This window comes from Pipra filicauda, unplaced genomic scaffold (assembly GCF_003945595.2).
Source record: "Pipra filicauda isolate LSUMZ 115617 unplaced genomic scaffold, ASM394559v2 scaffold194_size2289513_pilon, whole genome shotgun sequence".
In the NCBI taxonomy this organism is placed as follows: Eukaryota; Metazoa; Chordata; class Aves; order Passeriformes; family Pipridae; genus Pipra; species Pipra filicauda.
In genome coordinates this window covers 2110914-2183002 of record NW_024104303.1, presented here as the reverse complement: position 1 = coordinate 2183002, position 72089 = coordinate 2110914, and the positions used below count along the sequence as shown (strand labels likewise).

At 41.0% G+C, this 72089-nt stretch overlaps 1 protein-coding gene and 1 long non-coding RNA gene across 5 annotated transcripts in view; both read right to left on the bottom strand.

The window, feature by feature from the left end:
• Positions 1 to 19702, bottom strand: part of LPAR1 (lysophosphatidic acid receptor 1) — a 115324-nt gene extending 95622 nt beyond the window's left edge. Inside the window, exon 1 of one of the 4 annotated variants that reach the window (XM_027747064.2) lies at positions 19628 to 19702. The gene's annotated coding sequence lies outside the window, so the exon portion shown is untranslated. Of the gene's footprint in view, positions 1 to 19040; positions 19426 to 19627 lie in introns of those variants that run through there. The other 3 variants (XM_039380407.1, XM_039380408.1, XM_039380406.1) reach the window with 3 other exon arrangements.
• Positions 19703 to 24847: 5145 nt separating this feature from the next.
• On the bottom strand, positions 24848 to 29012 carry LOC120323088. Its single transcript, XR_005563231.1, has 2 exons — positions 28883 to 29012; positions 24848 to 25151 (listed from the first exon to the last, which is right to left on the bottom strand). It is a non-coding gene; the product is annotated as an uncharacterized LOC120323088 (long non-coding RNA).
• Positions 29013 to 72089: the final 43077 nt, after the last annotated feature.

The following is a 72089-nucleotide window of genomic DNA, read 5'->3' as shown; positions in this document are numbered from 1 at the left end:
AGAAACATCATCTTGAAGGAACTGCTTTCGGAAAATCCATTACAAATCCAGTGACAAAAATTGTTACCCTTATTCCTCCCTGTTTTTTTTGCACAGTACACTGTGATCTACAAGTTTGCACTGGTACAGCAATGCCAACAACTTCTGTATCACTGAGTATCTCATCTGGGTCCACAAATATGCAGTGCCTCTGCTACATTAAGGTTCTGGGAATGAAAGGCAATTGAGTTTTCACAAGCTCTGGCTGTCTCCTGGGTCAGACAATACCAGGTGTCCTGCACTGTTGCCTTCTTCCAGCTTTGCTTTCCTGTACAGCTACCAGAGTACCTTTTGGTACCACTTTGGCTTGACTTCACAGACTTCAAGTTTCTGGATTACATATCTCTGGTGGTGATACTGTATGACCTTAAGCTATTAAATGTGTTTTAGCTGAGTAAAGCTTAAGAACTACAGAGCTATAGCTTCTCGCCCACTTGGAAGCTCTTCATAAGAATGACTAAATTCACTGTGAAAATGGATTTGCGAGGTTTTACTGAGGGGTTGTGGAAGTCTGGAAGGGGAGTGCCAAAAACAAGCGACAAGCTCAGTGTTTCCTGTGCTGGCTGTATCATCACCCCCCCTGAAAACAGCTACTGCCAGTAAAGCCAGACATTTCTTGAGTCTAAAACTTCACTGTCTAGAAAAGCAGAGTGGAATTCGCTAACATATGAAACGGTTCAGACACAACAATAGGAAATCTCTACCTTACAAATACTGAAATAAAACCAAACCAAAACCAAAACGCAGAGTAAAACATACTTGAGGTCTCTGCCCTTTCACACTAGCAAGAGTGAATATTGCAAAAGTTACAATCAGCCCTAAGAAAATGAACAGATTTTTCTGTTCAAGAATGAAGATCAAGGATGGACTGAAGGTGCAATGAAACTGAGCTACTCATTCACATCTGCAGAAGAAACTGAGATCCTCATAGGAAACAAGATGAATTTTGTTAGGCTAGCACACTATACAGAGGCAAAAGATTTTTTGTATGCACCAAGACAGGAAAGAACTACTCAGAGTAAAAAGTGCTTATATAAATAATACCTCATCCCCAAAACACAGCACACACATATGTGCCCAAATCTCAAATGGAAATCAAACCTTATCCAGAAACATTTTTGCATCAAATTCCTGTCCCTGGGGAGAAATTATCTAGTCGTGTCTTTGCAGTAATCAATTGCTAGTTCACTTTGACGTAAAATGTCAATTCTTTGCAGATACTGTTTAAGAGATCAGGACTTTTCTTTCACAGACAGAGCAGGTTAATCCAATAGCATCAATTTCTATCCATGCCATTTCTGCTCTCATAACTTCCACTTTTGGTGAAGTACTGCACTGTTTGAGCACAATCATTTCCAGAGCAATTATTAAAATAAAAAAGGATCATTTTCCAGCCTGACACAATAGATGAACAATAAAGAAACCAGCAAAACAAAATATCATTGTGGCTTAGAAAGGAGGGAGGAGAAAGTGAGAGAGACTTGCAAAAAGGATAACGCAGTTTTAAATGTTTCACTGTCACCAAAAAATGACTTAATAATGAATAAACTGGCAACTACAATGGGCAGTTGAGTTGGTTGGCCCAAAACCCAGAATCAGTTGGTACTAAGCACTCTCTCCTGCCATCACTGTTTGGCTGTACGGTAGCACAATGAGATTTTGTAGTGGAGCTGCAGAAGCACTGGCAGAGCTGAATTTACAGGATGTCCTGTGCGATGGGGAAGGCTCACAAAAGGGTTATCAGCGAGACAGGCTGAGACGGCCTCCTGCATAGGCACTGAGAGAGAGCAGGGGAACAGCCCCCAGCCAGACCACTGGACAGCAAGTGACATCATTACCTGCCATTTATCTCCAGTGTGCTGCCTGACCCACCTCAAAATCTCTGGAGAGAGCAGGATAAAAGAACATGGATACCCCAGCAGTCTAGACTACATGAATGGCATTCCCCTCTACAGGCTGTTGAAAAATATCCTCTTTTTATCCTGAACACATTATCTGTTTTCTGGCTTTTCTTTTTTTTTTTTTTTTTGGTGTGTGTGTGTGTTTGTTTGAGGTTTTTGTGTGTTTTGTGGGCATTTTTTTCTTTGTTTTATTTGTTTGCAACAGTCTGAGCACTCATGATTTTGACAACCCAAAAAGCAGAAGGACAAAAAAACTTTCCCAAGTTCAGATCAAACTCAGCCACTGAACATGTCAAAACAGGTACTGTCTACTACTGCTGACCCTTCAGAGCACCAGTGCCCTAAACAATTGTCTTGGAAATTATTCAGTGCCACAAAGATGTATAACAGACTCAAAGATTTTATTACTGCAATGATTCCACATAAGTAATAGACCTACTTCTACATTTGTATGATGCCTGCTTTGATTGCAAGTTGTCAGTCAAAGCATACATTGGGAATAATATATAGTGCAACCAACTCTTTAGCCACTAACAGCATCAAAAGCAAGACAGCAGCATGTTTAGCTGTGTATCAGCTTGCAAACTGCCTTACTGAAACAGCAACAGCTGGCCAGAGCACTCAGCTTTTATTTAAGCCAAATCAAAACAAAATAACAAACATCACCTTAGGAAATTTATCCTCAACTTGCCCAGGCTCCCAAAAAGCATCTTACAAAAAAATAAAAAATCCGGAATAAGGAAGGTCACTTAAAGATCAAACTAAAATGCAGAAGTCCCAAAGTATATTACTAATGCAAAAAAAAAAAACCCAAACAAACAAACAAACAAACAAACCAAACAAAAATCAAAGCCCCCAAAGAAGAGAAAAGGAACTCATCTTTCGTACTTTCCCATCTGCCTTCCATCAGCTCACATCTGTACACCTCAAAGAGTTTTTAAAAGCTGCTCCACAGAAGTCTGGAGCTTCCTGAAGCTAAAAGAGACTTATAGTTTCCACTTTCAGGAGCGTAATACAGCTGTTAGTCTATCTTATGTAAGGAAAAAAGATGAACCTTTCAGCAATGATCCGAGGCTAGAGAGAAATCTATTTCTATATATATTTAAAAACTGCCTTTGAATTCAGTAGGACTCTTCCATGATACAATGGTCAACAGAGGATCTCAAATCTATGTCGTTTGCATTCACAATGTAGCCTGTGCTTCAAAAAAAAAAAAAATTACATCAGTCAAACCTCTTTGAATAGGAGCTTTGTGGCTAATCTGGGAAAGATGATTGTTCCAGCCTCAATAATTAATACTATGAGTAGTACAAGACTGCTGCTAAAGCTTTCCTTGACAGAATATAGCCTGCAAAATGTTCAGCAAAGAAGCGTCAGGTGGAGCCTCTTTACCCAAGCTAAATAGTTTCATGAACTCTGCAGAGGCAGCATTGTGTGAAACTGTCCCCCCTTCCTCGCTCTGAGATTAGGGAGACATTTTATCACCTTAATCATTTACCATGAACTAATGTACAAAAATAAAATAGTATCGCTGTGCAGTTGCACTTCCTCAGAGAAATCATCTTCTGTCAGCAGTGATATCTTCCCAGTCATCCCATCAGGGCAAGGTTAGAGCCCCTGCCCACACCCCCAGATAAAGTGAGAGATCAATCTGAACATATATAAAAAAAAAAAAACCAAACACCTCTCTTCAGAGATTTTCAAGGAAAGAAAAAAAAAAATCAGTAGGTAGTATAATATCCTGTAGCATTTATCTTGCAGGGAAATCTTTTCCATATGCCACTCTAATTTGCTTGTCACCATGTCTCATACCCCTTCTGAGGATGACAAAAGCAGACTGACCACAGGCATGCTCTGGGTATCACCACAGGGCAGACAGTTGAAGAGCCTGTAACTAACCTATGCATGTCTGCTGTTCTCCTTTACCTGCTCTGATGTTCAGCCCCAGAAGGGACCTTCAGATGTTCAATTGTGACCACCACTACTGATCTTTAGTGAGTAGATTATCCCAAAATTACAAGCTGTTCATTCTTTCAGGAATTGTTTTTGTCTTGGAGTTGTGTATCTTGTTGTTTTGGGTTTTTTTAGGGGGAGAGAAAGATGTCAAATTTTACTACTAATAGACAGTAGACTTATTTTGAAAGGACAAACCCATAGTATTTAGCATTGTAACATGTGAAGTCATGAACACGTTCAGTCTAAGTCACGTCAATTATGATATAAATTGGACTTACATCAGCAGCATCCCCCACAAGGGATGCAGCAGCACAACAGGTTTCTTTGCATACTGATAAAATGAAATTTATCGAAACAAAGAAAAAAAGAGACACACACGTAATTTTCTATTCATATCTCAACTTTTTTTGCCAGAAATGTCACCACTGTGCTCTCCACAACTGAATCATGCTCCTTTCCCCTGTTAAACACAGCATACTTTTTCTCTAATTCACATTACGGCACTTGAAATCTTATTTTGCATTAGACAAAACTTCAATTTATTTTATGTAGTCATCCTTTTTAAGAATCCTTTCTGTACTTGCCTGACTTAGGTCAGTTTGCACCATCCAGTGCAATTCTCTCACTTGCTCAACCTCATTTTCTGATTATTTCCATATTGTGTCTATTCCACACCCATCTCTTGGGGAGCATTTTCTTGCTGTTTTTTAAATGCAGAATGATACCTCATCTTTTGAAGCCTTCTACTTCTCCAAAAAGTTGCTTCGGAGCTTTGTTTGGAAAGTTAAAAAAATTCTCCATGGTTTCTTCAGTATCTTAATTTTCCTGCAGTTCACTCTTTAAAGCCAACATATCAGGTTGCCTTCCCGTTACTATTCGGCACCTCTAGACTTATTTCAGTTATTATCTACCATTACCTCCTAATGACTTCCATTAATGTTTGCCTATTAATAATTGCTTAGAGATGATAATTCCTTTGCCACTCATTAAGGCTGGAGAACCTCTTCCCACTCTAACTGGGGGAAAGAGTGAGCATCTGCCTTAATGCAAGAGATGCTGGCTGGTGTCTCTTCAGATATATTAGGAGCTTCTTCAACAGAAAGATCAGGTCAGTGGAAAATAACCAAACCATATAGACACAAAAAATTGCTTTAAAACATCTCTGCTAACCATAGCACCATCTTCAAAAAACAACTGCAGCAGCAGGTCCACTGTGATTTTTCAATTGGCGAGTACAGGAACAACAACATATTCCTGAAAATGAATTTCTAATTTCCCCATTTCAAATAAAAGCAACATGAACCAGGAAGACTCCAGAGTAATAGCTCATGCAATCATGTAATTTCAACATTATGTCACTGCTTTAAACTTTAAGAAAGAATCACCAGAAATTAAAAAGGAAAAATACAGCTAGACACCAAGTGCTGGAAAATAACGCCAATCTGCTAAGGCTTATGTAAACAAATTACTACAAAGTGGATGATCTCTCATACCATGACCACAATGAAGCTGCTGTCATATGGCTATGTATTTAAAATACACACTTCTGTGGTACTGACTTCTATAGTACCAAATACTTCTAAAAGAAGTAATTTCAAAATAGTTTCTGAAACTCTTTTAAAATTGTTTGTTTCTACCGACAGACACAAAATTTGAAGAAGTTAAGTAAAAGGCAGAAAAGTCCAAAGTCACCACGGAGAGCTCGTAATTTAAAATGCATCATTAACTGTTGCCAGCATTGTGTACGCATATGTGCATAAAAGAAGCAAGTATGGTGCATGCTTTTGTCCTCTTACATTATTTAAGAGAAAAAGAAAAAAAGAGAGACAGCAAGAAGCTGCTCATTAAAATTATTCTGAACACTGGGATTGCAAGAAGCATTTTTCACAACAGTAAGCCAAGACACAGGCATTGTGTTGCAGTGCTAGTTGACAGAATTTAACTCCTAGTTCAGTCTCATCACTATTTTGCTAACTAATCAATATCATTAAAGAAGACAACAGTGGGCAAAGCCTCGTCTCATTTTCATTAATGACATAGACGAAGGGATCAAGTGCACCCTCAGCAAATTTACTGATGACACCAAGCTGTCGTGCAGTTGACACACCTGAAGGATGGGATGCCATCCAGAGGGACCTGGACAAGCTCAAGGAGTGGGCCCATGGGAATCCCATAAGATTTAAAAGACCAAGCACAATGTGCTGCACCTAAGTCAGGGCAACCCCTGGTATCAATACAGGCTGGGGGACGAACAGATCAAGAGCAGCCCTGTCAAGAAGGACTTGGGGGTGTTGATGGATGAGAGGCTGGACATGAGCTGGCAAAGTGCATTTGCAGTTCAGAAAGCCAATTCTATCCTGGGCTGCATCAAAAGCAGTGTGGCCAGCAGGTTGAGGTGATTCTGCCCCTCCACTCTGGTGAGACCCCACCTGTAGCATTGTATCCAGCTCTGGGGCTCCCAGCTCAGGAAGGACATTGACCTGTTGGAGCGAGTCCAGAGGAGGGCCACCAAAATGATTAGTGGGATGAAGTACCTCTCCTATGAGGAAAGGTTAAGAGAATTGTTCAGCCCGGAAAAGAGAAAGCTTTGGGGTGACTTAATTGAGGCCTTCCAGTACTTGAAGGGAACCAACAAGAAAGATGGAGAGGGACTTTTTACAAGAGCATGTAGTGACAGAAAGTGGAATGGCTTCAAACTGAAAGAGCACAAGTTTAGATTAGATGTTAGGAAGAAATTCTTTACTGTGAGGGTGGTTGCCCAGAGAAGTTGTGGGTGCCCCATCCCTGGAAGCGTTTAAGGCTAGTTTGGATGGAGCTCTGAGCAACGTGGTCTAGGGAAAGGTGTCTCTGTCCATGGCAGGGGGCTTGGAACTAAATAAGCTTGAAGGTCTCTTCCAACCATTCTATGATTATGATTCTATCAAGGTATAAATCACCACGTAAGGTATCAGGATGCTTTTCTCCAGCTATTACTTGTCAGCAGGAAAAGCAACAAGAACTTGTCTGTCAAGAACTTACAAACAGACTTTTAATATTTGTTTCCAGGAAGAAATAACAAAGTGATACAATATTTCCATAACTCAGCAACACATACTCCATTTTTCAACCCTACCTTTTGTTTAGAACTCAGAAAAGCAGTAGTATGCTGGCATTCTTCTGCAACAAGTTTGTATTTAAACATTCAGGCAATATCCTTTCACTAGATTTAAAGAAAAACATCTGGATGATAACAAAATGTCACAATGCTCTAAGCAGCATTGAGGGGGGCCAGCCCTAAAGCAAATCCTTCCTTCTTCCTCCAGCATCCACAAAGCAGATGTTCATCTTCAGGCAGAATGAACCACCACAAAATACAATAATCTGGAAATGCTGAAGCCAAGGAGGTCCACAATTAAGCTTGCCAAACCCCAAATTACAAATGTACTACCCCAATATCTACATGCACCATGACCAATGGTGCACAAACAGGAGTTTAATTTAGTTTATTTGAAATAGAAATTTGCCAACCATTCCCCCCACTCCTGCCAAAAATACACTAAAGACTGCAAGGCAATAGCTTGACATGGTTCAGGCCAGCACCAGTGCAGACACAGTAATTGTTTATCAACCCCTCGAACCAGAAATAACAGTCATGCTTCTTCAGAAATATTTATGGAACATCTGCATTGTTTCAACTGACTGTTCTCTGGGCAATTTCTGCAGTGCTGTATTTTGCATAGTTAACCTGAATGAAGTTTGAAAGAACTAAGAATTGACAATAAGAAAGAATTATCTTAACAACAGGGTTTAAATTCCCTATTCTCACATCACTGCTTTTTCCCAAGGCCACAAACAAACTTATCTGATGGACAGCAGTGACCCAGAAATAAGTTCTTACCTTTGATCTTGTCATGATGGAGGGGGAGCAAACCCAGTAGCTCAAGATAACAAAAATCCTAATGCTGACAAATGAAAGGGAATTACTTCTTGCCCATCATGCAAGTCTCTGGTGTGCTCAGAACAATACAGACAGAATTTCTCTGTGTGTGTGTGTGTGTGTGTGTGACCATGCTGTAAAATCAGGGCTGGTTACTAGTTTCTTGGCAGAGGTTGATAGGGCTTCCTGCTCCTCACAGTCTGCATCATATTCCCCACTGCCTACAGCATCTCAACTCAACCAGTTGGACATTTTGTGGAACAGCTAGTACGGATGATCGGGAAGTAGCACACTCTCTGAAATATTCTGGAAATAGCTGAAGCTGTCAGGGATGCTTAGCAGAGAACTGCAGCAGAGTACTGGGTTTTGGCCTCAGGTAGCTCATTCTGATCATTCCATGAATTCAAGATTTATAAATGCAAAGCAGTACTGAAATATGCCCTGAAAGGAGACAGATGAAGAAAACATCAAGACTTCATCACCTTTCCCTTTGACCCTTCCCCTTTCAATTATCAAGTGAAGTTTAAAGCAACTTAGGCTGCTGCCTATCTCAATAAGCAGGTAAACACAGAGGATTAGCACATAGCTTGACTAATTCACTTTAAGAATTGACTTGGATTAACTCTGAGTCGTGTTTAGCAGACTAGCTTTTAGTGCGTACAAGAAGTCACATGAATTAAGTAGGCTGTTGTAAATTCACACCATACTTCAGTGATTATTCAACTTCCCCGACTGAGTTCTCAACATATACAATGCTGAACAGAAACAACAAATATTTCAATCAGAATATTTGGAAGATGCCACAAATTCATGGTGAAAACAAAAAGCCAGGAGGCAGAACACAGTTGATCTAAAACCAGAACAAAATCAAAAGAAACTGTCTTCTAACACAAATGATGACAGAAAGTTTAGTGTCCAAGCACTATCTAGTCTGTCTCACCACTTTTCAGATACACGTTTCTTGCACCTCTTTTAAAGAGTTAAGAAAGGAGAAAAAGCAGTCCTATCGGACAAAAGTGCAACTGGGATTATTCTTAAAGAAAAAAAGGAAAATCAAAACTAAATAGTAGTTTGCCTCAAGCTCTCCCCTTGGAACTTTGTGCACATTAGCATGGATACAAACATTAAACATACACACACTTCAAAGCCTCCTTAAGACAGTTTGTAACAAAAGCATAAGCCATAAAGCATTACTTGAGAACCACTAAGATCTTTCTTTGTGACCACACAAATAAACGAAAACCTTCAAGGGATCCAGGCCACAAAAAGAGAACATACTGAAATCCACATACAAAACAGACTTTTTAGGCATCCCATAATTGCACACACCAGCTGTGTCCATGACACCAACGCTTGAGGTCCATGCACAGCTACTCTCATCCCTGACAAGGCCCACTTAGGCATGCTGGGTCTGATTTTCACTCTCCCACCAGTGAGCAGCCTCTCTTAGGTCTGCTGACCTTATACTTCCCTTCTACTCTGCTCTCGGGAGATCCCAGCCAGAGTACTACACCCAGCTCTGGAACCCCCAACATAAGAGAGATACAGACCATTGGAGTAAGTCCAGAGGAGGGCTACAGAAATGAACAGAGGGCTGGAGCACCTCTCCTGTGAAGACAGGCAGAGAGAGCTCGGGCTGTTCAGCCTGAAGAAGCGAAGGCTCTGGGAAGACCTTATAGCACCTTCCAGTAAGACCTTATAGCACCTTCCAGTACCTAAAGAGGGTGTTTAAAAAAGATAAAAAAGGACTTTGTAGAAGGGTACGTAGAGGTAGGTCAAGGGGTAATTGACCCTGAAAAAGGGTGCATTTAGATTACATAATAGGAATAAATTCTGTATTGTGAGGGTAGTGAGGCACTGGAACAGGTTGCCCAGAGAAGCTGTAGGTGACCCATACCTGGAATTGTTTAAGGTTATGTGGCATGGTGCTTTGAGCAACCTGGTCTAGTGGAAGGTGTTCCTGTCTGTGGCAGGGGGCTGGGAACTAGATGATCCTTAAGGTCCCTTCCAACCCATACCATTCTATGATTCTATACAAAAATGCATAATAGCAGACTGGCAGAACTGACAGTGTTTTGGAGAAACCCAATGCCTACTACTTGGTCAGCTGCTGCCTTGAGTCCTGCAGCAGCCTTCTTTCAAGGATATTCCACTTAAACCAACAGACAACAGTGACAGCCAGGAGGAAGAGTAAAGCATTAAAACTTATCAAATCCTCCAAGTTTCCCAGTACAGCTTTACTGGCGTCCCCCTCTAGTGGAGATACAACTTATATCAGCAGGAGACCCCACTTGTAGGGTCTTGAGGGGAAAAACGTAATCAAACCACAAGAGGAACAGTCAGAGGGACATACAGGGCACAGAATGACTTCTGCATAATTGTGGGAGGCAGATGCACAGCAGCTTCACATTTGAATTTGTAACCAAGCAAGAAATGTCACCTTATCTTGGTAGCTCTGAGGAAAGTCAACATTTTCTCTCCCTCCTTTTCCACATGCCTGGCAATGATGAAACACAAAGGAGTAGGGTGCAGCTTCATTGCCAAAGCCTTTCCTGCAGTTCTGTGCTAGTCTTCTGAAGGAAAAAGTGACTGTTTTCCCACAAAAATTATACTAAGGGTCTCTTCACAGAGTCTTCATAGCATACTAAGAACAATTTAGAGAGAAGAACTGAAAAAGCTGTAAACAAGTCTCTCAAACAGAACTTTATCATTAAAATCTGGGCAACCGGCTTCTGTTTGTAAGAAATTTTGTGGAGGAGATGCTGAGGACAGAAATATGCAAGATCACAGCAGAAGTGTTTGTTCAGGCATATTAGTTTTAAGGCATTTATGTGTTCTACAATCATGTAATTCCCACCTGTCATCAGGTTGTCATCAGCTTGCACATCTACCCCCGAATTTTTTCCTTTAGGCGGAACCTCTTAGTATGCTTTTGCATGCGAAACTTAAGCAACCCATGGCAGGGAACAGAAAATACACTGTACTTCTTGGAGAACCAGGCACTAAGCTATACTATTTCTATCAACTATTTGCAAAATTGCAATAATTCTAGAGACCTATTTTAAGTCTATTCACTAAATATCAGAATTTTTTTGATCACAGTAATACCCTGAAGTTTCAGTCAGCTTCCAGTCCCACTTGCACTGGGTATTTGAAATAGGGCACTGTAAGTGCTATAAACACAAAGCTAAAAGACTAGGGGAGCAAACAGATTAATTCAGAAAAGTCTTCTCTTGCTTACAAAAAGTTTCTGTGCAGGGAAATACACTGCTTTGTGGTAAAGTTTCCAGTACTTTCATCCAAAGCTTTAGGAGGAGCAAAATGATCCTGATGCGTTGTTAGCCACACTGGGACAGCTCTCAGAGCCCCATGCAGAAACCATGCTCAGGACATGTCAAAGGCACCCTGGCTCATTTGCACAGAATCGCTCTCCATGTCTGTCACATTTTGGGGAGCACACAAAGGAAAAGGAAAGACATTTATTATGGTATCTTTCAAGTACAAGTCACATTCAGGACAATACTCCTTGAATGTTGGGTACCTATCCAGACATCCATTTTCCTGAAGTTGTTTGTTTGCTCCACTGCAAGATCTCAGGAAAACAATTGGTGAATCTCATTTCCTTGACAAGAGGAACAGGGAGAAGTGACCTGTTGAAGCATTGGACTTGTGTCTGTAAGAGTGTATTGGTAAACAGGCGGACATGTGGATAGAAACCACTGAACATCCCAATGAATCCTTAAACTGAAGGCCAAGGCTTTGCTCCTTGACTGAATCTAATGATTATGTGGATGGCTAACATATGCTTAAATGTTACAATCCTAAACATCCACTGGTCAGATTATGTGACCAATACATCTGTTCTAGAACAAGCAGCAGTCACAAGTATTGAGGCCATGTTGCTGAGAACACAGCTGCGATGTGCAGGGCACGTCTCAGGGATGAAGGACCACCGCCTCCCTAAGATCTTGCTTTACGGTGAACTTGCCACCGGCTGCCGCATGAGAGGAGCCCCGAAGAGAAGATACAAGGACTCCCTGAAACAACATCTCAGCCTTGGCCATATTGATCAACAGAACTGGTCTACTCCGGCCTCCAGTCGGGAGGTCTGGAGACACACCATCTATAACGCTGCTGATGCTTTTGAGAAAGCACGCAGGATCACTCTTGAGGAGAAAAGACAACGCAGAAAGAATCGTGCCTTGCAGAATATACCTCCTAAGGAGTCTTTCTGCTGTGTCTTTTGCAACCGGACGTGTCTATCTTGTATTGGCCTTTTCAGCCACCAACACGCCTGTAACAAACGTGGGTAGTGCCCTTCCCAAATCTTCGTTCGTGAAGCCTGGCCATGATGAAATATGACTCCTAGTACATGTTGGGTGTTACTGTGGCATATAGGACAACATTGTCTTCCTACCTTGGCTAGTTTGTCCTAACGAGACAGGAATGCCTGGGGACATTCTCAGCATGGACAAAGGGAACATTCAAGTTATTCTCCTGTACCAAAAATTTGCCAATTAGACACTTCAGCAGAGCTGTGTACTCATTTGTAAAGCCTTTGTCCAAGTGCAATAGTCAATGACATGCAATACAGTATTAATACAAAATATACCATGCTTCACGCTCCTTTGGAATTGACAAGTTTATCATTATTAATCTGAATCTATTCTGGTCTATCTCACATTTCCCTACCAATTTTCCAAATGCTTTTGTACTTCAATAATTAGTTTGCTACGTTTAAAACTAGAAAGCAATTATAGAAATGTACTACAAAGTTTAATCCTGTGAGCATGACCTGAGGCAAAAGTAGCCAAATTTCCCCTTTACATCACACATGACAGCTTCACTACTACAGGAAAGCAACACCTATCTACTGCAACTCATGTCACAACTATAAATATCTTGTAAAACTACTGATCCAGTCTCTACAGGGAATCACTGAAAACACACCTGTCACAATAGGCATGGAAATAGCAACTAAATCAAGCACAAAAAGTTCACATTTTCTTCTACTAGCAGGAATGTCAATGAAAGAGCTCAGAAGTGTCCAGATAGAACAGGGAGCACACATACACACCCACCAGCCTTTGCTACTACTTCACGTTCGGTTACAAGTAACCGTGAAAGTGGTTAATAACATAAAGACAAAACCTTGAAACCTCTAGGACCCAGGAAGTGAGGTCACTGCTGCAGTAAGAGATTGGAAAAAATACAGTAACCACAGGAAAACAGATTCCACCAAGAACGTCAGTGAGCACCTGACGCAGGCACGCGATCCAGCAAAATGCTGTGTCTTGACCATGACAGTGACTACCACATTTCCTCCCAGTACAAAGCAATTTCTTTAAGGGGCAAGGTGACCTTCTACTGACAGAGCCACTGGCTTGAGGTACTAATCTACATCCCTCCACTAAGGTCTCCTGCCACCAGCTAGCCAGTCAAGGGCCAGCAGCTGCAGCTGCTGCCACTGCTTGACAATTTGCTTCTCCTTGCCCCAAAGCAGCTGGAGAGTGGAGGTGTTCACTATGTGCTGGGCCTCTGGTCTGTGGGCTGAAGGGACAGGGACTCTTGCACAGGTGGCGTCCCCAGGGCCAGGATCAGCCCTTCCACCTCACTTGGTGCCAGCAAAGCTGATTTGGAAATGGGCAGCAAACAAACACGGGCTTTCTTCTGCACCAGCATCCTAGCTGTGGACACCCACAGCCTGGGTAGGGCAGGGAACTTGGAGGCACACCGCCCTACACACACTGCAGCTACATAACGCCATCCCAGTTCCCTTGTTCTGTTACCAGTGGCAGCTCAAGGCTTCAGGACACTGTCCTGCAGGTCTGACAACCACAACAGGTCAAAAGCAGACTGCATTATCAATGACTAAACATTTAGCGAAATCCAGTGGCTTCAGACTCTTTATCAAAACCTCTTTGCACCAGACAAAACAACACTTGCCATACTTGCAAGCTATGTAGCTATTTCCTCCTGAGAGTTTATCAGTCTTTCTCCTTTCCTGCAAACACAATCCGAAGTATAACCACCTAACAAATAGGTGCGACCTGTACAGTATCTCCCTTGACTGCTCAGATACCAGTATGTCGTTTATGTCAAGCCCACTTCTCTTAAATAATCATTCCTATTCAAAGAAGATACAAATTTCTCTATGCAGTAAGCATTTAATACTCATCCAACTTTTTTGTTTTTCAATAATTTAAGCTGCAGCTAACTTCTTCACAATAAAGTGATACTGCTCTAGTTATAAATACATCTTTCCATCCAGGGTGAAAAAAATCATCAACAAGTGGCCAAAGACTGTCTAAGAAAAATTAATGCTCCCATAAGTAATGTACCAGCACCATTTCGTATTTGACATACACATCCCAAAAAGAGGGGGGGAAGGAGGGAAAAGGGTCTTACAATGAAAAAGAGCATGTGTTTCCTTTGCCAGACTTTTACCACTCAAAAGCTTCAGGATTTTGTGCAGAAAGATCTTGCCTTTGATGTCAATCCAACGTTTTTTTGCTTGCTCCTGCAAGCACTGCAGTATGCAATACATTTTCTAGCTGAAGACAAGAACCAATATATTTCATAGAGTGCCTCTGAAATTCACCCTACTCAGAAGGTCACTGTGGCATGTAAATTCCTACACAAAAGGCTAAATGGTCTGTAATACAACAGCACGAGGCTTCCACAGAATTGAAATTCATCATATATGACTATCAAACTCACTGGCATTTTCTACAGTAGCTTTAACAATCCTCTTCAGGAGGTGTTCATCTCTTAGTCACAGTCAGAAGCAAAAGCAGAAAGATAATATTAGGTTCGCATACTTGGCACATTTGTATTTTTAAAGAGAAAGGGAAAGCACCTCTAAATTGTATCTACAGTATGCCACATGGAAGCCAAAAAAACGCCCTCAAAAAACCAAAGCAGTTCCAACCTCTCAAGTTACAACAATCTAAAGTAAAGATAATGCAGCTGGTACAAAAGTGTATATACAGTTGTCACCAATACAGTACCTGTGCTCCCAAAATACGTTTCCTTCTAAAAGAGATCCAGCCTTCCCACTTTTGCAACTGAAGGCATTTCTCATGCCACCGATCCACGCTATTTACCACTATCTCGGCAGAGACCACACTGCAATATGTGAGTGGGAAACAGCAAGGCACAACACTTTCCTCCCGTTTCCCAAGCAGGAACGACAGCCAGGTCTTAATCCACTCCAAAGTGCACCAGCACTGATCTTCAAGGCGTTTCGAAAGCAGAACACTCTCCACACGCCCCAGCCCAGGACCCTTCCGGGCTATTCATCCTGGAAGTAGCTAGAGGAGGAGGGATGTGGTTCCCCTTCTCTGGTGGTGCTTCTGGCAAGGGTAGGCATGCCTTACCCACACCCCTTCAACCGCAGCAGCCACACAAGTTTGTGGCTGTTTTTGTCTGCCAAAAGCAGAGGGGGAAGATTTGCTTTCTTTTTAAGAAGAAATGCTTCTTTGCCCTGGGGTAAGAGCGCCAGTGCTCCCCTCCCTGTGTGCACTAACATAACTGCCTACAAGATTTGGGTCAAGAAGGAGGCAGATTCACTAGGATGTAGATAAAGAACTGAGAAAAACATGTTTAACAAATTCCTGCAGGTAGTCCCTGTCAGGAAATTCTGGACACTTTGCACTGATCCAAGCAAGGCCACTGCTCCTTTGTATAGAAATATAATGCCTTTACCACCTCAAAAGGTCTCTGTCAAAAGCTCACTAGAGAAACGCGATGATCATGGGGGTGCCATGTGGAACTGGGACACACATATACTATCCAAAACAGCACCAGCACATAGGCTCTTTTCCTTACTGGTGCTCAACATTGCACAAATAGAAACTATGTTTTCAAGAACAAGAGATACTAGTCATTAAAAAATGAAATTTGATCCTAAAGTGCAACCTTCAGCCAAACAATGACCAAGATTTTGCAAGCCAAGAGTACTGTTAATCTGTCTGGAAATATGGGAACAGTGTCAGGCAGTCAATGGATGAGAGAAGGACAGGTTTGGATGAACAAACATAGGTACTTATCAGAAATCTCATTTACCTTCAATAAAAATCAAAACAAGGTACCAGATGTTCAGATGTTCACTGCCATTTGTTTCAGTGTGTCAATGAAGGTGCAAGAACATACTTCTACTTGTTTTAAAGGAACTAAGCTTGAAATATAAATGAAGAAAACCAAAACTTAAATTCCCTGAAATGTAAGCAGAACAGCAGCTCTTATTCCTTTGATAGAGCTTTCCTCTGCCCTGGAAACAATTTTGTATTTCTGCAAAAGCAACACATCAGCCTTGCATCTGATCCAAAGTCATTCAATGCCAATACACATTTTACCATTGACATCTATAGGCCATGGATGAAACCTTAAGCTTCTGTGTTAGCTATGAAGAAAAGCACCTGAGAGGAAAACACGAGACGTGTAAGATCAGCCCTAATGGTGCACTACTGAGGACTAACCCCTTTCTACAGTAACACCTTGTGACAAATGGGAAAGAAAAGTCAAAACCACACACTGGATGCCAGTTTAAGCCACTGCTGGCTCAAGTCCCTCATGATCATGTATTTCTCTTCCTTCAAATTATCAAAAATTCTAAAGCCACAAATGAGGACCTTTTGTAAAGGGGGACACAGGAAGATGGAAAAGAAAAAAAAAAAGGAAAAAAGAGTGTTTTCATAATGCCTTCATTTTTGTTTATTTTTTTTTACAACCACATTGTTTACTTTCTTCAAAGTTTGTTTCCCTTTTTTCCCACTACTAAACTGATAAAAAAATTAATAAAACCCATTGTGAAAGATAAAGCAGTGAAATGCATAACATATAAAGAACTAATCCACAAACTAAAGATGCTGATATTGATTGCTCTATCTTCCTTTCAGTAAAACAATTGTATGCATCTTTCCCCTAGCATTACTTGTAGCAGCTGCTGTTCAAATACACCATTTAGATGGATTTAAACTGAATTTAGACTGAATTTAAGTGTCTCTTAAATTGCACGCACTTTTCTTTCTGAAAGGGAGGAAATCCAACTAACGTAGCAAATTTCAATTTTGGGAGGCAAATGATAGTGGAAACGGCAACTGCCTCACAGTACAACCTCCTACCACTCTCAAATTCTTCCACATGTCCTTGGGCATCACCAAGACTATAGGCAATGGCTGTGAGAGAGTTCCCCATCCAGCCCTGTTGGCAAAAGAGCTGTACTCAGTTTTTTCTTGCGTCCATATGATAAAAAAGCCAGATACACAGCAAGTGGCACAGCAACAGTGCTCAGCAAGTGCTGGCAGGTCACCACATAGAGGTGCTCAAAGCCAGCTCTTCTGACATCTGGAGGAGGCAGCTCACCTCCAAGAGTTAGTGCTCAAACTGCTGGGTACTCAAAGAGAATATGGTGGTAGTATCCCAAAGGAATAAGCTGCTCAGAAGAAATACTTGCCTTTTGGCTTAAACCTCTGAACATAAGAAGAAGCAAGTTCAGTACGGAGACGCTACTGAGAAAGCACAAACTATTCATTAAGGTGTTATTAAGGGCTCATCACAGTGATGTAAAAGTGAATCCCATTTAAGTACCACCTAAGTTTCTGCTCCAGAGCAAAACACTTTCTTCAACCCTCAGCCCTCTCCTGGATTCCCCATGTAGTTTCACTGTGCGACAGTACAAGACCAAGTTGCAGATATTTTTCTTTTCTCTCATTTTTAAGCAGAGAAGGAATTATATTTTAGTTACAATCTTATAGAATTACTGATGAAAACCATAAGTATTTTTGTACACAGTGATAAGACTGGTACATGTGGAGTTCACATATTAAAGCTGCGTACACAGTGTAGCATTACTTTAATTTTGCATTTTCCATGTGTTTTGTCTCAAAAGCTTTTTAACCTTTCCACCCTCAATATTTGTTTTGAAGAGTGGAGGAATAGAAGCAGACTCCAGCCAGTGTTTTCCTCTCTCCAACCACCACTGTTCCTGCTAAGTTCTCAGAACAAGGCTTACAGCAGCCAACAGTCTAACTAGTGCAATCTGTATTAAGGAGTGATAAGGACAACACCGTACTGATCATGAAACAGCGCTTCTCAATATCCCTAAATTATTCCCTGGTTATTTGCACACAAAAGGGAAAACAACCACAGTTCATGTACAACTGCACAGGATGAGACAGTGTCAATCTACTCTGGAGGAAGACAGCTCCAATCCAGCATTTGATTTTGTGTGGTTAATATTTAATAAAAAACAACGGTAAAACACAGGCCTATCAAGTTGCTTTGTAAGTCAGAGCACATATCAGTTAAGGAGAAATATGCAGCATGCCTATAGCCAGTAATAGTGAGCCGCAGGGCAAAGCTTCACTTATGCCTGGGCTCACACAATATCACTTCAGTCCACTGCTGAAATTACCAGAAGTATTATTTTAGTGCTACAGTACACCCCATCCTTGCACGAGAGTAACAGGCTGCATGGCACACAGCCCTGGCTGCCAAACTGAAACATAACTCAGACCTGAGACTGATTCCTTTTAGACAAAATGGTACACACGCCAAATCTGACTTAGCACGAAAAAGACTTTCTTTGAAAAGATAAGAGTTGCAGTAGTTTTTAGTGGTAAAAAGACTGCAGCTACCCCGATTCCTCCACAGTTTGGGAACACAATTTGCCTACACAGGCTCCCCCAGGTTATCCTATCTTGAAACTTGAAAAAAAAAACCCAAACCAACGGAAACCTCCCCACTCCAAAAAAAACTCCCAAACCCACAACCCTCCCAACAGCCAAAAAAAACAACTAAAAAACCAACCCAAACCTACAGCAAATAAGGATAGGGAGAAAACAAAAGAAGAAAGAGAAGATTTGAGCAGCTTTTAACTTATTCATAGACAACTGAAATCATGAAGGTGTGAGCTTGTTCCAGAGAGAAATCCACAAGAAAATAAAATTTAAACATTCCAACATTTTTCTGGTAACAAAAACTTTTCATATATTTTTTCAGGAAGCAGCTTTTTGAGATGGTTCCCACTGTCTAGCTATTTAAAAAGAACATAGAGAAAGAAGCTAGAGGAAGAAACTTGGTCCCTCTGGTTCCACCTCTGTCTTCTCACTTCAGTTCGCTAACGGCTTTTGTCCTCTAGCTTCCCTCCTGCTCCCCACCCTCTCCGTCTTTCTCTACTACTCCATACCCTTGTGCTTGTCATTCATCTTCTCCCTGTCCTTTACCTTTGTAAACACCATGGACACATCAACACGGCTCCCATCGGACTTCAGCAGGCTCTTCGTCCGAAGGACTGAGGAAGTCAGGAGAGAGAGGTGGCAACCATTTTTTAACAAGGACTTTTTCCACTGCCTTAATCGGTATAAATCAATCCAAAGAGACTTCACAGAGGAGAGGGGGCAATAAATCAGGACAGACTCTAAGTAAGTACTGTTAGTGTCCCTTAATCAAACAAGCGCCCATCACTTAGTCCAGGCCAACCCCAGAGGCGTTAGTCCAGCAGCAATAGAAGCTTAACCCGACGCCAGCAGCTCACTCGAGCCCATCCCGAAGGAGCCCTTCGCTGGAGGGGCCCCAGCCAAGGCGCGCGTCCCGCGCACCGCTGCGCGCCGCAGGAGTCGGACTGGGCTCAGGAACACGAAAGAAAAAAAACCAAAGCGAGAGGAAGAGGAGGAAGAGGAGGGGGGAGAGCTCCGTGGGCGCGGAACCCTCGGGGAATGGGGGAGCGGGAACCTTTTCGCGGGCGGGGACGGCGGACCCCCCGCCCCGCTCCGCTCCGCTCCGCCCCCCGGGCCCGCCGCGCTGCGCTTACCTGCGGGGGCTGCGCGGTGTAGGGAGCGCGGCGCCGCCGCCGCCGGCGCGCACGGACGGGCGGACGGAGGGAGGGAAGAAGGGAGGGGTGAGGGGTGGGACGGGGAGGGACAGAGCGGGACGGGACGGGACGGGACGGGACGGGGAGGGACGGGCTCCCTCCGCCCCCGCTCCGCCCGCGCTCCCTCGCCGGGCGGGGGCCCAGGTGTGCCCGCTCCGCCCCGCCGAACTCCGCTCCCGCTCCGCAGCCGGCCCCCGGCGCCGCAGGCAGAGGGATCAGCGCCGGGAGGAGCGGAGGCGTCCCCGCTCTCCACCCACTCTCCGCGGCAGACCCTGAGCGTCGCGGAGGCTGCCTTGGGAGAGGGCCGTGGGGCTTCGGGGAGAGGCTGCGTGGCGGTGGCATGCAGGTGTTTCTGGAGCAGCCGCGTTTCTCGTCCTGTGAAAGTTTCGGATCCCTTGCCGATGTCGGCAAGAAACGTTTAGGAGCCCCAGTCATAGGAATAGTCAATGTGCAGGTTCACCAAACCCTTAACGTTGGAATCGGAGAGGGTTGTGCAACAGACAGTTTTCCAGATTTAGAAGAGGTTTTTTATATTTTTTATGCATTTTTATATTTTATCATACAAAACCAGGTTCAAATTACTTCTTCCCCACCCTCCATCAGTTTTTACTATGAAATAGTCTGGTTTCTTTGGATTGCAGGAGCATCTAGAGGCCACTTTGCATGTACTTGCATCAAGTGAAAAGACAGCATGCTGCACAGCACTTAACGCTCAGTGGCTGAAATGGCTAAGCTTTTCTAACCCCTGTAGAGAGATTTCTAGGGAGAGTACCTACGGCTGTACAAGCCATCAATGCCTCCAGCAGCACAAAACCTATAATGAAACACCAAGCCCACTTAAAGTACTAGTTGTGTTTCCCAGGAACCAGAAAGCGGCAGAGACAGTTCTCCTTAAGTCAGATCTTTGCCTGTGTATTGTCAACACAGTGATGACAGTGTTTTCTATAGCTACTGACAATATCTGCTGCATCACAGGTATTGTTACTAGAAAGGTTTTCGGCATCGGTATGAGCAAATCTTTTGCTGCCATGCTGGTGAGGAGCTCTTTCTCTTTAGGAAGCTTTTTTTTTTTGTTGACCCCACACCACATCAGACCTTGTTTTTGTGCTCAGCACCGTAATTTAGCACTGAGACTACACTTCAACATGCTGAAAAGACTCATAAGTATTCATCAGGCCATTAACTTTGGAAAATACTTGATTTTATCTTCTACTTGTTCAAAACAAGCTACCAAGTGTTTGCGAGAGGTGACCAAGAAGCCTGTTCTGTTAGAAGCTCTAATACCTGGTTTAGCATCCATACACTAAGTAAGGTGACAGGTCTTAACATTTTTTCATCTATGCGTAGGCTACATCCAGATTGGACAACTGCAGGCTTGAAATAGTGTGCTCAAACTGCATGTGTCCTCCCCTGGTGGTAGAAATGGGATGACTTACATAAACCACCGAAAAGAGAGTAGGTCTTCAGAATGCAAAAATGATTCCTCCAGTGCTATGGAAACACTGCTTATGTAGCTTCATTATAAACCAGATTTAATTCATCTTTGTGGGACAGAAACTCAGCCAAGTTGCCCAGATACCACTGCAAGTATCAAGATTAACTTAGCCATCAAAGCTTCAGACAAAGGGTGATCTGACAGGATTTACATCTCTGTGGTGAGACCTACAACCTCAAGCAAGTTCCTCAGGAGGAGAGTGCAGGTATGCAGATGCTTGATGGTAAGAGCTACTGCATCTACAAATTGGAAATTGCCACTTTTTAGTATCCTTAAGGTTACTCAGAAATTGCTGCTTAGGGCCTTAGTAATTCTAGCTACTGACCCGAGAAGGAAAACAGCAAGGAAACAGTAAGAAAACAGCAAGGAAAGGCTGATTTGTGTATGAGATGGAATTATATGAAGGTAAAAATATTTTAAAGAAATTTTTAAATTTTAAAGAAATTTTAAAGAAAATTTTTACACATATTTTAAAGAAAATATTTCTGAGTCAACTTTCAGTGAACAGAAGAAGGTAAAGCAGCAATGCTTTTTCAGTTCTTTTGTTTTCTGTTAGTGACTTTAGGCATGCTTGCTCAGCCCTGAAACAGTGACTTATCATTTATTCAAGGGTACTGTGATTAATTCTCAGTGAACCACTCTTGCTCTAAATAAGAAAATATAGGGAATATGCTGTAAATCTTAGAAACAGGCAAATACCAAAGGTCCAGGGGAGATCACATGGTCTGACAAAGTTAAATGAATGTAACTGCTACAAGACCTGGCTGTGCTGCTCTGTGGTCTGAGACATGTTTATGTAATCACACACAGATGTACTGAATCGTATCAGATAGGGAAGCAGTTTTTACATCCTTCAGTGTGGAAAAAAGTCTGCTTCCAGAACAAACCACATAAGTTCCATGTGCTCAATTTAGCGAATTGATTCAAATCATAAGTGTGTTTAATGTGTGCGGTCATTAATATATTTATATTTAATTCTCAGCATTCATACAGTTTCAATTGACTGTCTGAAATATTAGTCATACAAACCCAGAAAAGTTTGACATCTAACAGAAGGACTGCAAGGCCATGATTGAAGAAAAAATGGATGGCCATGGGTGCCAGAGCATATTGAGGTTTAGGAATGTAGTCTCTGTGGCAAGATCTAGATCAGATCAGGTTGTTTAGAAGAGCCCAATGACAGAAATGAGAGCAGTGTCTGTCCAAGAGACCAGTGCATCAGCTCTTTGTGAAAGGTTTGGGTTTGTCCTTGCACTTGTACCATCCATGTTGCCCTGAGATGGCTGGACCAGGGTTTGTAAGATGCTTCAGGCAGTTATTGTCAGAGGTGCAAGGGAGTTCAGTGCACTAGTGACCAATCCAGTAATGACTCATATAGGACCATAAACCTCTGAGTTACTGTCAATAGTCTTACAAATCACGTAGTGTCAGATGCATCAACAAGAGCTGATGGCTGTGTGAAGCATATGGTCCTTGCCGGGGGTAGACATGGGGGCAGAAGGCTGCCAGGAGGCTCCCAGACAGGAGGCCAGGAAGCTGACAGTTCTATCTTCACTGTGGTAAGAGGGGTGAGACAGTGAGGGGAGCTATGGTTTTGTGGAGAGGACAGAGACGAGGATGGTTGCAGGTTCCATGTAGGGAAGGCAGCGGGGGGGAAGGCTGGGGACATGTATCTCCCATGGGATGGCAGCGTTTAACACTCCCATGTGTCCTTCAGCTCCAAGGAGTTAGAGCCTGTGTCTGGGTCACCACTTCTGTTTCAGGGAAGCTGTCCATTTATGAGAAATGCATAGAAGACCAAGTAGCTGCCTAGACACTGTTACTCATTCAGCATTTTGTTTTCCAGGTTGTCTAGAAACAACACTTGTTTGTAGGGTGTTAAGGAAAGACTGGATGGTGAATGTTGTTCTGAGTCTTCATCAAGCATAAGGTCCTGATCTGCCATGAAATGACTGAAATCCTCCTTCTCCTGAGGACACAGGGACAAAAAGGGAAAGCTTTACCTCAGCAAGTGCAGCAGATGCTGTTGGATGCACTGCTTCAGCACCTGCCCTTGTGGTTCTGGTGGTGAGGTCCAGCGAATATAAAATCCTGCACCAACAGATATCCTTAGTCAATAGACAGCATCTAAACTCCATGATTTATCCTCCCTTTCACCTGAAACTAAATGATATTTTCCCACCAATAAATTGAATGCCACACTGCTTCAAAAGATTAAAAAAATAAAATTACTCGGAAACAGTTGGATGCCTCTGTACAGTACGTAACTTTGCACATCAGTTTGGTCTGTTTAAATGCCAGATCTTACATGGAGCTCCTGGAGTGGATCCAGCAGAGGACAACACAGACGATTAAGGGACTGGAACACCTCTCTTATGAGGAAGTGCTGAAGGAGCTGGGCCTATTTAGCACTGATGAATGAGAGGGGATCTCTTCAATGTGTATAAATATCTGAAGGGGAGGTGCCAGGAGAATGAAGCCAGGCTCTTTTCAGTGGTTCCAAGCAATAGAACAAGAGGCAATGGGCAGACACTGATGCACAGGAAATTGCACCTGAATATGAGGAAGAACTTTACTGTGACCAAGCACTGGAACAGGTTGCCCAGAGAGGCTGGGGAGTTTCCCTCACTGGAAATATTCAAGAACCCTCTGGACACAATTCTGTGCCACGTTCTGTAGGATAATCCTGTGAGAGCAGGGATTTTGGACCAGATGACTCGCTGTGGTTCTTTCCAATCTTACCCATTCTGTTATTCTGTGGTCTTAGAAAAACTGCTGGAGCTATCATTCAAAAAAATTAAATAATGGCAAGTAAAAAACTCAGTTCTACATTAGAATTGTCTTTCCTTTGGGAGACAGTATTTTTCAGTAGTGTCTAAGTGTTGTTATTTTTACTGAAATAATAATTAGCCCCTTCTCTCTCTTCCAGAGCTTCAGCACTACAAGTAACTAAAACTTTTCCCAGAAGGTGCTGTGTCCACAGTGGGATGGGAAATACACATATCCCCAAAGAAGTACTGTGGGACTGAAGATTTAGCTGCCCAAAACTGGAAAAAAAAAAAGCCGCTTACAAAACACGGGATAGGGCCTGTAATATTAGCTGAACAATAAAAACTTTGGATATATTTAGTTAATGAAAGCTCTTGCTGGAAGGTAAGATTGGGTCATTTATATCTGCACAATAACAGCCCCAGTGCAGAACATATGAATACCAGATGGCTGGAACTGTTCCATTAATGAACTGATGCTTTCATTGTTCTGAATTTGATTTTGTAGCTTTTTGCTTATAATGATTTGATTGCACCATTAAAAACCTTCAATAACCTCAGAATTCCTCAGAATGCAAAAGAGGAGATGCCTCTGTCCCCAGTTTCCACTGACCTTAAATAGGATCTGCAGCTGTGCAACACCTCTATAAGTCAGGCTGATGAATACATTTCATGGTGTTTTCTTAGTTTTCCATTTAAATAATGTATGCAGGATCCATGAACAATATATTCTTCTAAGGCATAGGAAAATTCATTCCAGGTGTTCAGGTGACACTCTGTTAGAGTCAATGGGGTTATCCAGTGATGAGTATTTAGAGCAAAAGAAAATCATAGCTGTGTGTACATAGAGAGAAATTCCTTCCAGATATGTGCAAATACAGGAACAATATCAGGTAGTAGGACATACACTACTCCTCCAAAGCAGATGCCTCCTTCATTAAACATAATTCCTATTGCAATAATCTTCCCAGTCTCCAGGCTTCATTAATGAACAGTCTAGGAATTCACTTCTTGTGTATGCTACACAGCCAGATTCATTTTTCTGGCTCACACACCTCCTGCGTAAACTTGACTCCAACACTGATGGTGTCTTCACTGTGGCTCTGCAGACATCCTTTGTCACAATAGACCTAGTGCAGTTAGGTGACAAACGTATTTCTGTCCTTTGTGGCTTATCTCTGATATTCACATCTGAACAGACCTTATGGACAGGGAAAAAGAAAAAAGAAATTCAAGTCCTAAATATTGATTAGCAGTGAGCAAACCCTTTCTACCAGACCTGGGCTTCTGCTATATACCTATCTTTGAAGTGCCCTGAGATGCTTTGAAAGACTCCAATCTTTGGTGTCAGAAGTGACACTAAGTCTCTTATTTCTTATTTTACTTCCATTTCTGTTCTTTTGAAGTTGCACTAGTTAGGAAAGCTAAAAATAAAGTAAAACCAAACCAAAACAAAAAAAACAGGAGGGAAGAAAAGGGAAGTAGATGAATGTGGATGCAGACAGCTCACAAGAGCCTTGGAGGCAAGGTCTACTTTCTTCTGTTCCAGGGGGCTCCTTTTTCTCCTAGCTTCACTAAACCTCTGCTGGTGTTGGTAGAGATTAGCTGTCTCTGATACAGCTTTTTGAGGCAGGGTCACACTAAGAAAGAAGCAGAGGTCAGGTGGCAGGGGAAGATTTTCATATCCACCCTCCGTAGCATGAAGGCAGGAGACATGGATACCAGGTAATAGAGTTGGCAGTCCATGTTTCTAGGCACTCTATTTCCCTAAGAAGAACACAGATTTTTCCTAGGGTGCTCTGTGAGATTTGTTCCTCCTGGACTTCAGCATCATATCTCATGGACATTAAAGACAGTGAGAGATCTGCAGTGAGGACAATCCATGACAGGATTCACACCACTGTCTCATTGTGATATATATTTGTTCCACAGACACCGTAGGGTATATAACACCCACCCCAGAGGTGTTGGGTACACAGGAAAGCTGCAGGAAGCCTGGAATATTGGGAGAGGATACTCTGAGGCACCTCAGAGAGAAAGAGATGTGTAAATTTGGATTCAGTTCCCCATTCAGAGAGAGCAAGCCAGGATGGCAGAGACACCTCAAGGCTTTGCTCAGCTACACAGGAGCAAAGCCCATGTAAACCAGAAACACAGTTGCCACACCCTTAGGAGTGCTCTGCTGGCTGGCTGCCACAGCACTGCTTTTCCGATCAGGCCGATGCTGCGCACTCAGTGAAATCCCCCTGCTCTCTCTCACATGCATGGAGAAAAACCTTGGGGTCAGCCCAACCTTTTTAGTTAATAATTGAAGGTCTGATTGCCTGCTACTCCTTGCTGCCATTTAGAGTTGAATCACTGCTTGTGTTTATAAACCCACAAGCAGTTTACCGCATTTGTTTGCAAATGTTCTCTTAGTTCCTTTGTGCTGAGTTCACAGGGCAGGCACGGTAAGGGCTATGATGGAAAACAAGTAGAAAGCTATTTGTTTAATGCCAGTGCAGTGGGGCGACAGACTCCTAGACTTCATCAACTAAAGCCACTTTAAACCTGATAAAAGTCTAACCCCACGTTTTTTAACAGATCAGCACACCTTCCCTGATGGCACATCTGATTTATTGAGCAGCTGCCAGAAGTTGGCTGGCTCTGACTGTAGTTTTCCAAGATTTCTAGATGGCCAGTTCTCCTTTCTTTAAGTAGGAATAAGGTGTCCAAAGTGCCGAGGGAGGTCTGGTAATTTCCATGGTAACCTTTTCAAGACACACTTGCCCTGATGGTGACCCCCTCAGCACCGAAAGAAACAAAAAATAGCTCCAGCTCTGGCTTTTGAGCCATACCATAAAACAAACCTGGGGCCCCATCAGATTTTGGATTTAACTTTTGCTTTCAGGACCCTCTCAGGCAGCACAGAACAAAGAGTCACCCAGTGAGGGCAGGGAGGAGGCCTAGGAGGGCATACTCTGAGGGGACACCAGCCTGTGGAGGACCTGGTGCTGAGACAGAGAAACATCAGAAATGAGAAAAGCAAAAGCGAAGAAACAACAATGCATCAACCAAGTCCTCTGTGTCACCAGGCACATCTATGAAGGTGCTGAGTGCAGTAAAGACAGCAAAAAGGGAGGAGGAGAGGTTTCAGGAGCAAATCTGAGATGTTTATGCATTTGTTTACCTGTTTTATTTCTCAATACAAAATCAGTAACTAGCAGCTTGTATATTGGCAATAGAATAAATTGGCTGAAATTTTCTGTCACAAAACTAGGGCTTTCAGCTCATGACAGAAAGAAGTTATCTGGTAGGCAAAAGAATATATGTTGCTGATTCCTATAGTTTTGTTGATGGAAGTAATGGATATTAGGTTGTTCAGGACTAGAAATACTTGAATTCAATTCCTTGCTCTTCCATGGCTTAAGATCTTCAAGCCAAGGGTATGTACATGTTTCTAAGGAAAACATGCTTTATCAGTCATCAATTTTGCACATAAAGGATAAGTAGCCAAGGCAATGTCTGTGGCAGCTATTACACTCATGGTCAGGCTTAAATACTTTTCCCTGGGCCTTCAAATACATAAGTTGAATGAAAAGGGCCAGCCTGATTCTGCATGAGTCTAAGCAAGAGACATCCTGCCTTCCAGAAAGTAATAACTGTGTTAAATGGAAGGGAAAAAAGTGTACTGCATTACAGGAACAAGGCATTGACCTTTTCAGAGGTTAACAGGCAATGCATGAAATAGAGATTTTTTTGTTCATTAGGAGGAAACATGAGAGTGTAATTAGAAACAGGCCATGCTGTATAGTTTTGTCCACTACTACCATTCAACTCAGTAGAATAGAGGAAGGTACTCACTAGTTTGCAGGTTGAATTAACAATTGGAAATTTAACAGTGAATGTTTAAAATAGGCATTTTTTTTCCTCCATAGGCATTAGAGAGGAACCTGCAATTGAGTGCTTGAGCTTAAAATCTGAAGAATAATGGTAATTTTTTAAAAACATGATTTTAAAAATTATTTTGTAGTATAGTTAATAAAGGGAAACATACGTCATGTATCCTTAGATGGATGCAACAATAAGAGGCAATAAGAAAACAATAAGCACCACCTGAGACAAATCTCTTCAAATTGTTCTGGAACCTATTCACAGAAGATCTTGAGCCAAAATACAGTCTCTAGCTCATGAGCTGTGCATGAAGTCTGAAAACAAAGACTTTTTCTTTCTTTGAGGTAGGTCCATATGCCCTGTGAAGGTTAATGGGAACTGCAGAAGTGTTTGTCCTACAGGAAGGTGGAGTTAAAAACTGACATTATTAAATTGCTTGACCAGAAATTTGATCTTTAGCACCTACACATATATATTAAGACTATTTGATTTTTTCCCTTGTCAGCAAAAACTCTCATGAAAGTTGCAAAATGTTGAGGTTGAAGAGGAAGAAGTAGGTCAGGGTGCAAGGCTGTTCAACTTTTATACTGGGAGCCTTACCACCAAATTGCACACATTTGTGGCCATATACTTAAAATACATAACATAAAGGCTTTACAATCTGCACTGTTTGGGCTGTTTTCTGTTGAAGGTTATGAATTTGTTCTAGCTGAGAAGAACTTCTTAAGCCAGGGATTTGACCCAATCTCTTGGTCATAGAAAGGATTCCTGACTCAGGTGGAGCAACATTTGAATCACTGGAAACAATATCACTGTGCCTCTTTCCATTTAGCTGACTTCTGCAGAACAAGATTCGTAGCCTGAAAAAGACCAGAGATCTACTCCTTTTCAGACAAAATCCTCCAGACATATTTTGAGGCTCTGGTTTCATGGTCACTGATCCATCATCCCAGCAGTATATCTTACTTTTTAACACACATGAAAAAACATGTGTTTGAAAACACCAGATTGCAAGGACAAGAAAGAAGGATTCCCTTTAAGTGAATACAAAGAATCTACCTTTCTTTTTCAAGGCATGTCTGAGGACTATGAGCAGCTGGATGAGTGAAGTGAAATCCACTCCTCAGTCTTGGTTCTTCCCAGACAAGGGTAAATGGTACTGAATCTTCTTGCAACTCAGATGAGGTGAGTTTATGTGGCCCTGTAAGCACTGAATAAATGAAGTAACCTGTTGCGTGAGAAATCTGGAAAATCCTGATGCAAAATGATTTAAAATATATTTATGAGAGAACTGGCATTGCGTATAGTCTTTACATTTTAAATGACAATCTGTATTATGTTCTGAGTAAGCCTTTCAAATACTATGTTATATATTCCACCTTTATAAACTTTGCTAGAATAGCTTTTAAATTTGTTTGATTAAAGGATATATTCTCAGCCAAACTCTTCTGGACCCTCTTATTCTCTTTTGCCTTTTGAACTGTGACCCATTCTTTGTGCCTAGTGGGATTCAGCTAAGCTTTTACCTGCTGCAGTAAGTAAAAGACTACACTTTGAGGAGACGTAGTATCTAACAAGAAGAAGACCATGAAGTCATTCACACATCAACATGTGTAACTTGTGCAAACTCCAGAAATAAGTTACTGCCACAAAATAATAGGTCGTATAATCAATGATGAGTCCATGGTTGAAGTTAAAATCAAGTTCTCAGTGTCAGTAAGGGGGTAATGTAACTTAAGAGGCTTTATGTGTAGGGGTCCACACCACTGTCTGCACACCTAAGTAGCTTGACCTGTGACTCCCATTAGTACTTAAGGAGTGCAAAAAACCAATATCCCTCATCTTCAAAATAGGAATACTGCCTTGTATTTTAGCATATCCCTGGGAAACCTGGAGCAATGCACTCCTTGTGACTCAGGATGACTGGTTTCCAGATGCTCTTTTGGTCAGCCAGTCAAGCAAGGACTGTACGCAGTGCTGCTCCTCAAATTGCAAACCTCCTCATGCTGCTCATTCAGGAGAACAAATACCTGTTCTCCCTGGCATGAAGTCTAAGAATAAAAGGCAGCAGGACTTCTATATTCTGCTTCCCACTGAGTCAGGAGCTTGGGCTTTGTTACACTGAAGATTTATTGCTTTACATTGCTGGAAGTACAAAATACTCTGGGTATAAGAAACAGCAGATATCTCTTGGAGTAAGTACACTGCCTGTGCAGAGCAGAAAGAGCCCCTTTCATTATCCTCAGCATGATAAGAATATGCCTCTCTGTGTACCATCCCATTCTAGTTTCCACTCTGCCTCCAAGGGTCTACCAGGAGCAATAAATCCACTTCTCTTCTACTCACACGAAGATTTTATCTGGAAGAGGATTATCTTCAAGCAGATAATAAATGGTCACCTATAAAAAAAGCAGCTGTCTTCTAGGAAGTCACTATCCTTAGAAACTCCCATCAACATGCAGTGGTGGAAATCAGGCTGGAGGGAGGAGAAGTGGAGGAGAAGCAAGACGTGCAGCTCTGTGGTCCACCTCTGAGCTGGGCACCTGCTGCAATCCAGAACAGCTCCCAGGATTTCTGGAGCATGCCATGTTTGAAGAAGAGTGAAACTGAGAACAGAGTCCCTCAGGGTATGGGGTGTAGTGAGGAGCCTTGAAAACTGCAATTAATAGCTGCAGTCAAAAAAAATATGCCTTTTATTCTCATTTCAAATGCTCCATTTAAGTGCGTTAATGCAAAACTTGATCAAAGCGACAGCAGGGATTGTAAACTTTTGGGGGCAGAGTCTAGGTTTTGACAGTCTCCAGCAGAGTGAAACCGAGTTTGAGTGGAACCCTCAAGTGCTATACTTTAAAAATAATACTTTAAAAATAATAACAAAAATGCAGTTGATACATGGCCACCCCATACATCTTTGGCTGTTAGAAACATGTGACTCCTGGCTTTGAGTTTCAAATGACATAAAAGGTACATAGAATATCATTAATAGTAATCACATGCCTTGCTACCCACCTCTACTGATTCAGACACTGTCCTGGTTTCGACTTGTGCTTCACACTTTCAGCTCTGTGTAAACTAGAATTTCACTGTCATAATAACACAGACATGAACTAGAGGTCCTTGGTGACATCACAGACATGAGACTTGCCTCACTTTTCTAACTGGCAGTGGAAATGTCATACCTGACTCTCAGCAATGCAATAAACAGTATGTGCAGTGTAGAGGCACAGAACATGGAGGTGAAATAGGGGCCTCTGTGACAAAAGGAGGCCAATCTCCAAAAGTAAAATGAAACCTGTGCTGGGATTTTTAAATGATCATGTCACAGCTTGGAGCTGCTCTGTAAAAGTTCCATCCACCACTGTGCGATGGCAGACTTGATGGCTTACGGGAGGCAGAACTGTAAAAAGCCAGGAAACCATCAGATAAGCATAGTTCTGACACATAAAGTTGCTCTTCTACACTGCAGCAAATCTGAAAACCGGCTAAGTCTAAACATTCCTCCTTCTCTTATCCACAAAACACGTGAGATATGGATAGCTTGGTCTCAGGGACAACACCAGTGATGCAAACCTGGCTATGAAAACCTCTTCCGTCTCCACACCATCAGTTTGACTGCTGCCATTCAGAAAAACTCTGCCAAGGAGACACATTTGATTGAATCACACAGAGTGAAACAATTGGGCACAGAGCAGAAATCTTGGAAGGCTGTATAATGTTCCAAGGTTATAAAGCAGAGATTAATTAAAAAGACAGGAAGACTGAATTTGGCAAAACCAAATGTCTGGCATAATGACATAATAATAAAATGCCATTTGTCTTCAATATTACCCCATGGGTTTCATTGTTTCCTCTTGCAAAAAACATTATCTGGAGAACAGACAAAATTTCTGTTTAGTCCAAGGACTGTGGCTGTCTCCAGTCATCTATATGCTACAGCAGTAAGGCAGCAGCACAAATGAATTGTGCTTTTTTTTTTTTAGAAAAAAAATTTGGCCATACCTGAATATATCACCAAAGATGAACATTTTAAAAGCAAGCATATTTCTCTTTCAATTTTCTTAAGACTAGAGTCATCAGTGATGTCATAAATTTGTAAAAGAACCTCCCATCTCTCCTGCCAGCAATAAAAGACATGTTTTGTCCTATAGGCATGACTGATTTTAAATTTCATTTTAAGATTTGATCAACACATTGTTAATATATCTGAACATTTCAGGCAAAAAAAGGCTGGTGTTCAAAGACTGAGGCATCTGCTTGAAGCAGAAATGTACATGTCAAAGAACACATACTCCTTCTCATTCATGTCTCTTCTTTTCAAAGTACATATAGTTACTGACCTCCTTTGTCTCTTCATCTGTATCTACTTTAAAATGCCAGTCAGTTTACTCTGTGTAAAAGACTTCTAGGTTAAGTCTGATAAACATCTCTGTCTTACTGAACATCTCCTGTAATAAGTTATTCAGGGCTGTTTTCAGACAAGACCACCTTGTTTTTTTGCGAGCTGTGTTCTGACAGAAGCAACTACTACTGACCTTGGTAGAGGGATCATTATTAGCATGAGTGGGAAAGTCATCCTTCCTTTACAACTAACAAATGTATAAATAAAACCAAGCCGTACCAGTGTTAAAAGGTTTATGTCTACATTAGAAAAAAACCCCAAACTACCAAACCCAAGCCCATCACACATCTCTACTCTTTTTTTTATCTAAAACTGTGTAGCACTTGCCTTGTGCTGAAGTGAGCGATAGATTGCATGAAAGCTCTTGTGACTCAGGGCTACTAAAGTGCTTGTTTCTTGCTCAACTGCTTGCTTATCCTTCACTGCATCTTAGTCCTTTGCTGGTGGATCTGGAAACTATTTCTACTGCAGCACCACCTCTCCTGACCCTGAGGCTCCACCCGTGGGGATCAGGACTGTACTGTGCCAGATATAAACAGCAATTCATACTTTCTATAGCTTTCATTCTAAATAAGCAAGATATACAGACAGCATGAGACAAGGAAGAGTTATATTCTCTATTAAGAAATGAGGGATTTAGTGATTTGCTCAAAGCTCTGCATGTAATTGCTGTCAGAGCTAGCAATTGAAAACACGACTGGAGCTCCCAAGTGCTAGAATGAAGAAACTGGATTTGTGTAAAATTTGGTCAGCTCTGATTAAAAAAATAAAAATATACCTTAAAAAAATAAACCCAAAGATTTTATGTTTGATACTTATCAAAACATGCACAAATAAAATCCCTTCTTTCTCAAACCTAGATTCTGTGTACAGAAACACATGATGATGAAGTCAGTTTAAGTGGGTGAAGTTTAGTTTATTCCTCTGGAGCTGTGCCTGTTTACATATGGCTGAACTAGAGGTATTATGTTTTTGACAATGTATTCCATTAATATTTTTGTACATAGGCATATGCACATGCACCACAATCTCCAACTGCTGCCTGTTACTCTGTTTTTCAATTGTTTAAACTTTTCACCTTCCTGCTGAGTTCCTAATGGAACAGATTCCTAATGCCCTGGTTTCTGGCGTAGTGTTTTTATTGTTGTTGTTGTTGTTGGGTTTTTTTGTTTGTTTGGGTTTTTTTTAAAGGTTTGCAAACGTTGTCCAGCACTTTAAGCAAAAGCTTTAGTAATAAATATATAACACTGGGACCAATCCTTTTGCCCTTCCTCATACTGAGGTTCCTCTTTTGGTTTGAAGAGCAGAATCTGCTGAGCAAGACACTACTCAGCACAAATAACATTGGCAGGAGGTCCCACTAAGCAGAAACAGAACTTTGTCCTTCAGCCAGAAAGCATTTTAATTTCTGTGATGAAGAAGATCATGTTGCACTTTTGTTCCTACAGTCATAAGAGGAACAGTCAGTTCTCAGAAATACATGATTTTATTTTAAGCAGTTTTGCGTAGTAGAGGGAGCTGAGCTAACATTGCAGCTTAGAAAAATCAGAAAAAAACCCTTGAGTGTCAGATCGTCTTGCCCCTTTTGGTCTTTAAAAACACAGCTAGAAGGGCCTGGGAGTAATACACCAGCCAGGTGTGTTTGCATGAGGGTTGCACATGCACAGAGTAGTCTGAAATTAACGTCCAAAAATGTCTCCACAGGACACAGCCATGGAAAATGCTTGATCAGATGCTTCCAGTATCAACATTCAGATTTATTCTAAGTTACACCTTCTTCTTCCTACAACATAAAGGGCCCTAACTTAACCTGTTTGGTACAGTGACATAGCAGGTACTCACAGATCTCTGCTGTGCTAACCACCTCCTTATGACTGCAACTTTTTTCTCAGAAACAGGGTCTGTACTTTTAAAGGCCACAGGAAAAGACCATGGAAAATACAGAGTAGATGCAGTAACATAAAGCATGTACTGGAAAAGAAAGACAATGTTGCAAGAAGCTCCTTCTTTACTGAGGAATGAATTTGAGAAAAAGGAGAAAAGGCATACTGGAAGAATAAATTACATTGTCCAGGGACAGCATAAATGAAGCTGCATGTGGAACAGCTGGATATCATTCCAGTGTGCAAGAACTGGAGAAGCTGAGAGACGTGGACTACTTCTCAGGAAAGAAAAAAACACACAGTGAAAACTCTTGCAAAACTCACTGAAAATCTGCAGGCTGGGGAGTAAAGTGCCCAAAGAAGCAGACAGAGCAAGGAAAAATAATGCAAAAAAAAGTAAGTGAAGACCTAATGATTGAAGCAGAGACTACAGTGAAGCGGGGAAATGCAGGGCCTTGTCCCAGTGACAATCTGCAAAAGAAAAAAGGGACCAGTTGAAAACAAACATGATAAACATCTTCAGATTTGGATAAAGCAACACAGAAAAGACAAAAAATGTAATTAAGAGACACAGGACTTCCAGTGTTAGTTCCACCTTAATAAAACATCCAATGAAATATGGGAACTTAGCCAAGATATCATTAATATCACTCCAATAGAAATGTCAGCAATACAAGCTGCAGTTGAGAAGATGAAAAACAACAGAGCAGCAGTCAAAAAAGTCCTAGAAGTAATGCTAAGGATGTGTAACATCTGCAACTTAAAAGAAACCATGGTAGAGCTTGGCAGCAATGCCTGAGAAAGAAAAGAGATCCCTCCAGCACACTGAAAATACAAGATTACTGTTAAAATGCTCCAGAATGGGATCGAAAGAACCATGGTGTCTGGAAACGAGTTTTGAACTGTATCTAATCAGGAAAGTTTTCTGCAAGTGCATGAGGTAAAAGGAGCAGTGAATGGAAAATTTTTGGAACAGTTAGGATATAGGCTCAGCCCTGTACAGACCAGATACATCCACTTAGCCCACTGTAGATATATGAAAAATGAATCACGGGCTTTCAAAGCTCCCAAAATATCTTGAAGAAATCTTTGCTATTGAGTGTCTTTTGGTTCCAGTGAAGTTTACCTTATTGTTATTCATAAATGGCTGAGTTTCCCTTTCACTGATACTAGGATTTGTAATGGATGGGCTGTGTCAGTGTGCACTGACAATACAAATTCTGTGTAAGTTTGGACACTGCCTCTATGGTTTTGATAGCACAAATGTCCCTAGGTACAATTCATCGCCACAATGTGTCACAGTGTCCAAGTTCTCAGGAGTGGTCAAAAAGAAAGAAAGGCTAGATTATGGAATTATAGAATCATAGGGCTGCAAGATCATCGAGTCTACTTGTCAGTGTAGCACTACCACCATTTTCACCACTAAACCACGTCCTCAAGTGCCATAACCACACATTTTTTGAACATTTCTGGGTGGTGACTCCATCACTTTCCTGGGCAATGTTTTCCAATGCTTTAAAACCTTTTAAACCCTTCACTTAAAAGAAATGTCCACAGTATCTAATCTAAACCTGGTGCAACTTGAGATAATTTCCTCTCTCCCTGTCACTTGTTACCTGGGAGGTGAGACTGACCCTCCTCTCACTACAGCCTCCTTTCAGGTAGTTGTAGAGAGCGATAAAGTCACTCCTGAGCCTCCTGTTTTCCAGGCTAAGCAATCTCAGCTTCCGCAGCTGAGATTGAGATTGAGCATACTGAGTAAGTACGATTTACTCTCCAGACCGTTTACCAACTTTATTGACCTTCTCTGGACACACTCCAGCACCTCAAGGTCCTTCTTGTAGTGAGGGGCCCAGAACTGGACCTGGGACTCAAGGTGCAGCCTCACCAGTGCCATAGGGGGACAGTCACTGTCCTGCTCCTGCTGGACAAACCATTGCTGTCCTTTTTCCCCAGGCAGCTTCACAGCCACTCTTCCCCCAGCCTGTAGGGTTGCCTGGAGTTGTTGTGACACAAGTGGAGGACGTAGCACTTGGCCTTGTCGAACCTCATACAAGTGGTCTCAGCCCATACATACAGCCTGTGTTTTCATGGCTGCTTAAGAGTACATGCACTCCAAATAGATTGTTCTTCAGAATGATATACACAAAATGATATACACCATCCTAAAATTTCCAGTGTTTCTGGTCAAGTGATTGGAGGCAGTTATGCCATGGCTGTGACCTGTGATCACACACACATTTTATGTGCTCAACACATCTAGTCGTTCCTTGAAGGCTGTGAATCACTGTGCAGACTCAAGTTGTCTGCACCTCACATTTGCAGAGGTAAGTTCCTGAATGCTTTCAAAGGCCTCTGGGAAAAGCTAAGGGGCAGACAACCACGAGAATAACATATGCAAGTTACTCCTTGTTGTCGTCTTCTTCTCTGTGCACCTGATAGTTGGCTGGATGTATTTATCTTGCAGCAGCAGCACACTTTAAGTTGCTACCTCTGCAGAGAGTCCTGTAACTCCTCCTTATTGACATTACAGACTCATCTTCTGGTTATAAAATATTACCAGATCCAAATAAGACTTAAATTGCAGCTATTGTTAGTTGAGTGTGTTGTTTGCATTACTCTACCAGAAACAGCAGGAGTCTGCTGATTCTCCTGGAACACCGTCTCATAAACACACCTCCCAATTTCTTTGCCTCAAGCCATTGGCAGCTGAGCTGCCATAGCTTCACAGTGGCTCTTCAGCCTCTCCTTCACTGCCTTTTAGCCAGTTAGGCTACAGAGCACTGTTGTCCTGGGTGCACTTCCTTTGCAACCTTGCCACTCCTTTTCCCATTCCTTTTGCAAGGTGTCATTTCTGAGTAATTGTTTGGTAAATTCACGGAACAGGTTTGGGATGTGATAGTAAACTTTCTATATTTATTTTGCGATCACTTCAGTACACCAGGTTAGGTAACTCCTTAACACACTAGCATTTGTAACAAGCTCCATAGTTTTAGGGAAAGTTTATCTCAGCCCTTCTGCTGGTGCTGCATACTACTGGAGGTCTAAGTCAGTAGCAGGTTGAGATTCTTGCAGAGTTTGCAGGGTTTGACTCAAGGATGTGAGAATTCACTGCCTCCTCCAATATGGACAGGAAACATTTACAGATGCTCCCAGCAGAGTCTTCAAAGGGTGAAGCAGGAAAACATGTGGTGAACATGTGGGCTTCAGGGGGAGGTGGTTCTGCTTGATGGATACTTTTCCTCTGTCAGCTTGTTTTGATACAGACAGCAGACCCTGAGGGAATGGTAGGGTCAAGCTTAGGACTCAAAGGTCTGCTTGTGCTGAAGCAACAGGCAGATCTGCCATTGCAACCAGTCTTGTCACCAGCTATAAAGCACAGATTGGGTTTAGTGAGACAAACATGGTATTGCAAGGAAAGGTGAGCACGTTTTGTAACAGACGTTTCCTTGACCTTGAGTTTTTTCATTTTGTGGAAACTTATGCAGCAGAAGGAGAAAGAAAGGAAACTCCTTCTGCTTTGCTTCATTGCTTTTTACTAAGGCTAATTATCACTTATATGTTACAGTTGTATAACTGATTATCCAAAAGTTAATTAAATCCTTCCAATCCTTGAACCCTAAGCTGTTGGATTGCTGTATTTAGCCATTGTATGTATTCAGTCGGTAGTGGAAGGAAACTCTTGTTTAGAACAGAAAATTCTCTGAATTGTTCAGACTCTCCTTGTATCTTCCAAAACCCAGTTTCTTAAAGGAAAAATCTCAATTTGCAAGTTGAAGCGTATAAAGACACCCTCTGCTTGTCCTTCATGCAAACAACACCACAAGAGTCCACACTATTCACCACTCATGACCCTGCACTGAACATAATGTGTACACAGGATAATTCTATGTCTCGGGCTCTTCTCGTACTTGAAGTAACAAGCCGTTCTTTCTGGTTTTTCCTTAATCTTCAGCTCAAAGAGCAAAGCTTTGCCTGTTGCATGCATGCAGAACTATTTCTAATGTACTGGCTTGACCTCAGCTGCTTCTGCACAACACAGTTTTGCAAGGAAACTCTGTACCACCACTGAATTAAAACAGGATTCCAAGACACCAGGAAAAATGTGAAAACTGCTCAAGTGCCTTAGCAGTATTTTCTATACTTGATCAAAAACTGAGAAGGTTGGGAAAAAGCTGTCACTTGTTACCATGAAGAACTGTCACTTTTTAGCACGAAGAATTGTTGTACCCACTGGAGTGTTGTACGTCCTTCTTTATGACATGTGTCATTTTCCTCCAACAAAGAGGCCATCATTTTTTCTTCCTTTCATCAGCTAAAATTGGTAGTATTTTAAAGAACATGTGCATTAGCCAAAATTGTCTCAATATTCTCAGAAGTGAGAAGAGGAAAACAAGCCCAATTGTTTTCACACACAAAGTTAGAAGTGTGTTTCACTGAATACTGTTTGTCTCAATGATGCAGCCACTTTGGTATGAATCTGATTGATTTAATGAACAAAGTAACAAAATGTTGGCTAATGTACACTACTTCTATCCTGCAGCAAAATACATAAAATAGCTGAAGATGGCTCCTTCTCAGTTACCTTGGGTGTCTCTTGAGTGCTGGCTAGAATGAAAGCCAATGAAAAATAATAATTTTATCACCAAACATGCCAACATGACTCTAAGTCCAAGCCAAGGACAGAACAGGGAGGAATGGAGGTGACACGTTTTTCATGTTCCAGAGTAAAGTCACACTTGAAAAAAAGAAAGGTTGGGATAATCTTCAAATTCAGATTCCTCCGTAAAGGAATGAGATGTCTTGTAGGAACTGTGATGTTCCAATATTTTGCAACTGATCAACAATATTTTTGAAGTACTGGGAAATTCAGAGATGCATGCACATAAAACAGGGCAGAGAAGACTCTTGCCACATGGAAGGGTCATGAGTAAGAGTGAGTTGTATGCCTTCAGCACCAAATTATGAGCAGGTCAGAGATAACGAGTGTAACAGATCACAGTTCCATAAATGCTTTTCGTGCCATTTAGCATCCTGCTGCTGCATAGTTCCATTTCAGGATATGGAAAAATTGCACAACAGGTGAATACAGCAGTTTCCCTCTGACTTCAGCAAGAATTTATATATGTCCTGATGTAATCTGCAGCCTCAATACATTTGAGTTTGAAAAAGCAGTAAAACATCCAGATGCCTAATGGAATCTCAGTCTGTGAAACTGGGATAAAGGTGATGCAAACAAATCCTTCCTTGTTGGGCTTTTCTCTAAGACTAATTTGTCTGGAATCACAAATTACTTCTATCTAATGGAAACAATTCCTTTCTCTGTTTTCATCTTGAAGATGAAATAACTTGAAGATGATATTCATCCTGAAGATGAAAAACTTCATCTTGAAGTTATTCAAAAGATTAAGAAAACCTTGCAAGAATTCTAGAATGTCAGCACGGGAGGTTTCTGAATTTAGTTTCTTCTTCCTCTTAGAAGTCTAAATCCCTCTACTTCCTTGAGTCCTCTTCCTCCAAAATTAATTTAAAGTCTTTCAGAACCTGAGGAATGCTAGGAGCATGCAATTGCAGCCTCTATCTAAGAAACGCCTCAGAGAAAGAGTGCTGAGAAAACCTTTAGTATGAAAATATCAGCAATCCTCACAATCCACAACTGAGTGGCTTAATGACTAATACATTCTAGACTCTCCTTTACTTCCCATTTAGCCTTAAAAGTTCATAGCCAGAGTTCCAGTCACATGAGATGCTTTTGAAAAAACAATAGTGCCTTTTTTTCAGAAAATAAAAATCTATTCCATCCAAATTCTCTTGCCCTGTATGTATGGCATGAATCTTTTCAACAGAAGTAGTTCCTACAACAGCAAACCCCCTTTGGACTTGTCTGGACTCAAGTGGATTCTACATGCAAGCTTTTAGGGGAACTGCATTAAATTGGAGATACGACCCCTTCATCCTAATCTCTAGATGAAAATTTTCCCTCAATACAAAGAAAAAATTACTCTGCAGATCCAATTCACATTCTCCATGTCAAGAGGAGAATAAACAATGAGAAAAAACTCCATTGTGCTTAATAAGGACATTAGTTAAATAGAAAGCGTCAGTTTCACAATGCTGATGTTGATAAGGTGTCAAATTTTTTGCTTTTGTTGGAGTGAAATCACGAGAGAAAAAAAATGGGCTTCAGGAGTTAAAAAAAGTAGGCTTTTAAGCTGCTGTGTCACATGGTAAAGACCGTGATTGTTTGCAGAGTTGTTGAGAGCGTGTAAATCCCAGTGCAATGGAGCTTCCACGTCTCAGCTAAATATAAAGGTAAGGTAACATTTTGAAGTCACAGATTGGCAGAGAGGCAACTAAGAACAGTTTTCTCTGCAAATTGCATGCATACACATCATAACCATCTTAATCATGTTTGCTTTGGAATCAGAAGACAGCTTCAGGAAATATGAAGCAAATACTAGAGCCAGCTCTTTTGGGAATTTCAACATTTTTTTCCGTTAGGAAGCTGTGTAGCTTTTTCAGCTACTGAGGTTATACTTCACTAAGACCAAGTTTTGTCCTTGTTGAGACTGACATTGCCATCCATCTGGCTACACTCTAAAACTACTGCTTTAAGTCCTAGAGAAGTAGTGTGGGAGTTCTTTATGGGGAGTACACAGTCTGTCCATGTGGTGCTCCAGAGTAATTCATGGGAATAATCCATATGTCCCAGATGTGTTTTTAAAAAGAGAATTTTGCCACTTTGTGAGTTTTTACTTTCCTGGATGTCTCATGGCAAATAGCTCATTGTCAGTCATAAATGCACTATCCTGGAAGATGCCACAGCTTAACCTTTGTGGCCTTCTTAGAATTTCTTATTTAATTTTTTATAACTCCAATGGAAATGCAGATTTAAACATATGATACCAAGAAGCAACTTACTCTAAATGTAGTTTGAGGACTAGTCAACCAAATGAGTTTGACAGAGTCTTCTCTACAGATGACTTTTATCTCTCATCCGAAACCCTCAACCTAAGGTTCTGCCATTCCATGACATCCTTACTGTTGTTATTGTACTTTAATGTACCTGGACTAACCCAAGAATTAGACTTGGCTCGGTGATACCTAATGGAATTTGTGTTTCTGTCTCTTGGAAGCTGAAATCTGCTGTCCTGAGTATACTGCTGCCATTCACTGACTGGTATTCATTCATGAATTCATTGCTGCCATTGTTCTTTAAATACCCACAGATCAAAGTGAGAGAACTTACCTATGCCTTGTAGAGCTGCTGACAGACCTTTCATCTGTGAATTTGCCCCAATCCCTTTTCAAAACTTTTCTGTTGTTAATATTTTAAATGTTATGTTTTCCTTTTCAAAAGTCCTACAGACTGTGAACTATGAAGCGTTTGGTTTGCTTTGTTTTCTTTTTGAGCTGTGGTACACAATTTACTTTGGCTTCTAGCACAGTATTTTTTAAAGGCTCCCTGGCTGCTTGTAGATTTCTTTTTTTTTTTTTTTTCCCCCTTATTTTTCTTTTTTTTCCCCTTTTTCTTTCTGCCTTAAATGTTTTCATTTGCTTTACAGTTTGATTCATTTTCTTCAGTTCTTTTCTTAAAATTATGCAGCTTTGTACTACATTGCAGCTCTCTTCTTCTATAAACTTAATGTTGAACCATTCAAATGGAGTTCCTACTCTAGTTCCTAATTTTATTACTGTAAAAACTAAGATCTATGAAGTCTGCTGGCTGACATACTGGTTGCTGCTTCCTGAACTCTGTTTCTAAATTTATGCTTGTTTTGTTGACAGAGACACAAAAGCTTTAATTTTTTCATTGCAAAATCTAGTGTTTGCTCTCATAAACCTAATGTAGATGTGCTTTGCAATGGCACAATTTATGTTGTTCTACAGCCATGACCTTCATGAATTGCAAACTAGTCTTAATTCCAGCCATGTCTTAAGTAGTGATACCCTCATTATTTCACTGATAAACCCAATTTTCCTTGTCCCAAAAATACTCTATCATCAATTTCTAAAGAATTGACTTTGAAGATCTTTACTGAAAAATATAATTGGGTAACACAACAGAATGATTACAGTTGTTGAATACTGGTATTTAATGAAAAAATAGCCAGGAAATATAATTTTATATACAAAAGGAAATGAATCTTAGTAATTAAACTCCTAGAAGCTTTTAAATATGAAGAAAGATGACTATTCTACTCATAGTTTCATCTTTCTCTTTTTCTGAAAGGAAACAGGGGTCTCAGTGTACCTGCTGGTGAGAAGCTCAGCATGCAGTGAGCCTGAGGTCAGGGGAATATTTTTCCAGATGAGAGGAGGTTTTCCCCTGTCTAATCACTGTTACTGATTTGTGTTAGCATAAATAGCAACACTTAATTTGTTACTCCTTTTTTTTCCCCTAGGAAGGATCTATGTGTGTTTACCCCCATTTTTGTGTTTTGTTATAATCCTCACAAACATAATTTTGTTCTGTGGTCAGTTGTAGCTGGGCAACTCTTCCTCTGTCACCAAGCCTCAGCCTCCTGCGTGCTATCTGCATATCCAGTGGAACAATAATTCTCATTTTCTCCCTAAGAAACCTCATGCATACATTTCTCAGTACATCTGAGATCCATTATCCAATTGCAGTCCAATTCTCACTGTATAGCTTTTACCTCACTAAGCTGTAAACATACTGTTTTATTCATAAACACTGCTCTTGTGGAGATAGTACCTTAGGCAGATTTTATAAATGTTCTTGTTAACATCTTCAGGCATTACTATATCTAAAACTACATTGGGATTTGCTGCTGCCCCCTTACTTTTACCCAGACCTACCATACTTTGATGGCATTGTTTTCATGGGTGATGGTCATTCCTGTTGCAGCTCCATTTCTACTGCCTGAGCACCTAAGTGTCTCATGAATTTATTTTCCTACACTCTTATGAGATACTACACCATTGTGTTGTGTCTTGAGTCACTTTCACATGGTTACAAGAGAGATTTTTGCCAGTGCAAGTAATTATTTGTTCCCCGTCTTCTAGATCTAGATGCCCCCTGTCTTGGACAAATGAACTCCTTTGAGTGACTTCCAGGGATAGCCATCAGAAAGGACCATGGTTGTACTACGCCCTGCAGCTTTGTGACCAGGCATGGCGGAAGCAACTTCTTCATATGACTTTGTTGCTCTTTATCCGGTGCTTTCCTCTGGCAATCCACCCATTAAATGCGACATGACCCTGTTCTGCGCTCAACTCCTTGCACCCAGTGATCATGAACACTGCAAAAGGTATTCTCTGTATATCTTGATGATTGTGCCTTCGTTTCATGGTCTCCTTTGTATGGAACTGCTATGGATAAAGCCAACACTTTTGAGTGGTGAAAGCTTGAAGTGAATTTGTCTTTGGGGTTTTTAGCACTGTTTGGTGTTCAGGTAACAAAGCAATATAACTGTTGAGATACAACATTATCTCGACTGAAGCATTACCAATGTGGCAAATAGAAAACTGTATTCAGTTAACCTCTGTTACCTTTTCCTGTTCAATATTCAGTACTGTCTGGCTCAGAGAGGCAACTACCTGCTTGGTTCTATGCTCTGCCAAATAATCCTTTGGAAGAGCATAAGCTAACACAACTCCTAACATTCTGTTGACTTTTCCAGAAGGACTCCGGGAAGGTAAATCTCACTAAATGTGAAGTAAAAGTAACTCAGTACTTCCAGGAAACAAATCCTCTGGTATCACTGCTATACTTACATGTTGCCTGCTGAATGGGGTTACTGGAGATAGGCTGGGACTCCCCAGATCTGCTGTACAATTCACAGCATTCCTGGGAACACAAGTATGTACATGCACAAACTCCACATTCAAACAAAACAAAAGCATAACCAAACCTCACACAGTGATCTCCCATGGAGTTACAACTCTGAGCTAAGAAGTGACATCACGCACTAAAGAATATTTTGTTGTTTTGTTCCCTACTTTGTAGGTACAGATATGACACTAGGCACTGCTCGTATCTAAGTAAATTGCAGCCACTGATGTATTTATCCCTATCAGTTTCTATAAGGCAAGATTTCCCCTAAGATTTTCAGCTCAGGTGATCTGTCTGAAGCACTATGACCTCTCACCACAGGGCCTGAGTGCTGCTATGCCTGTAATGTCACTTGACTCACAACCCCTCATATACTGGAGCAGTACCACTGCCTCTCCTGCAGAGGTGAGAATGGGAGTGTTGGAGGGTGAGAGCCCTGCCTGACAAGTTCAGAAAGGAAGGGAGGACCTTGCCCATGTACAGTCTTCACGTTATCTTCTCTAGGTACTGTATATGGAGACTCAGGACCTCCACAGTAGAACGCAGTAACCAACAGCACCAGGTCAAGTTTTGCTGCAGGGGCCAAGCCTGGGATGGGATGGTACTTTGTGGAAAAAGTATCAAAGGGTTGATAGATATTTCTTTTACTATTGCCAGGTATAGGCGTGAGGAAAGAAAGAAAGAACTGTATGCTGGCAAGGCTGTTTTGGGGGATGTAAGAGGAGAATTTTGCAGTTCAAGACCAATAAAATCCCCTTATCCCTGTTTTCTTGTTTTGTTTTTTTTTGTTTTATTTTTTCAAAATTCTAGACTACTTGGAGGATGTATGAAGCAAATTTTCTCCTGCAGTGTTCTTTTTCTCCCATCACAGTTTGAAGATAATCTTCACAATAAAATGCTTAATGACAATTAAACCTCTTTCCAAAGAAGACAGCAGCCAGAGGCAAAATTTCATATTTTCCAGTTCCAGTGTGATCTTTCACACTGGAGAAGTCTCCTCTTCTCCCTGAAGCTTTGAGTTCCTCCAGTGTTGGATTTGGAACATCCAGAATTTATTTTTTTTTCCACGGGAGTGTTTAGTCCCTAAAAAGCAAGCCATACCATATTTAGACAGTGAGATGTAACAGCCACGACTGAAAAACTGGAAACCCCTTTAGTGAGGGACCTGACCAGTGCTTTCAACACATTATTTACAAGTGATCTTTGTTGGTTTTGTAGCTTTTGGCTATGTAGACAAAACAGAGCCAGTTAAAAAAATAAAATTAAATAAAATCCTAAAAATGTCTGATATGGCTTAGGCACTTTCCCTTTTTGGCTAACAGGACTAACTCACAAAGCATATGGTATCATTTCTGCTCTGGACACCATGAGATATACCAGTGACAAACTATCTCTGGGGGTTTTCTAGAGCTCCAAACACATCACCGCACTTGTTCTGCAGTAAACCTAATCTGTTCCAAAAAGTGATCCTACTCTTAATCCTACTGTTTTACTTTCTTTTACTTTCTGCTTCTCTTCTGTCATTACTGTACTCAGAAACCTTCAGGTTTATAATAGTAGGGCCACTTTCCTCAACAGATCCTATAATTTCTCTGGCCACATGAAATGTTAATGGTATTTCATCTGTCTCCTTCAATATAAGAAATGGCACTCAGATTCCATAGCAACCCTATGAGAACACCTGTTAAACCAGAAAAATATAATTAAACCCACCAAGGAACCAACAAACAAATAAATGAAATAAAATATCTGTTATAAGATCCCACAAATAATTAGAGGAAAAGCAACTTACGTGTTTTTTTTTAAATAAAAACCTGCTGGTGCACACTCCAGCAGTTATCTTCCATTGGCTATTCAGTGGAGAGGCACAAATGCATTCACACAGCCAGGAAAAAACCCCATGAAATCACATGTGTTATGCATGAAACTTTTCTGTTATTGTTTTCGTATATTCTATCAGGTGTTACTTGGTAGGTTCTAAAATGTGGCATTTGGCATATTTTTATGCTCTGGGGTACTTCGACGAGCTGTTCTGCAGAGTTGTTCTGTCAGTTTATACTCTTGTAAATATCTCTCTGAAATGGTGGAAAGCTAGCCAAAATGAAAATCATGTGTCTTTCCGGTTGTAGTCAGTAGACGAGGATAAAAACATCATTGTACCCATTAGAGGATCCCTGAGGTATTTCAGACATCTTGAGGTTGCTGTCATCAATCCTGTCCCTACTAAAGATCACTCCAGCCCTATAAGAAGCTCACCATTATGACTGTAGGAGGTGGACAGTCACAATGAAAGCACTCTCTCTTCTTGCTCTTGCAACCATGGAACAAAGGCTGCTCTCCTGTAAATAACCTGTTCTGGAAGACTCCTAGAGGTGGCTAGGCAGTCCTGCTTGAGTGGAGGCTGTGATGGACTCAGTCCTGAGTTCAGAAGAAATCTCCAAGGATGGACAGACCAGTTTACACATGGTGTGAACAAGGTAAGTAAGTATGCACAGGATATTAAGCATATATAACCTCATATATTAACAGTCACCACAAGAGACATGGGAGGAAGGAAGGAAGGAAGGAAGGAAAGGAGGGAGGGAGGGGGAGGAAGAGAGGAAGGAAGGAAAAGAGGAAAGAAGGGAGGGGAGGGAGGCTTTGAGTGCAGTAGATAAAGGTGCATAGTGTCATACAACTCCCTCCCTTAGCCCCATTCCATAAAATTTGTAAATTTTCTCGGACTTTATAAGCTATTTCAAGTTTCCAAATGTGCTAGCATCATCTGCTAAATCCCCTGCCATCTCATTTTCTTACTGACACCAGAGAACAAAAATGGTTTTCATTTGCAAAATGAAGTATGACCAAGCAATTGCTTAGGGTTATTACAAGACCACTCTGGACTTCCCACACAGAGAACTATGTTGCAGCACCACAAAAGGTGGTTTAGTGTATCTGAGACCTCAACAGCTCGAGTCACGTTAGCTATCAGTTAGCTATCATGTTAGCTATCAGTTCCTCTACCAGTGTTGCTTCTGTGGTCCTCATTCTCAGGGCATGAATGCTATCAGCTTCCTCTGTATTTTATCTGAGGAATCCAGTATATATATAAAAAAATAAATTGTAATATACATTACAGTTTTTGGTGGTGTGGGGTATTTTTTTGCTTGTTTTCTTTTCTTTTGTTTTGTTTGTCTTCCTGTCTGAAGGCATTTTCTTCCCTCAGCTGTTAAAATTATTCAGCTATTGATTTTTTTTCATTAGCCACATTACTACAGATAAACAGATATCATTAGGACTTTCATGAAATTAAAGTTGCAAAGCAAATGCATAGGTTCACCTGTCATCCCATATTTTGCCAAGCCTAAGCAAGAGAGTGCTCTTGTGAAAGGAAGCCTGAAAGTTGAGGTCACAGAAGAGGCAAAACCAAGGGCCACAGGGACTCCAGATTACTCACAATATTAAAGACAACAACTGAACTTATAGGAAATTATGATAATCCTTAAGAATATAATTTACTTACAGACTCATTCTTTTTGAGGTGATACAAGTCACTTGTTACCCTTTCTGCATATTTTTCAACTACGTCATAGAAGAAATGTTTTTCAGGGAAAAGGGTGAGAGAATTTGTAACCTTATGAGGATCTTGGCCCTCTCCGAGGTCATCACTAATTCTCAGAGGTAGAAATAACACCTTCTCTAGGGTTTTTTTATCTTTATGGTGCAAGGCTGACAGGGCCACCATCAGTAGGCAGGAGATGATAGCAAAGAGACATGGGAAGAAGATCTCACAGGAAAAGGAGAGGAAAAAGAGGGGTTTCAAAATACAACTCATTCCCAAACTGGAGTTTCTCAAATATGTATTGGAACTTTGCTTTCTGGCTGATGTTTGCATGAAAAATGTTTGTGCCCCTCTGTCACTTGCTTTACACGGAGACTATTTCCCAAAACATAATTCCTCCTTTGTTTTCTGACTCCTGCTACGATCTAGGTGCTACAAGTACCATATTCCTCAAAGGTGGCATTGGACAGTATTGTGTGCAGACCATATAATGGCATTATGTCTAAGAACCTAAAAGTACATTAAATACAACGTGCTTTAAAAAATAATGGCTCTTCACATCTCCGAAAACAAGGAACTGTACAGCTGAGAGAGACTTGGATGACAGGGATCAAGTTCAAATTGAGACTGCAATGTCCCCAAAGGCTGGTGGTGTTTGGATGAAGAATTTTCATTAGAACATTGCTAACGCAGTGAACATTGAATTTAGTTCCATATACAACACTGAACTTTCTCAAATCTCCTTTGTATGCAAAATCTTGGTCTGGGGCCACTTCTATTGATCATCTCTGGCAAAACCTAAGGATATGAAATTTGTGCTTGGTGAACCTCATATTGATTTCTGCCCTCTACTGGAAGTGAACCCAGAGGCACTCACACAGTGACAGCAAACTGGAAATGTGGTTGCTGACAGAAAAATATTTCCTTGTACACACACATGGGTGATGCCACTTGTTTTCTGCTTTTCTGACAGCTGAACAGTTTCCCCTGTTGAACTGCTATTTTGGGTACTGATATAGGAACTGAAATACTTGTGAAATTGTGGGTCTGAAGCACTCTTGCAGATACAGTGAGGATCTTAAGACTATGGGTAAAGAATAAAGAGCAACCCATCACACTGGACCATTTTTACATTCTGTAGTGCAGTGTAAATTTGTTCCTTCTGGCCCTAGATAAGTGGTGTGGCAGTCACACATGGGTCAGAGAAACAAGTAGCTGTCCTTTTTTGCTGGATTGGCATTCAGGGGACAGCTTGCCAGTGATTGCCAGATTTCTTCTAAGTTATGATTATTTTTATATGGCTGTACTGGCTTGTGAGTATGTTGTTCTGCTTGAGAATGGAAGACAGTGGTTTTTTGAGAGCTCTGGGAAAAAGGGAAGTAAATATGTTCAGGAATAAATAACTGTGAGACTGTAAATGCAGTTGCGACTGACATAAAGTTTGACATGAGTGAATGAAGCTGTTACAAAGAAGAAATGTAGCAAAGGACAAGAAAGCATAGTATGGTCCAATATGTTTTCATAGTCTAGTCAACTCAAGTGAGAATCTCGGTCCCTTTCAAGATCTCACTGATGATCCCTCTTCTTTGACCATTAAAGGATTTTGCACTGTAGTATATGTATTTAAAAATTATTATTTGCATCTTTTGTTCTTCCTCCCTCCTTTTTGTAGATTTAGTCCACATAGAAACCTGTGTCAGTGTTGCTTGGTGGGTGTTTTTAAGTAAACAATGTTAAATCAATATAGATATTTTGGGAGTGCCTAAATAAAAAAGGTGGACAGTCTTTGCTTCTAAGGATTCTAATTCTCCCTTTGCTGCTTGGAATACCCCGAACAAGAGAGAAGGGGCAAAACCCAGCTCTTCGAGACTGAGCTTTGTGTTTTACTCTTGCTTATACTCTGCTCTTCTGTCTTTCTTTTTTTGTTGTGCCATTTCCCCACAAAAGCCTACTCAGAACAAGAGTGTATGATCCAAGAACAAGTATTCACTGTGAGGAAAATTGTCCCAGCATAAAGAGCTGCTGAAAGAACAAAGAGCTGTGATACAGTCTACTATTTAGCTTCTAAATCAGCATTATGGTTTTTTACATACATGATACTTTTTATCCTGATAAGAATGTAATGTACTGTCAACAGAAGAAAGCAGCATGATTTTGCATCTGAAAGTTTGAGATGGTATTTTTGGGCTTTATGTAACTTAAAGGACCTCCTGCTAATTATCATATCCTGCCTTGCACAAGGCATGAGGTTTTCCCCATTTTATTGTTTAAAATGGAATTCAGCCCGCCTTTCATTCTTTGTGGCTCCTCACACTTCTTTCTATCAACCCTTGCAGAGGTGAATTCTCTAGCAGGGAGGATGTCGAATTTCAAAGCAATTAGGATGTGGGTGGTTAATCTTCATGAGTCTTCACAACTGGTGTCACTTAACATTACTCTAAACTGCTTCAGCTTAATTAAGCCAGTCCTTCTGTCTTTCTGATTTGGCTTTTGCTGCAGGTTTAAAATCTTTGTTGGAAGCTTTATGTTTCCTGATCCAGTAGCAGAATATGTATTCGAGCTGATGTCTGCAATGAGCAGGCTGGTGGAAGTAGGCAGCAGGGAAGCTGTTGAGATGGCTTGTGGAAAAAACTTCAAGCCTAACAGAAACCCACAGCATACTTTCCATAAGCAAAACCCTAATAAAATATCACTGGATTCATGGTCTGATTTAATTTCTTCCCCTGGAAGCTTTATGAAACACAGGGGAGAAGGTGACTCAGTCTACCACTGCCTGCTGAGCTGTCCTGCAGCCCTAATGGTGGTGCTGGGGAGGAGACGTGTATGAGTCAGCCCTGAGCTGCAGTATCAAGCTGTGTTTCAGGAGGAGCCTTGCCTATCTCAGCTTCATTTCAAATGGTGTGCTCTCATCATTTGCAGTTGTGTCAAATGCCTTGTAGGAGCTGTAATTTCTACCCTGTTCTCAGAGAGGGAGGGAAGTGAGTGCATTACTACACCCAAATACAGCTTCACCACCTCTAGTAAATGCAAACAAAGGGTCAGTCACGGTTTATGTGAAACACCAGGGTATTTCTCTCTGTACCCCCTATTTAGTGCAAGGAGGGCATGTGTGCATTTCACAGACCTGTGCCCAAACCTTTGGTCAGCAGTCAACTCCCTTCTCACCAAACTGCTGAACACTTCTGGCTTATGCTCCCTACACTTCAGCTGCTGTTCCACTAGTCTGGTATTGACGCAAGTGTCAACTTATTCCTGAAGAGGTGACACTGCCTTGTTTAACTTCATCTTATTTCACTTCATCTAGAATAAGCACTTTCCTTGCCAGTTTTTTTTTCTCTCTCTCCACTCTTCGCCCCATCCCCAAGACGACTGGAGAGGGATTCATTTCCAACAGGGCAGGAAAGGAAAGAGAGCAAAACAATTCACAGTGCAGCCAAATTTCAACTGAAAGACTACATTGCATTTACTGAGCTGTAAATGCAGATGACATGCTGCTCTTTTACAAAGGAATGGAGAAAGAAAAAGCTGAATTCCATCAATATGAGTAAAGATATCTGCAATATCATGAATTTAACTGCATTTTACATTACACTATGGAGACTGCTTAGCCCAAGATTTAGAAGATGAAAGGGCTGAAGGAAATTGCTTCCACATCTGAAAAAATCACTACATTCTTGACAGACTCTTAGTCAAAAGCTCTTTTGCATTGGGGTTACAAGAAATCCAGTCTTGCAAAGATAGGATTCACAGACAGGGACCCAGGAAACAGACTGTCAAAACAAAAGGGAGCTAATGCTTGTCAACAAGATGTGAGGCAACACTGTGGAGAATTGCTCTGCACTTACAGGTGTAATTTGTTCCTGAATAAATGTACAGCCTATTAATTCTGATTTACACTGAGCTCTGCCTGACATAAAACTAGTACCTTTTTCTCTTTTTCTAAGTTTTAAATAATGAAAACATCAGGAAAGTCAGAGGACATACGGCCTTCATTTCAGGCAGGCATTTCTCTCCGCTCCTTGATTAGGATCTACCCTAATAGAGAGGATAGGACTTACATGCCAAGTGGGGATTTGACCATCACTTGAAGCTCGAGTTCCCAGTCTGTTATTCAAGTCTACGTGCAGGACTTGGAGTGATATCATTTCAGTCAAAGCCTTTCCATCCTGTCCCTAAACTGGGACAGTGATTTCTCACCTTCTTGCTTTTTGCTACTCTCATCCTATTGCTCCATATGCTTTTTAGGAACACTCCATCTGCTCAGGTATGGAGACTTCTCCATAACTCTGATGCAAGAATTATCCATAATTTTTTATGCCAAGATCAGTGTGCAAATGCAGGCAGGCCCAAATGGCCGTGGCTTGACTGAGTGCGTGGAAGCCAGTGCATGACTATGCCACACCAGCTCTGAGGGCCACTCTGCCTTTGGTCAGGAATCCCGCCTACCTATGGGGATGGATCTACATCTCTGCTTCCAGACCCACTTCCTTGTCTATAAGACAGCACCCGTTGCCAGAAAACTGCATGTGACCGTGTCTGAAATGCCAGGACTGTGATTCTGTCTCAGGAACTTGCTGCCTTCACACTGTGCTCCAGCTGTGCTTTCGTGGCAGATGACATCAGCAGCACTCTCAAGCCCAGCATATAAAATTCTCAAAGCAATGCAGAAACTAATTAATTCCAAGTGTGCCCTTAATCTCCTAACACAGCTTGTATCTGTCTTTACTTTTTGCACATGCAGGCACCAAGCCTTCTTCTTTCTCCTTATCCATAGTGGTCTTGAAGTAAGTAACATTAAATGAACATGCAAGGCTGTATGTATTCCCTATAGACTGCATGGTGTTTTTGTAATGTTGGTCTCATAAAGATCAAATGGGATAAGGGAATAGCAAACCTGGCACTGAGTAATAAAACAATCATGATAGTCCTTGTGAAAGCCAAAGCTTTCAGTGAAATTTACCGCCAAATTCAGCATTTCAAAAAGTGCCCTTTATTTTCCCACGTGCAACTATAGCACTCCATCGATTCACAGCCTGGCTATCTCACACTGAATACAAACAAATACAGGCACCAAAAAATTAGGAGACATCAGTCTCATGTCAGTCTTGCAACTTTTTGATCAAAACTCAACAGAGTCAATAAAAAGTATTTTCAGAAAATTCAGCAGTTCCTAGATCGCATCATAAAAAAGAACCCCAACTACATCTCTTTTAGGGCTCATTTTAGATCCAAATCCATTTGAACCACTCTTAAGAAAAGTTAAATATCTCACAAAGATGTTGTACCTGTTTTGGCACAATAAGAAATGGATTTGATTTAATTGATGTAATTTCACCAGAAGTACTCTGTGGCACTCTGACCCTGAGTTGATTGCCCAGGATCACGAAAAGTGAGTTACCACCTTTTCTACAGCACAGTACATAGTTCTGAACCCTTCTCTGCCCATTAAGTTGTTTCTTGAACTTCATAGGCAGCTGTAGCATAAGACTATGTATTGCTGCTGCCGTTGCAGCCTTCATAAAGATATGCATCAGTGGGCAAAAGTGGTTAATAAATGTACTCCAAAATTCAAATTGGAAATGAAAAGTAAAAGTTTTACACTGGTTTTTTTTCCCCCTCCTGTGTTTTTTCTGCCAAATATTTGTATTTCTCTTGTTCATCCTGTGTCTCATGCAGCTGTTTGCTTGAGGCTACACTGAATGAATGAACATGAATGAAGCTCCAGGAAATGTATTTTTACAAAGTTTCTACTATTCACTGTGGTGAAGAAAAGCTTAAAAATGTGAGCAAAGTGATTGCTACAGGGCTAGCAACTGTAAAATAAAGAGAAGGAATGTTACTACATACTACCAGAAGTTGTTGAGGGTGTGTGTTTTCTCCTAACCTAATTGTCCTGAAACCTCTTGCTCAGGGTTTTGTGGTGATTTGGAATAATGTCTACTGCAGGAGGTTGGATGGGGTGACACTTGAAAAGTCTGGGGAGACCAAAGGAACACATCAACTGATACCTGCTTTACCTGCCTTCTAGTGTCCCTGATTGTAGTCATTCATAATTCAGAGGGTCCTCTCCATGAGGCCACAACACGCTCCTATACAGATCAATCTGTAGAAAATACATTTTGTGGGGTAAATCTACAAAAATGTTTAAATTTACATCACCTAACCTGAAACCTGCAGGTTTTTTCCTGCAGTTTCGAGGGATTTCTGATCTCATTATCTGGATTCCTTTGTAGCTTTTGGGTTCAAACTGTGAATCCTCCAGTCCCCACAATCCTAATGCCTCCAGGCCAGCTGTGAATTAGGTGAATTACCTCAAACTATTAGCTGTAGCATGTAATTAACAAGGAGGAGGGAAGCAATGTTTTCCCGACCCCTGGTGTGAGGTAACAATTGACTTCTCTCCTTCTGGTGCAGAAATGGCCAGAGAGGTACCTGCCCACGGGAGCCTTGGTTAAGTGATGGGAGTTGTGGGGTCTTGGCCTGTTGCACAATTTACCCCATGCCAGTTGAGCACTAAGGAAAGAAAAGGAGCGGGGTGTAGGTGGTCATAGTAGTGGTGTGAGACTGAGACCGTGCTGCCACCAGGAAAGACAATATGCCTTGATGACAGTCAGTGACTTTTGCAAGAAAAGGTATGTGATTAACAACCTCCTCATCCAGCAATGGTATGCAGTAATGAGGCACAGCTTCTAGGAAACTGTTGCGACTCTTAATTGCATGTTTGTTGTTGGTTTATTTTTAATTCTCGAGTTTTGTCATGATGGACAACATAATTTGCCAAGGACTTGTTCCATGTCCGTATTGGGTTGCAAGTACACTTGGGCTGGGATTTTCCTCTGATTACAGCACCAAAAATGCTTTTACTTGAGTGGGAAACTATCATCAAGCACAATTAGGTCTGATCCCTCAACTGGAACCATTCTTCGCTAGAAAGATAAACAGTAACCCCAGGCACACCAAAGGTTTCTGTGTGAGGTGGTGAAGAAAGCCTCTCTCCCTTCCACTGGCTTTACCAATATCCTTGCAAAGAAAACACTGGTAGATATTTTAACAACACAGACGCAGCCCAAAATCACCTCTCTCATACCCAGGTAGGTGGTGTAACATCTGTTGGCTTTGGAAAGTTCATGATGGATCTGGAAGTGACCTCCCTGCCAGTCACAAGGAAGTCAGCAGCAATGGTGTAAACATCTGGTGGACACAAAACACAAAATTTAGCAGACATTAAGCTCGGTAATTATGTGGAAAACACGTCAAATATTTCATGTTTGGTGGGTCCCGAATTTGATAAATAATTTATTGTATTCAGCAATTCAATGCAGAGCTTAGTGATCTCTGAGGGTTTATTCAGCTGGGTTTACTCCTTCCTCCTTATATTTTTTTTTCCCTGGAATCTTATTATTTTTAATTAAAATAAATAGTTTCAAAATATTCTTTCTCAAATAATGTAGGCTATCTAAAAATGCTAGAGTAGTTATTTTCATTCACTTCCTTCTAAAACTTCTACTGTAATTGGAGTGTGCTTTGAACAACTTCTGACATTCCTGTCTGCTGCTTTCTCATTTGAATATTTTGCAATATTTGTTTCATTGTTTCCTTCCTCAAGTGCTATCAAGCAGACTTTTTGAGTTAGAAGTTACTGTAGATAAAATGTTTTGGTGTGTCTCTCAAGGCAGGACTGTGTGTTATCATGGTTGTTCTACCCTTGTGTTTGGAGCACACCTGCAATATCAGTAAGTACCCAAAGGATCTGCTATGGTGAGACATATCATAGAGCTGAGATCAGGCTGAAGACTCTTCCTCTCATTAACATACACATACAGTATCAAAATGCTGCTGGCATAGATATTTTAGGTCAACAGATAACCCACATATTTTTCGTCAAAGACACACCTACAAGGCACCACAGAAAATATACTGATACTGCCTACATTAGTCAGCCTGACAGACACTTTAAGTGATTTCTTTGGGCATTACTCATGTTCAGTATTTCATTTTCTGGTAGTACCATTAACTCATAAGTTCCATTTCAGCATCTCTTGGCACACTGATCATTGTTTTCAGTAACCCCCTACTGGCTCTAAGCTCGTTGCAAACTCCAATACTTCAGTTCAATATCGTTGCCTACAGTTTTGTGATCTGTTTCAGGGCAACTGTGGACAAACCCCGATGCTATTTGGGCCATCTAGAAACTGTAATAATTCCTTTGATTCACTCTGTGCTTAGATTGCAGACAGTATTAGCAGACCTCTTCCATTCTGTACCAGAATAATCTTCTACCTTTTCCATAAGTATGAATTATTATATCCAAGGCATGCACAGTTCTCGTCTTTGCTAACCAACCCCCATGCAAAACACGCAAAAGCAACAGAGGAGTTCTAAAACATTGCACAGTTCATTTTTGCAGAGTGATATAAAAAGGTGAAACTTGGGTAAGCAAGAACTGCTTAAGGGAAAAACCAGAGAAGATACCAAAATATCCTGACTTCAGGTTGACACAGAATCTAAAATTGATGAATGCTTCCACTGAAGTACAGAAACAGCTTCTGAATTGCATCAAACCCAGGCCTGTTGGGGGAGGCATAGCTCATACTCTTTCCAAAGCATAGATTCTTGCTTGCATTGCTGAGATGAAAATAAAAGAGGTATGGCTTTGTGTTTACAAAACTTTCCTATATTTTGTGTTTGTCTGAAGCTGAATTTGAGGTGAAACTCATAGAAACCCTGGACAGTTAAGGATCATAAGGCTGAAGTAGTTGCAACTTGCAAATGCCAAGGAGAGAGGTTTTTGAAGTTTCTAGCAGCATTCAATTACTTTATAATTCCACATGACTGAAAGTTTTATTCAGGAGTTTCCTGAAGATTTCTGAACAGATGTCAGAACATTAAGAACTTTGATAATACCATATAATTTTAAAGTAATCTGCACGCTAGTGATGCTTCTTCATTAGAACATGGAATTGCTTGTAGGGACACAAGGTGAGCTGCTTAAAAAAACGGAGGCCACCATGTTGAGCTACCAACTGAAGTGACCAGTCCCTTTCACAGGGTGCCTGGCAGGATGCAACCCATCAACAACTCAACTCTGGAAAACATTGTTGTTTATACTGTGGGCATCTGCAAGCATTTCATAATGCTAACCAAAACTTCATGGCCTCTGAGGCAGTCAAGCACCACTTCCAGCTCTTAGACAGTCTACAGGTTCCTAGTCCAGTCCTGACCAACAGTGGCACAACCCGGTGTTCAAGGGCTGCGTGAGGTGCACTGTGCTCCCCTCTGTAAAGGCAAGGCAATGTTGGCTACCTGTCTCTCTTCTCCTGCTTTGCCATGGCAGCTCAGGTTGCATCCACCCTCAGGCATTTCCTCCCTCCGCCCTCAGATTCTGGGACTCTCCCCAGCTTTCTGAGATATGGATTTTCAGCCCAACCAACTGTACCTTTTCTCACTCTAAACATCCTGGCCTTTGTGACACCCTCTGCAAGTCCCAAGAAGTCACTGCTGAAAATGGCATTGCAGTTCTTTTCCTATGAAGCACTGAAACCACAGTTCCCTTCCTACTGCCTCTGAAAGCCCGTCCATCAGCTTTGCTAGATATGCATTCTGACTCCCAGGTGGGCTTCACCTCTCAAGTTTTTGGATGCAAATGAAAATTATTTCCTCCCATCTCCTTAACACGTGCACAAAATAACTGATGGTGGTACTATTTGTAACCTCTTTATGGGCTATTGCACCTCCTCTAAACTAAGCCCTCTTAGTTGTCTGCAGGAGAAACTAGGTAATATTTTCTAATTATCTTGTGGCTTTTGCTAGGCTCCATCTTTCACAAAGTGAGGAAGCAAATGTACATTCCTACCAAGGCTTCCCTAGCTTCCAGTTGGAAATTTGAGGGATTTGTCCCCCAACTGAATGTTTAGTTCAAAGTGTCTTCTTTCATTATTAATTCCACCTTCAACCTTTCCCAAAAAAGCTTGCATTTAAAATCAGGCCTCTGAGAGTGTGGTTAAAGTGGTTTGCTTTTCTGGAGGGGAAAAAAAGTCATTGCTGTTTGCCAAAGAGGGTTTAAATGCACTCACAGAAATAGGGCCACTAGACCTTGTAGCTGTCCAGGAAAAGAAAATAATACAGTAGTTTTAATGACAAATAGGAGTTAAATATCACTGTCAAAGCCATCTCTATCTCTAAAGGCATGTCACCTCTGGTTGCAAAAATTCAACTTTCATGACCTCTTCGTTCTGTCCTTTTTTGTAGACAAACAGCTGGTTCTGATTAGTCTGTAGGAATGCTGTCACTGGGATGGTGCAGAAATGAATGTGTCATGTGAAACCTGCAGCCTTGATGAAGGAGGGAAAGGAGTATCCTGCAAAGATCATTGAATAATGATGACTAATGATTCATTTCCTACCCAATGATCTATCCGGAGACATTATTTGATTGAGTTGTATTTTTTCAGCTTTGCTTCTAAAACCAATGTGTTTTAGAGCACAGAAAGCACTGGACTGACTCAAGGAGGATGTATGCTACACTGTTTTTCCTTCTTAAGTCTCTATTAAAATTGTCAATAAAATACAGTCTTCCCCACTTCAGAAATTAATGTCTAGAGGCAAAAATGAAGCCCTTCTCCTTCTGTGCCCCCTACCAGGCATTAAGACTCTTGTAACCTTGATGACACTGTCCTCTGCCACAGACACAAAATGTCTTTAATTATGGAAAGGGAATTATTAAAATAGTTTCCACACACATTTAGCTTCTAATCTGTTGTTCCTATTTCAGACATACAGAAAAAGCTTGTGTGCCTATCACCTGATCTGGTTTTTAGTCAGTACTGGATGAGTTTTTCTCATAAAAGGTATCATCCCCCCAGTAAAACTTGCAATATTAATTATCAGCAAAGTCACACTGAGGTAATACATGCTTAACAGCAGCGGCTCCAAACACACACAATTTTGTGAAAGAGAGCTAACGTGGGACTTGGTACGCATTTGTTTAGTATATATAGGAATGTACTGAACAGCCAAAAGGAAAAATGCTAATTTTCTTTTGTCTTACACACAAAAATTAAGATATTTCAGATATAAGCTGCATTATGAATGGTTAGCTTGAATTTGTCATCAGAGGGGAAGAGCCAGAAGAGGATAAGAGAATCCTTTTTCAAAACTGAGTGAGTTAAAAAATTTCCTTAATCCTTGTTTGAAAAATGAAAAAATGTAATGACTATTTTATGTCTACATGTTCATTTTCCCTGTATTATTTCTCATGTTTGAAACAGGTAGTTTTCAGAATAGCGTGTGTATATATATATATATATATATATAAAAATTGTCTGCAGGCATAAAACCTGCCAATTCTAAGACTGAAAAGGTAACACAAAAGAAAAAAATACCAGGAGAATTTGTAAGTAAGAAAAATAAGACAAAAGGACGGTTTCTGTCCTTGTAGATGGTAAATAAGCTAAAGATGGTAAATTAGCTAAAGAACAGCTGAAAAATCCTTTCTTCTGTTTTAAAAAGTGTTGATATTTCCCTTCTGGAAGGCCTAGATGCCTTGGGAGGCTCCTGATAGCCTTTCCCAAAGCATGGATTGATTGTGGTGAAGTGTATGAGCTCTTCAAACGCACCAGCATCCAGCTATCCCTTGTAAGGAACTTTAGCAGGATATCACAGATCACGTACAAGCTTAAAAATATACAGGCATATTTGACGCATCGTCATTAACCTACAGCTTCAGGAAAGCTGGCTTGGAAAGTCATGCTGAATCTCTCCAAAGATAGTTTCTCTGGTTTTGTAACTGTCCTACTAAGGGTAGTATAATCTAGACATGGGCCAGAGTCCTAAATGTACACCTGCTCTAGGAGAGGTACACAACTCAACAAATTAGTTTCAGTGAGTTTCTCCGTGGTTACCATGGACCATCCTGTAAAAGAAGTTAAGGGGAACAGACCATCTCATTGGACTGCTTGAGTTCTATTTTGAGCCGTGACATTTTGTCAGCTGCCCAAGAATCTATGCAATGTCAGACAAATGCTATCAGATCCAAACAACTGATGATCAACCTTTCTCCACACCAGTTTTGGAAGAAGACCCTAAAGCTCATAACCATTCTCAGAATCATCCTCTGCTGACCAGAGGACAAATTCAGACAAAACCATTTCTCTTCTCCTAAAAAGGCTGAATTTTGTCATGCAGTGACAGTCCCTGACCAGTGTTTGCATTTGTGAAGTCCAGATTCACAGCAGTAAGGAAGAGATATTTTTTTCAGACCCTGTACATTATAAATCTCAAAATACTAAAACATCACTCTCTGATCCTGTTCCAGTTCGTATTAAGAGAACTTTCATCACTGTTCTCTGTGACAGCAAAATCTGCCTGGAAACATGCATATTTCAGACACACCTGGACATACAGGATTTATTCCTAAATTGAAATGGTAGACACTTTTAGAGTGGCACAGAGCTCAGTACCTCAGACATCACACTCAGAAACAAGCAAAGTGAGAAGTGAAACAAGCAAACACATTTTACTCTTTCTACATGTAAAGCATTTTCTCTTCCCAATGGAAGGTTTGATCATCCCCTGTGGAGAACAATAGCATGTTTTCTGTTATTTCAAGATGAAATGGCATTAAATGTGTGTGTGTATGTGTGTGCATGGGTGTAGTCAGGCTTTTGCTCTGAGCAGCAACAACAAAAAGATGTATACAATAGTAAAACATTCAGACGTTGGTCTTTGGCTTTGTTAAGGTATTCTAGCTATGTTCATGAGACAGTTTGTGTCCTATAAGTTTTTTTTCTCCAAAAATCTATTGCTATATTTTTGTTATACATCCAGACTTTCAATACACAACACAGGAACCACAAGGCAACCTGCACAACCATTCCCAAGAGAGGTCATGCCCCATATGTAACCCTTAGAATACTTACACACTGGGGTCAGCAGTTGTACTTAATATCTGTGAGATATTTGACAATGATATTTATGTGTTCATTATGTATGACATTATGATATGTATTTTCATGCTTGGAGGATAATTCTTCTATCACATTTCTAAGAAATATATTAAGACTTCCTCCAGGCTCCTCCATTCTCAGAAAACAAGTTATTGTTGTCTATTATTTGAATCAGGGGAAGATCCCTTTCATACATTCTGGAAATAAGGAAGTAAGGGAAAGGTTCTCTTGCAAGACAGAGTAGCTGCAGAAGGGTCCATCCAACCAGAAGAGTCTTTAAACATTTTCAGTAATGAATGCCAAGTCTATCCGAAGCTCAGTTTTGCAAAACAGGAATTAAATAGTGACAGCAAGGAGTGTGTGATTCTCCCATGGTTGCACACATCTATGGTAGAGCCAGAGAAGCAGTCTGAAAAATCAGGACTATAGCAGAGATATTGCATGCATGTTGTGGCATTGCCTAGCTCCTTGCTCCTCCCTCCAAAGTCATAGAATCATAGAAGGGTGGGCAGAGACACCCTCCACTAGTTCAGGTTGCTCAAAGCCCCATCCAACCTGACCTCGAACACTTCCAGGGATGGGGCACCCACAGCTTCTCTGGCCAGTTTGTGCCAGTGACTCATCCTTCTCAGAAAAACGAATTTCTTCTTGATATCTAATCTAAACCTACCCTATTTCAGCTTACAGCCTTTACCCCTTATCCTATCACGACATGCCCTTCTCAAAAGTCCTACTCCAGCTTTCTTGTAGGCTCCCTTCAGGTACTGGAAGGTGCTATAAGCTTTAAAGTCTTTCTGTAGACTTCTCTCCAGGCTGAACAGCTCCAAGTCTCTCAGCATGTCTTCATAAGAGAGGTGCTCCAGCCATAATCTTTATGGCCCTCCTTTGGGCCCCCTCCAACAGGTCCATGTTCTTCTCATGCTGGGGGCTTCAGAGATGGATGCATCACTCCAGGTGGAATCTCGTAAGAGCAGAGTAGAGGGACAGAATGACCTCCCTCACCCTCCTGGCCACGCTGCTTTTAATGCAGGATGCAGTTGGCTTTCTAGGCTGCAAGTGCACATTGCTGGATCAGGTTTAACTTCTTGTTCACCAACACATCCAAGTGCTTCTCCTCAGGGCTGCTGTCAATCCAGGGAGAGCTAGAAGTCAGGGTAACCCCAGCCCTGCCAGAGGTTTTTCCCATAGACTTCTGCCTAGCAAAAGAAAGCTATGAAATAATAACCAACGAAAAAATGAAATATCTTGTATTATCCCTCCAGCCTCAGCAATCAAATAGAACAGGAATATTAGAGGTATTGCTAAAAACACCAAATGGATTTCATTCCTGGTGTAACTTCATCACAACAGATGGAGGCAGAACTGCAGTAGCTGAAACTAACTGCTTATGTCCAAAACCCAGAGCTGAAAATGTATACGAAGTGTCCTAATATATAGATCTCTCAGAGCTCATATGCTTACCTAATAAAAGAAAAAATACGTCTGATAGATAGAACGAAGACCAAAAACATTAATGCTAATTAAAATGGCACTCAGAGCAGATTATTACTCCACTATTCAGGCTGAAACACTGAAGCTGCTCAACAGCAGCTTCACCTCACTGGCAGGAGCACAGCCCCATGCTTCTCTGGCAGAAGCAAAACTGAATTGATGATTCTGTTTTGTCTCTTTATTGGATAATGTCAATGCAGGTTTTCACATGCACCCTTTGGACCCAAGCTAGACCTTCAATTTTTCAACCTGAATCTCTCATCAAAGTTATGCAAAACATCTTCTCAATTTTCAGATGAATTCTACCCGTGGTTGTGATCCAGCCCAGGTTCATGTGAAACAGCCAGCTTAGGCTCTCCAGGACATGCTAACAATGCTGGTCCCAGAAGCCTGGGCGTAGTGCCACAGAACTGAAGGATAAATCACTCGTGGCCTCACCTGTTCCTATCTGGTGTTCCTGTTCCATTCGTGCTGCAGAAGAGACAACAGACAAGCAGAAAACAGGAAGGACTTCAGTGCTACGCAACAGGCACAGATCTGGCAATGCTAAGGTTCTGGACTGTTGCTCTTAAAAGTAATTTTGAGGTATTATTCACAGTCAGCATCGAAACTATACATAACCATTCAGTGAAAAGCAGACTGAGAGTTTTACTACCTTTTCCTTAGGTGAGAAAAAGATCACTGGTCCTGCTGCCCAGACCCAATGCTCCCATAATACCTGTAGTCTCACAGTCTCTTGGTGCAGGACGACAGCAATCCAGAGGGGAGAGCAAAAGTTTTTCCTTTTTTTAAAAGCTTTTCTATTTGGTTAACAGATGAATTCCCTACAAATTCTAGTGAAATCCAGATCTATACACAGGGGTGGCAAGGCTGCTCCTGTCTTGAGAGTCTTCCTTCACCCTGAAGTGAAATTCCCAACTGTGTCTCAGAACAACCTCTGACTTGTCCCACTTCTCCTCTTCTCCCTGTACGAGGCATTTCTCTACTGTCCCAGCAGTGCTCACAGCTAAATTGCCTGGCTTTGCCTTTGGGATTGGGGTGTAAACTTTTACTTTTTAATAGAAATATTTCAACAACATCCTTTTACAAGCTCTCATTCCCTGGCTTCCCTGTAAAGATTATCCTGCCACAGGGAATGCATCATTCCATAACCCTGCTTACCCCACTGAACCTGACATGTTTTTCCCAAAAGCCAGCCAGATCCCTGAGCTCAGGAAGGATGTGCAGTTCATGGAAAGGAAGAGGTGCTGGATGTCCTGAGCCTGAAGTCCTGGGTGAATGTTAGCAGTTAGTTAGTTTGACATCTGATTTGAGTAAATGCTTATTTACTCTCTGATCACAGGACTCAGTTCGTGTTCAGTCCACAAGATGAAAAGGAGAGGCACTACTGCACAAAGCCGATATTCTATATAAAATGGAATTCACATGCAGCTTAGCTAAAAGAGAGTTAAGTGTAGTAAGAAACATAGGCTTGTGTTGGAAATTAAATGTTACATTGAAGGACAGTACTTCAGTATTTCACAGAAGCGTCACTTCATCTTTATTATCTTTATTTCTTGGCACCACAAGTTTTGGAATAGGGGATGGGTTAAGGTTTTTATTTTTTTTTCTTTTTCCCTTTCCCCCACCCTTTTTTTTTGGTGTTTTGTTTTTTTTGTTTGTTTTGGTTGGGCTTTTTTTTGTTTTGTTAATTTTGTAATGGATGGAGATTTAAAAACTCCATTGTGATGGCAGGAAAATCCTGGTTTTGGCAAGCCCAATGGCTTGACAGGGCAACACACGTGATTCAACTTTACAGACAGCTTTGTGTCTCTTGTTTAATGGCTTGCAAATGAGTGCACATGAAGAAAAACAGAAGCCAGTGGAGTATGAGTAATCCAGCTGGGAATGCGCTTTGTTGTGGGGATGCAGGGGGATGCAGAGAATGCCTGCTCACAGTATGCATCACCCACGGTGGTAGCTAACAATGTGGGGCTCCCCTGCCAAGGGAGGACATGAGATGGTGGTCACATGGGCCCCGGTGGTGGACTCACTGGTTTTGTTGGACAGAAATGAGAGCAAGGAACACAAGGGCTGAACAACCTGCTACTGCCAGGTTCTCCTCCTTCCCCTCATCTCCTGCACATCTTCTTGGGATGCACCTCAGGGGCTTGGCTTTTTGAGTTGTTTTTTCCCCCCTTGAGGACTTATTGCCTTTCCTTCCCTTGAGGACTTGGAAGATTTCTTCCAAGTTTACCGAAACAATAATGGTATTTCATTGATCCTGCTTCTCAGGCATCCACCCTCAGCTGATCCTCCCCTTACATCACTAGTCATGAAAAGAAATCTCACTCTTTATAGCCTTTCTGCAATAGGGGAAGATTCCTTTCATGATGTCACTCCCAGCCTTGTCTCTCCTGCTTTCTATGATCATACAAGCACATTCTCCTAGATAGGCTTGGTCCTAGGATCCAACTTTTCATTTCAATAACAATAAATATTGGACTAAGAACTTTTAGGAAGCAGCCCCAGACTAAAGAAGAAATGAGGTAAATACAGAATTGCCACATTATAGAAAGAGAATAACCAAGAATACTCTAAAACTGCTCTGCAGTATCTTGACAGTAGCAGTCCCTTAATACAATCTTTTTTGAGTGCCACACAGAGGACATGAGTAAAGAGAGATATTTCAATATATTTTTAGAGTGAATCTCTTAGAAATTAATGCCAGATAGTGTTATTAGTCCCTGTCACCAAAGACTAGTTTTCTGCTGTGAGGATGCAACTTCAGACAACTCATGAAGGGATATGTGCACTAATCTATTTTGCTGTCAAATCCAGCCTCACGTCTGCTCTCAGTCACCCTGATCCTCTGCAGGACCTGCATGATTCCTGCAGAAGCTCAGAGCTCTCCAGGACATGGAGGAGATTTTTCTCCAGCCATCAGCAGTTGGCTGGCTGTGGGCCCTACATCACTCCTGCATGTTCTCATAGGTGCTCTTCCAGAGAGAGGAATGAGGCCTAATCTTTTGTAAAGTCTTATCAATGTGCCTTGAAAAATACTATTTTTCTACTTCATTATTTTCTGATACAGATTTGTTCCCTAACAACTTTGCAACTGTTGTCGCAGAAATGGTAATTTAGCATGGCCGCAGGAATCCTACATACCTTTTTCTCATCTTTCAGTCTCTGTCCATGTTGGACATCTCAAGCAGCTGTGGCAACCGTGTGGGTAATATTTAACACCTCACTATCCTATTAGGAAAGGTGTCTGTTTGACTACAGCAAGGCACATTGGCCCCCTGATACTTGGTAAGGTGGTTGTGTTGCTACTTACTAGGTAGTCTGCTGTGTTGGCTGGTGTTCCCAGTGCAGTAGGCTGATGCTTAGGAGTTGTCTTGGTGTTATGGAGGCTAAACTTCATATTAGATCTAGGATTCACGCTACAAGAAGTTGGAGTTCTGGTTAGTGCTGGATAAAAAAAGATGAATTAGGGATCTTGCACATGCATGGACTTTGGTACATGTTAACTTTTTCAAGCTCCCAGGTTTCATGTCTAAATATAGGCTGAGAAAGAAGTCTTCCTTATTAGAAATCCCCAAATTTGGTGACCTGTACAGTACAACACCCATCTTACAAAAAAAATATTTTGCAAAACAGGTATATGTATTAATTTTTAAACCTAGAGTTTCTAGATATTATTGTAATGCGAAAGAAATAAAAAACCCCTTAGACTGGTGTTCTGAAGTCATTATAATGCAAAGAAATACTAGTAATATCCTGGGGGCTGTTTCAAACCAGAGTGCTTGCAATAGTTTAACCTTTCTGATATCTCATGTTATGAGACCCAGATAGGGGCTAATGTTTCGATGAAGTATGAAGATGTTTAGAAGGAAATCTGTGACTGATCACATCATGGGACTCAGTTTTAAACTTGTCATTTGTTGGCAAAGCTTAGGTCTCTAACCAGCATTCAATTTCAAGTACATTTCAGATTAGAGGAAATGGGGTGCACGGTGGGGTGTTTTTCACAGCATTTGTTTTAAATCTTTTTTACATATGGAATTTTTTGTTTATGTTAATTCAACTCTGATTTTCAGAATGTTGTTCTGCTTATTAAGGAACTCTGGCAACGAAAAGGTTATAAGTGGTCTGCAATGAGAATTTGAGGACCAATGTCCAAATGGCTCTGTGTTGTATTTTTAGGCTTAAAATTCCCAGCTGCCTTATGACTAAAGCTGTCTCTAGGGGTATTATTAGAGTTATGTGTTGGTTTAAGACTGTGATAAACAAAAATCCTAAGTGTCATCAGTATGACACTTAAAGGCTATTTAATTACAATGAAAGCTCCTTCAGCACTTGTCTTTTAGTGTTTTTACATATCTTTGAATTAATGCTGGGCTAGGATTTACAGTTAGGATCAAAAATCAAAATAAAATGTTGAACTGGAGTTAGAAGTGGAGAATATGTAATCAGGCAGACTTAAGGAATAGTGAAAGAGCTCATCCCTTTACTACTTTTAATCCACAAATATTTAGGGAACAAGAGACTCATTTAGAAGTTGGGTTATGGTTAAGTCTATATGGCTATGGAAAAGAGTCAACTACAAAGAGACAACTAAAAGTACATGCACTATCTAGAAGATACCATGGTGCAAGACCAGCTCTCTGGATTCCCAAGGGTCTCCAAGTACAGCAGTGCAGAGCTAAAATGAAGATTAGGAGGGGCTTACAGTCACGGCCAAGGGAGATCCATAAGTGGATCAACACAAGTGATCAAGTTCAACACAGGTGCCGTCCTACCCCGTTGATAACTTCTAATGTGTGTTCCTTATTGCTTTTAGGCCTAATGCTTATAGTGGTAACTTGGTTTTATTTAACACCCAGGGCTAGGAACAGAACTCAGATTTGAGGAGTGCACTGGTTAGAAGTATATTCAGGGCAGACATCCTAAAAGCACAGCTGGTCCCAGCATTCACCACTGGATAGTTTTTAGTCGTTGGAGTCAGTGGGTGCTACTGAAGCTAGAATTAAAGTATGGCTAGGATTTGGACTGGAATAAACTGAAGCTCTGGAGAAGCCATAGGAGGAGACATTACAGAACTTCAGGAGAGCAGAGGCCCATCTCAAAGACTGCTTTGAGCTGTGGTTGATAGTGACCACAGACTCATCCCTACTCTTCATAGGGCAGTGACCCCAACACAATTCCCTTTCCCCATCTCTCTTACATCTGCTATTCAGAAGAGCCCAGAGTCATCCTTGCCTGGGCTACTAGCACTGAGGAGTTGAGAAGAGCCATGGGACTATGGGGAGGGTGGTGGGTACTCAGGGTTAGGCTTCAGAGTAGGAGAATGCAGGAAGGAGAAAACATTAGCCCAGGCTCAAACACTGTCCACAAGCTGCTTGATCTTGTCTCTTTGTGTTTTCTGATTTTGCTTTTTCTGTCGTCCTTTGCTGTCTCACTTTTCTTAACAGAGTATCACCAACAATCTAGGACACAGCCTCACCCAGCCCACAAACCTAAGAGAAAAAAATATGCAGCAAGCCACACAAGGTCCTAACTTAGACTACTAGACTACTCTTGGCCCTTTTTTTATTCCCATGTTTTTTTCTCCTAGCCTGAACTTCAACCTTAATCACAGCCCTTGTTTTAGCTGCAGTTTTAGATTTGGTCTGGTGACCACTGTGAAACCCAAACCTCAACATCATCCCGTGCTGAGGGTTTTTAGAAACTAAAATTCTAGTTCAGTGGCATTAAAGCAGAACCTAGCACTTCCTCGATGGTTTCTTCCTTCAAACACCACGACATTGCTAATTCCAACACCAGAAGTAGTCTAAATGTGAGCCCTGTGTCATTGATACGTATGAACTTCAGATCAAAATATCTTGGGTGTAATGATAATACTAACTTTTGACATATCTAGTGACCTATTTTAAATTTTTTTCTCTATCCAATTATCTATCTGAACCAACACCTTAGTTCTCAATCCAAGTCATACAATGCACATGAAACCCAGAATTAAAAGTAATTGTGGGACCAAGTGGACTATTACCAGTTTTAAAAAGGATTATCTGGCAATTTTAAATGTTTTTTTTGCTTTAACTTTTTAGTGCCCTTTTCTTGACAATAATACCTTATAGACATGAAAAAAAAAAGTAACTGTAAGATTGCTCTGAACACCCCTATCTTCTCAGTTGTTCAACTTTTTGAAGTCTACATTCTAATTATAAACACCAGACTTAGCTTATGGACCACTAAAAATGGAAGACCTAAAAGCATCCCTGTAACTGATGCCTGTTTCCTTTCAGTTCCATTTGGAAACTTGTTCTGAATGTCCTCATCGGAGGTGACCATTCCACTCCAGCTGTCTAAATCACATTAAGATACTTGGTTGTTGTACTGTAATGCCAGTGATTTTTTAGAAAATGTGGACCCAGCCTGATGGAAACTCTCAGCACAGCACAGCTGATCCCTCCTGAATTCCCCATTTCACTCTACCTCTAGTTTTTTTTCAATTCCCTGACTCCTAAAAGTAGCTCCAGGAATCTGTGACAGTACGAAACTCAAAATGTTAATGCATTCCAATCTGCTCTCATGTCCTTCCTTCCTCTATATCCCATCAATATTTCCCATGTTGATCCCTCACCAGAGTTACAACACTTGTTCTAGTTTTATTCTTAATGCTGTATTTCTGAAGCTTGTGAAACTATCAGCTTAACATTCCCACTTTGCAAAAAGAAAAGCAAAAATTAGGACCCCTGTGAACATTATGTGTTGTTTCTTCAACCATTTGCCTCCTTTGTATTCTAATACTGATTCCAAATTCTACCCTGAAAATAATCAGTCTGACATTACCTGTAAATGTAAGACAGGTCTATTTCCCTGAGAAAGATGACTAAATCAGTTAGTCTCATAATTAATCTTGTAACATTTGAGAGCCCCATATCTAAAAGAGCTCAGCAGTGTGTTTTTGGTCAATTGTTTGGTGTTGGAATCAATTGTTCTCCCACACTTGTACCTTCAATTCTCTAATTCAATGTCTTTTTTTTCATGCAGCTGAGGCTGTATACAATATTGTTTATGTTACCTGTAAAACACTTATATAAACCATGACACTCTCTTTGGGTTCTTCCTTACAGTGCAGGAGCTTGCACAAAAGGAAAAGGGATAGAGAATACTGAGATACTAAGATCTTATTAGTCCATGTAGAACAAAAAGAAAGCTCTGATGCACATCAGGAAGGCCTTCTGTTAAGAAACACAGAAACATAAATTGCCCTTAAGTGGCTACCACTAGAGAGAGAAATCTGGAGACTTCCAGCACTGATTTCTGGCTTGCTGGTCGTAGTGTACTGCTCCCTGAGAACCCATGACTTTGAGAACAAAGAGATTGAGATATGGCCTTAACACAATTAAACAGGTCACAACTCAAAAAGACTGGAAGTACACAGGAAGTGTTATTTCTGTGACGCATTTGACAACTTAAAATGACAAAAATTGAGGTTCTAAGTATATTTTAAAACACATTATAGGACAAAAAGGGCATCCTCGTCTCAAATTTTCAATAAAATACTTAAAGAAGGATAGGATATTGAACTGTATTAATTGAGCCTTCCAGTCCCTGGCAAGAGAAATATGGAAAATAGTTTAAAATTTAAGGAGATCAGAAGGATTGACTTCGGAACAATTATTCCAGTAAGACATTTTGCTCCTCTGAAACACTGAAATATTTTGACCAATCCTGTCCAGCCACATGCTGTACTCACCTAAAACTTTTGTGAATTTGACATGGTACTTCACGGAGAAAAAGTGAATAAACCTTTGTGATGGATGCTAAGAAAAGGTGGTCTTTCAGTTTCCCATCAGGCAATAGAGAGATGATGTAGACCAGTCACAGGAAATCTCTTTCAAATGTTCTTTCCCTAAGGACAGAAGAAAAATTACTTCCTTTTCCTATGCCCTTGTCATCCAGAGGTCAGGGAGAAAGTCTAATGAAAGGAAAGCACCTCTGGTTTACTTACTCTTAGCTTGGTCATGTTTGGATTTTGGCTATGCTGTATGTCTTCTATAAGGTCAGTGCTAGAAAGTTCTCAGCATTTCCTGGACAATAACACAAGCTTTTGCTTAGATAGACTGCTCATTGTGAAGAATAATTTACAGAATATTTATACAGTCTCATTTATTTCATCAGTGAGGTACAATTCCCTGGCTGTTTTTAACCAAAGTGAAAAGTTTGTGGTGTTGCCTTATAGCTGTTAAAAAATGTGATTTTTTTTTTAATGGCAACACTGCTGAAAGAAATAGTTTCAATTAAAACCAATTTCTTTTTCATTCATTTCCATTAGGAGGCTCTCTTGTAAATCAAGTCCAAGAAAAAGTATTGTTTGAATTTTACATTATGAAAAGATAAACTGAGAGTGACAAGGAGAATTTACCAAAACTATAGTGTTTTGAGAAGAGATACATAGAAAATTTCATTCTGGATCAGAGTGAAAGATTTTCTTTTGTCAGCTTCTACTACACAGGCTTGTTTGGTAGAATGAAACAAAATTTTCTTCAGCTCATTTGTTAATGAGGGGAAGAGTTGATCTCGTCTTTCTGTTTGCGATGACAATAAAATCCTTCACTGTTAGAGTCTTCTCCTTTTGCCATAGCTTGTGGGAAAATGTGCCTCCATTCTGGGTAAGACTTTAAATAAAGATCATTGCAATCCCACTTGTTTCTGTGAAATGGAGATTCAGGATCCTGTGCAGCCCTGGGACAGGTGCCCCATTGCACATATTCAGAAGACATCTCCCCTCTAGGTTGGCAGTGGGTCTGCTGCAAGCATGACCTTCTGCGTTTGGTCTTATATCCATCAAGTCAACCTCAATGTTCAGCTCCTAAATTTTTAATGGCAGACAGAGAAAGAAGCACATCTGTGGTTTTGGACTTCAGTTTTGACCCCAGTTTATCAAAGTCTAAGCTATTCCTTTGGGAAACTTTTTCCTTTCACTCCTGGTCAACTCTATGACATCGCTGCACTTAGTCAACCATTTCAGGCAGATGAAGAGAGAAGACAAGAGGCATGGCATTTCCATTGCACACCTCAATGCATCAGCTCCTGTGTCACAGCTGTGCTGGTTTTAATTCAGCTGATCAGATATCTCAGATCCATTTGTAAAAGTCAAACCTGGATGAAGACTGGATTTTAAATAATTCTACTGCTAGGGAGAACTGTAATACAAAATATTTATTCAAGCCTTATTTATCTTCTTTTGTACTGTGTTTATACACACGCACTACGAGAAGATTCAGATGCCCAATAGCACAAAAGGCTTATTTCAAAAGCGGTTGGATTTTTTTTCCTCCTTCCTTGTAACATTGTGTTTGTTCTACACTATTGGGTGCAGCCAATAGATGTGCCAGTACTACAAAAAGATGCTGTTCTTCCAGCTTTGAAAGGAAATGTAGTCATTGCTAGGTTGGAGATATACACATAGAGATAGCACATTGGCTAAAAGAAGCATCCAGCAAACTCATATATTGCTGTCATTTTCATTAAGTACTTTATGAGTCACACATCTGGTCTTCACTGGATGCCTCTGCTTAAGCTCTTTGTTCAGGGGTAGGAAATGATCCCAAGGCTGTTTGTAAAGACTGTGCAGAACAAGCCCTGTCTTCTCCATCTTGAATAAGAAAAGCATGCACTAGCTGAGGTTCTATTCCCTAATGTAGTACAATAAAACCTATAGGAGTTTTCTCTGAGGTAATCTGTACATATCTTTCTTGTTTTGATTACTATCTTCTCCAAGTAATATCATGCAAAAAAACCCCAAAAAAACAAAACAGGAAAAACCTACTGCTAATGGTTTCTCTCAGGAATGGAAATGGAAACTATTTTTTTTTCTAGTGATCCCCAGAGTAGATTCAATATGAGTGAAATTTCAGTGTTTTTAAGACAGAAACTAACAATGATAAGGACGACAGACACCCCTCCAAATTTACTGAAAGAACTGTTTTGATTCAAAACACTTAGGCTGCATTTATAAACCACTTACTGGGGCCTGGTTTCCGCTGCTTTGATGTCAATCTGCTTAGTTTGAAACTCAGTGTAAATCAAGTCCTCTTTCAGCCCCAGGAAACAATGGTGAAAGCGCCAACAGTGAGAAGATGCTTGTAGGGTCCTTAGGTAGAGCAACTGCTAGACCAGGACATGTAGAGACCTGACCTTTGCACCTCTGGGTGGCTGGATA